The 72,089-nt window shown below is 37.5% G+C and overlaps 2 long non-coding RNA genes and 1 other non-coding gene across 6 annotated transcripts in view; all 3 read right to left on the bottom strand.

The window, feature by feature from the left end:
• Window positions 1-50,109: 50,109 nt before the first annotated feature.
• On the bottom strand, window positions 50,110-50,216 carry LOC123638992. Its single transcript, XR_006735561.1, has one exon. It is a non-coding gene; the product is annotated as a U6 spliceosomal RNA (small nuclear RNA).
• A 2,806-nt stretch (window positions 50,217-53,022) lies between these two features.
• On the bottom strand, window positions 53,023-60,995 carry LOC123638149. Its single transcript, XR_006735203.1, has 4 exons — window positions 60,950-60,995; window positions 57,352-57,466; window positions 57,016-57,189; window positions 53,023-53,110 (listed from the first exon to the last, which is right to left on the bottom strand). It is a non-coding gene; the product is annotated as an uncharacterized LOC123638149 (long non-coding RNA).
• An 8,948-nt stretch (window positions 60,996-69,943) lies between these two features.
• LOC123638148 overlaps window positions 69,944-72,089 on the bottom strand; it is a 7,251-nt gene continuing 5,105 nt past the window's right edge. For all 4 annotated transcript variants that reach the window (XR_006735201.1, XR_006735200.1, XR_006735202.1 and 1 more), the window contains one exon: window positions 69,944-70,441. This is a non-coding gene — a long non-coding RNA (uncharacterized LOC123638148). The remainder of the gene's footprint in view (window positions 70,442-72,089) is intronic.

Below are 72,089 nucleotides of genomic sequence, written 5' to 3'. Positions count from 1 at the left end.
CATACACAGTGTGGAAAGGGAAAGATAATAAGTTCACATTGGAGAAACGTGGCAGACTCCACCTTAACCAGGTGATCATGGTTAATGCCAGCAGTGATATCTTGCCCCCGTATGATGTGAGGAAAAGGTCGCTTCGCCTTTGTGTTATTCTCCCCACAAATCCATAGCCCCAAACTAGACAGAGAAGCATAAACTAGGGGAATTCTATAAATATATAATCTGTATTCATAAAAAGTGCCAAGGTCATGAAAAACAAGGAAAAAGTGAGAAACTGTCAAGATTTGGGAAGACTACAGCATCATAATGACTAAACACAACACTGTATCTAGTACTGGATCCTGGAACAGACAAAAATAGGAATTAAAAATGGTAAAATTCTAATGAATTATACAATATAGTTAATAGTATCATAGCAATGTTATTTTTTTTTTTAGTTTTGTTAAATGTATTATAGTTAAATAATATGTAAACCTTAGGGGAAGTTAAGAAAAGGACATGTGGAAATTCTGTGCAGTCTCTGGAATTCTTCCTTAAATCTAAAATTATTTCAAAATATATTTTTAAATAAAGCATGAAGGAGAATAAACTCTGCAAAGTATGGAGGAGAGCAGTAGGGTTTTTGTTTTCATAGGGAGGTCAGAGAAGTTCTGACACCATTGTCATATTGTATCTCCAGCAAAGAGGAAGCGAAGCCTGGGCCATGTCTACAAAACCCTGACAACAGAGTGAACAGCAGATAGAGGGGAACTAAGACAAGATGCTGGCATATTCAGGGAAAATCATAACAGCAAAACCAACAAGGCAGAGAAGACAGGGATGAGGTCAGAGAGGTGCACTGGGAGTGGCGGGAGGGATCTGTTAGCCCTGGGGAAGAATCTGGGCTTTGCTGTGTCACCTGAAACCATCTTAGATGTTTGAACTGTGGGGTGGCTTGCACTGTCTTGAAGGCAAGACCCTCTTCTGGTTTCTGAGAACAAAATGTGGATGGGCAAGGACTCAGGCAGCAGAGGCCATCTGAGATAAAAAAGGACAATAAAAACTACAGCAAAAGATGATGCTATTGGGGTGAGAGCAGTGGTGGAGAGGCAGTGAGGCCTCACAGATACCAGATAAAAGTATAATTTAGGGCCCCAGCACTGGTGGATATATGACATATGGGTTTAAGTGAAAGAGAGACAGCAGGGATGACAGCAAGAACACTTTCCTAAGCTACTGGTATGATGTGGTTGCCATTAACTGAAAAACAGAAAGACTGGAGAGGGAGAAGATTGCAAAGCAGAAGAATGGGAGAATATTGATTCCAAATGACTCCAGGTACAAAGGCTAAGTGACCCCACAGGCAACTGGACATCCCAGACTGTAGATCAGGAGTGTGGGTCCAGGCTGGATATATAAACTCATAAGCCATCAGCACAGTGATGTTATTTAAAGTCATCAGACTATATAAACTTCCCTCTGAAATAAGTTTAGAAAATAAAAACAAAGCAGAATGAAAACAAACTATCAAAGGAGTCTGCAAAGGAATGGTTCCTGAGGTAGGAGGGTAAATGAGAGAATGTGGTGTTCTAGAAGCCAAATGAAGACAGCTTTAGAACTAGACAAGAGTGGGGATGAACAAGGCCAATGATTACTCCAATATTAAATTACAATGAAGGCTAAGAATTAAACTTTGGATCTAGGAAGAGGCCAATGATGACTGACCATGGCAAAGTTGGTAGAAGGGGAAGATGGCTTGTATGAGTTCTATATAGAATTGGAGAAGAATTGAAAACTGTAAATATTGATATAAATTGGAAAAGAGAAATAGAGTGGCTTGAGGAGAATATATGGTAAAAAAAAAAAAAGAGGTATTATATATTTATTTTTGAGAAGCAAAAATTAGAAAATAATAGTGAGGAGAACTTCTCAGCGCATGAGGGAGCATTGGTCAATGTCTAGAGGTATATCCATGTGTAGAAGATGGTAGATAGATTCTAGTGCAAGGGGGAGGGTTTGGTGTGAAAATAGCATGGGCAGTGAGCATGCCTATGGCATCAGGAGAGAAGGCAAGGGCATAGACACATACAGCATGCAGGTGGACAGGTGTGGAGGAAATATGGAAGATCCCTTCTGATTGTTTCTGTTTTCTCAGTCTCAATAGGAAGAAGGACCTCGACCAAAGAGTGAGCACTGGAGGTTTTGGAGGTTTACAGGAAGAAAAGCTGTGAAATATCAAAAAAAAATACCATGGGAGCATCACCAGACTAGAGAACATGTTAGAATTTGGGGGCAACACTGAATGCCTTCATGAAGTTACCGGTCATGAGTCAAAGTGAGACCAAAGCTTAGATACCCTAGCAGAAATCTTGTCTGGATGAGATGCTGGTGGTTGATCATTAGATTCATCACCTAGCCCAGGGCCGTTTGTTGATGCCTGAGACCCATGGAGGAAGGGACAAAGAATCATATGTAAAAAAGCAAAAGAAAACACTGTACCACTAAAAGCTTTGAAATATTAACACTACTTTTAAAGCATGTAAACAAAAGATGAGAAGATGACCGTCTCTCCCCATCCCACCCCTCGTCATGGAGCACCTCAAAGAATCTCCTGCTTTGGCACTGGTGGAATTTTCAGCCTTACCAGGTGAAAGTGGTGGTGACCTTAGGAGGATTATGGGACCTGTGAGTGTGCACAAGCAGGAGGACACTGCTGGACCCAGGAAGAGGAAAAGGATCAAGATGTGAACACCATGTGGTGACTGACTAGAACATCTCACCACGAAGGTCCCTCTGAGAGTTCCCAGAAGGACCTGAATGTAGACTCTGTAAATAATAGATTCATGAAGGTTCGCTGTGGGAGGAGGAATTCTAAACACAAACCTTGCTCTGGCTGGTACAGAAAAGAAAGTCAAAAAGATTTAAAGCACAAGCAGACCTGACACATCACTGCTTGCTTGAAGACAGAAGAAAACCCATGAGATGGAGTGCAGATAGTTATAAGATGCCAAGATTGGACCTTGGCTAACACCCAGCAAAGAAATAGACCCCATCCCTAAAACTGTGAGGAACTGAATTCTAGCAACCTGAATGAGCTTGGATGCAGACTTCTCCATAGAGCCTGCAGACAAAAAACCCACCTGGATATCAGTTTGATTTCAGTCTTCTGATACCCTGAGCAGAGAATCCACCCAAACTGGGAGCTCTTTGTTAATAAATGAGTATTGTTTTAAGCCCCTAAATTTGTGGTAGTTTGTTATGCAACAACAGAAAACTAGTACACTAGTCTTCATACATCTTTAGCGCAGGACCTCATGAGTTTTAGAACTAGGCCATTCGTGTCTGGTCGGTGGCACTCAGGGAACTCAGTGAACTGGGGCCATGGAACATCAGGTTCTCTCAGAGGCATCAATGTACCTGGAAAATTGTGCTCATCTCTACAGTGACGGAGTTAGTTCCTGAGATCTTTTACCCAAACTTGTTGTGTTAACCTTTGACCATGATTCAGTTTCAAAGCCATTATATTATATAACATAATTCTATCCACAAACTCCCATTTACTTATAGAAGAATAGTAGGATTGGCCGGGCGCGGTGGCTCACGCCTGTAATCCTAGCACTCTGGGAGGCCGAGGCAGGTGGATCGCTCGAGGTCAGGAGTTCGAGACCAGCCTGAGCAAGAGTGAGACCCCATCTCTACTAAAAATAGAGAGAAATTATCTGGCCAACTAAAATATATATAGAAAAAAAAAAAAATTAGCCGGGCATGGTGGTGCATGCTTGTAGTCCCAGCTTCTCGGGAGGCTGAGGCAGTAGGATCGCTTAAGCCCAGGAGTTTGAGGTTGCTGTGAGCTAGGCTGACGCCACGGCACTCACTCTAGCCTGGGCAACAAAAGCGAGACTCTGTCTCAAAAAAAAAAAAAAAAAAACAAAATACTCATAGCATAAAAAAATGTACAGAAGTGCTAGTTATCCAACTTTTATATGAATAAAATCATAGGTTCTTCTAAAAGAAACGGATTTTTGTTCAAAGGATACCTTTATCAATGCCTACTGCTTCTTACCACTTTTTCAAAGCAAATGTCTTTACAACAAAATGTTCACTATTTTCTTATTTTATGTTGTATAGTACATATTCTAACATTATTTTTGATAATTTATTTTTAAATACCTTGTTCTTTTCATTAGGTGTTTTCTTTGCAGGCCTGGAAAAACACAAACAATTTCTTTCAGACAAATAATAAATATACGAAATACAAAGAATAGCTAAAACTTTTGTACATATAAAATGTCTAATTTTTATATGATAAAATTAATATGTAAATTTATTTCTCCTCTTCAAAATGTTACAGGTAATTATATTTACAGGTAATATAAAATATAATAATTTTTACAAGGAAGTTTAAATGATAGAAAGTAATATGAAGAGATAAACAAAATATATTAATAATATCATAACAAAGAATTAAATTTAGATCAAGCTTTCTGACATTCAAAGCAAAAGGAAACACATCTTAGCTACATTATTTGATAGAAAGAAATATATCATGGTATTTTTATTGTGATTATTCTCCTTTTCACTAAAAACAAGCTTTTACTGGCACTAAAACCTATTTGGGAAATCATATGAGGGAAACATTTTTCTCGTGATGGTATTAGCTAGCTCATTCAGAACTTATTATGCAGATACTATGCATTATTTTAAGCACTGTGCATGTGGTAAACTCATTTTTGTCCTCACCATAATCCTGTGAGGTAGGTAACACATTAGGTATTTTATAAAGGAAGAAGCTAAGCACAGAAAGGCCACAGAACTTGCTCAAGCCCATAAAGCTTGTCCGGAGCAGACCCAGCATTCAAACCCAGGTTTCTGACTCCAAAGCATGGGTTTCCCCATGTGATGTGAAAGTAACATTTATTTTTAAGTGTTTTAAGTGAGATGATAGCAGAGAAAACAATATTATCATTCCATTTCTTTCCAAAATCATACATAATAATTTCTGAACCTTACAAATGTTTTCTTAAAAGGTTTTATACCCAACCAATTTTGGAAACCTACTTTTAATAAACTAAACATTTATTATTTCTACAGAAAGTCATCAGCAAGCATTCATTTATCTATTCAACTGTTCATTCATGCATTCAACAAATACTTATTCAGCATATAATACATGTCAATGACATTGTTGGTACAATGAAACTTTATTTTATACTTTAGAACTTTATAATCCAGAAGTAATAATCTGTGGTAGATCGTAATAGTTTGCTTTTTTATTGTACATGAAGAAAGCCCTCCCCACAATCTAAATAATTACAAAGTTGACACATACACCTGATACTTTAGAGCACCTTACCAAATCATAGGTATTCATTATGCTACTGGCAAAGGTACTGTAAAATATACATGGTCAAAAAGGAATGCTTAAACTGTAATAAATATGCCTTAAGTGTCTGTGTGTTTATTACTACACTTTTTTAAAATCCTATCTATTACAGTTTAATTTTTCAGTCATCATTGGCATCTTTAATTCAATTAGACTATTTCATTTCTGAACCAGTTCTGAAGAAATAACATCCTACTATAAAATCATACATGAATAGAACTTCTAAGGACAATTAGTTTACTACAAATGCTTAAAACGTAATGTATGAAGGTTTCTAGTGCTCAGACATGTAAACGAAATTAAATTTCACATATATGTCCTTCTCTACTTGGTCATTCCCAACAGCATACAAATATATTCTCTAAAAGCTTCTAATTTAAAATAAAGAAATAAAACTCCCTTGAATCCCACATTCTTCTTCAGTTATTACCCATTTCCCCATTGCCTTTCCCAGGAAAATGTCACTCAAGAGCTGTCCATGCTGTCCACTACAGTCAGGGTTCCATGGCGACCATTTATTGAAACTGCTCCTTTCTTGAGCTACTTCACTTAGGACAATGGTCTCTAGTTCCATCCACTCTATAATAAATTACAACTAACTAAGGGGCACACACAGGCACACAGGGAACTAAAAGTCATTGGAAATCAAGCAGGGGGAAATAGAGAAAGGGGCACAGACCTCCCTGAAGGGTATACTGAACACTGTTCAGAGGATACGGGCACACTCACAGCCCTGACTCAAGTTTTACAAAACCCATCCATGTAACAAAAACATTTGTACTCTCTTAATATTTTGAAATGAAAAATAATAATACTTAGCTTAAAATACAAAAAAAAAAACTACTCCTTGTGCAAGTTCACTTGTCCTCATCTTAATCAATCATTTCACAGGATTGATACAGTTGAGCATTCTCTAGTTTTGGCAGACTACACTATTATATTTCCAGTAAAAGCAATCACTGCTGACATTCTTTCACAAGGACATAAAGGACTTAGAGATTTTTATGTTCCTTCATTCTATTTCACTTCAAGCGCTGTCATCATTCACACCACCAGTTACTAAACTGGCCTTCTCATACACTGCTTATCACAGATTCGTTTGAGGTCTGTTTTTCATTTTCATTTTTCTTTACTTCCCTTATATGCAATGCAGGACCAGTACTTTAAAAAAAACACATAAAAGAGATAATGTTTTCTAATAATTCTATTGACAATATATAAAAGGGAATTTTTTATGAACTTCTACATTTCTCCATTTCAATTCACTTATTAATTTAAAAAAATATTATGAAGCACCAACAATATGCAAAGAAATATATATTCCTTGCTTCAAAAAAAAGGTAAAATGCAATTATGGCACAATGTGATACACAAGAGTGAATCTTTTTGAAAAAGTTCTACATGAGCCCAAGGAAGGCTTCACAGAACAGACAAAATACATAAAAGAAGCTCACCAGGCAAAAAGTAGGAGAAAGCCAACCAACTTAAGGAAAGAATGTGAGTACCAAGATGAGGCACAGGGTGTCTAGGTGTTTCTTAGGAACTTGAAAGGAAAAGTGTAAAATACACAGAAGCCAATGCTGAGAGGTGAATGCTACGCTGACCTTGAATGCTACACTGAAAGCCGGGAGCTCACTGCCTACAAGAAATGATTCTTAGGCATAGGAGCAATAATTAGATTTGTGCTATATTTTTGGTTTTCTGTTTAAATATGACAATGTTTCACTTCAAAAGTTATAAAATAGCATGAAGCACACATAACATGAATGTAAGAAATCGGCAAATATCTTGGGGGAAATCCTTACTTTTAGAATACCTATATATCATTCTGTATAGGATTTATAAATGGTAATATTGTGATGAATTATAATTTTGTTTGAAAATAAAATAATTTTTTGACTTTTATATACTTTTAGCCTAGCTAATTCTAATGTAAATAGTAAGATTTACCAACAGAAAATTGTATTTACTTTTTTGTGAAATAAACACATGTGTAAGAAAATCACTATCATATACGTATATGAATTTACAAAGAAACCAAAATTTCCCACAGGAGATTATGTTAGGAGTTGAGCATGAGCCTTTAAATATATCAAAAACAAAAACAAAAGTAACAGTTATAAAATGAATCATGTAGATAACTGTTCTGTTTAAGACTAAGCAGGCCAGAAAGAAAAGGGGGTTGGGGAGATATCTTCCTGAGAGCAATTATCAAACAACTGCTCTTGACTCAAACTGCAAAATAAGTCTACGATTCTAGAATAACAAATAGTTTTCATTTTGAACATAGTTGATAGAAGGCTGATTTCAACACAAAATGTCTGGTCCTCACACTTAGAAAATGACTGATCTGTAGCCATGGTAACAAATAGCCACCCCCAAGTAGTTTTAAATCTAGTCAATCCATCAGTGACCACTGGCCTCATTCACAAATCAATATCAGCCACTTGCTTCTGAGAGACAGCCAGTCAGACACAAACTCATTCCAATAAACATGCCTGGGAGTGCCCAGCACTCAACCACTGTGTCACTCAAATAACCATGCTAGTACAGATGATGTCAACCCATGTATTCCTCTGAAAGGCTGCCAGTCCTCAAATGCCACTCTTCCCAAAACCCTGTGTAAGATCAGCAACTGCTCTGTCAGAAGAAACTGCCTCACCAGCATAGCTCTCTTAGTAGAGAAAGCAATAAATTCCAACTTCATCTTCTTATTTCAGATATTGAAGGCTCACCATTCTTTGGAAAGAATTGTTAAGTCCATTAAATTTACCTCGCTTATATTTTACTTTTCTTAATAAACACAAATGAAGTTTGCAATTCCTTTGATCTGTCTTACCATATGTAAAACAATCATCATTACAGTAAAAGAGTAAATACTGAGTAAACACATTATTGGGCTTTTCTCCCTAAATGGAAACAAATAAATATACAGAATATAGCTTATTAAAGTGTACATAAGAATTCAAAAATGCATAATCGCTAGGTAAAGTTGTCAAAATGAACCCATGTCACACTTTTAAATGAGATTTAGTCTAATGATTAAAACAATACCCACAGGGTAAACTCCATACACTCAGTTAATACAAGTGTATGGAGTAGGTCCTTACGACATTACATGCTAGGCTGTTTTCTAGGCACAGGGGTATGGCAGTGAACACACAAATGTCCTATCATGAGAGTGAAGGAAATACACAATGACAGTAAACAGAACAGCTGGGCAAACTACATCATATGTTAAAGGAGAAAAGGTAAAGCAGGATAATGAAATGTTTATGTGTCGGAGAAGAGGCATGGTGGAAATGTTACCATGTCTAGAAAAAGCCTTGCTGAGAAAACAGTTGTTAAGGAAAGAACTGAAGAAATAGACAAAAAGAGGCCAGAAAGATTTCTGAGGGAAACCATTTAAAATAGACAGAACTGCCAAGTACAGAGGTGTGCCTGTAGAGTTTAAGGAATAGTGGGAAGTTCAATGAGGCAGTAGCAGAGCTAAAGGGATAAAAAAAAAAAATGGAAAATTAAGGCAGAGGGACTAAAGATCAGATCATGTGCTACCTTTTAGGTATTAAGAAGAATGGTGACATATACTCTGACTGAAATGGGAGGCAATTGGGATGTTCTGAGCAGAGGAATGACATCATCTGACTTGTTTTAATATGAGCACTGGGTTAAGCATTGATGGAAAGAGGACTAGAAAAAAAGACCATTTAGCAGTGCATTACACTCATCTAGACAGCAGATGGTGGTGGCTTAGACAAGGAATCTGTGAATGGTTTCTGCATCTATTTTGAAGGAAGACCTGACAAGATTTGCTGACAGATTTGGTATGAGATGTCAGAGACAGAGAGGGAGGAAAAAAGAGAGAATGAGAGAGAGAGAGATGTCAAGGATTACACCAAGGTGTTTGCCAGAGTAACTGAAAGGGTTCCCATTAACTCCGGTAGGAAAGACTCCATGATGAGGGTGAGGTATAAGAAAGAACATCAATAGCTCAATTTTGGACCTCGTAAGCTGTGATACCTAATAGCTAACCAAAGAGGGGGGTCAAGTAGGCAGTTTTGTCTATAGGTCTGGAATTAAGAAAATCATTAGCACACACAAGGTAGTAAAATTCATGAGAAAGAAGCCTGAGGACTGAGCCCTGGGACACTTCAATGTGCAGAAGGTGGGGTGTGAGGATGAACACACAAAACAGACTAAGATGGATGAACTAGAAAAGAAGGAGGAAAAACCAGGTGTGTGAGTGATATCCTGCAGTCTAGGATAAAAGGGATTATGGAGAAGAGAGTTTTTCACTGGGGAAAAGATTGCTGACAGATTCAGTAAAATGAGGTCTCAGAAATTATATCTAGATTTATTAAAGTGAAAATCAGTGGGAACTTTGAGAAAACCAATTTTGCACTAGAGGTGGGAGTGAAAATTGCTGGAATGAGTTCAAGAGTGAATGGAAAAGAAATTCGAGTCCATGTGCAGACACTAGGCAGTTTTTTCAAGGCCATCATACCTAAGTGGCATGATCATGGACGCTCTAATGTTCTTCTTGTTTAGGTATATATTTCAATCACTATACAATAATTATATAGTATATTTTCACACTTTAAATGTTTCCAAATTATATACATATGGCATTTTAAAAAATGCCAGACCAAGGTATTAAAGAATAAATTCACAAAAATTATAGAATTACAAGATCCTATGAACATTTCTAGATCATATAAGCTGATTTTTGCTTATACTTTTGCCCATACTTATAAAAAAGACCACAGAAACACCAAAACATTCAAAAGTAGTATTTTTGCCTTTAGAAACATCATCCAATTGCAGGATATTTTATACTCATCAAATATTCAAAGCAATCACTCATACTAAAATATTGATTCAAGGACAGGAATAAAAGGGGTAAATGCAGAAAATAATCTCATTTTTAAACTGAATGTTTGTAACATATAAAGTCACTGTAGAAAATACGGTATGATGCATACTGAGATATATTTAAAAGGAAGGTTAATGCCATGAATTCAGGCTATCTTTACAAAGAAGATTCACCACATTAGCAGCACCTTGGTTTTGGCACAGGGGTCAGCAAATTAGTGTCTTGGGGCCAAGTCAAGCCCACTGCCTGTTTTCATAAGTAAAGTTTAATTGGGACACCACCATGTCTATTTATTTACTGTCTATCACAGTTTGTGGACTACAACGAACAGAGACTCTGTGGTTCACAAAGTGTAAAACATTTACTATCTGGCTTTCTACAGAAAGAGTTGGCCAACACCTGGTTAGCAGATTAAAGATCCTTTGATGTATTTTAGTAAGTTTTATCCAAAATATGGAAATGTTTATATGGGATATGGATATGCAATCCCTTGGCAATATCTGGATTAATGTGAGGATCCAGCAGATGAGCACTCATGCATTGAGAACAAAAACCCAACAAATGAATAATTAGCAATTCTGTTGGGAACAAGGTAGAGCTGCAGTGTAGCATGCAGCATCCTTTTGAACGTCAGTAGATATTACAGGAATTCTAACATAATTTGCTTAAGATGTGTCATCAAACTAAATGTTTTAAATATCTGTCAATTGTGAAGTAATCAGTACACTACATATCTAACTTTGTTGTTTAAATGGTTGCATATGACATTACTATATGGACATGACAATGTAACTATTTCCTTCTTGATGGGTATTTAGACTACCTCGAAGTTTTTGAGATGATGATGTTACAGTAACTATCTTTAACATGCATATACATGTATGCACGTAACACACTTGTATAAATATTCTGAACACACATATGTTATAGATCTTTGACATACATAGGCTATCTATTTTATGAATATATTGGCTTCTTGTACGTTATATATAATATAGAATAAATGCCCTTAACTTGTATGTGTTTACGTGTGTTTCTACAAGTCATGTTTTCCTGCAGCATCTAGGCCCAGATCCTAAGTTCCTGGTAGGCCAAAGGAGTGACATATTTGAAGTGTTGATACATGCTACTAAATTACACTTCAAAAAGGATTTGTCAATTTTATTTACCAACAGTGTATCAAAATGCATTTTCCTCACATTTGCCAACACTGCTAATCTTTTTTTAATAAAATGCCAGTATGATTGGAAAATATGTTACATCATTAATGTGCATTTTTCTGATCACCGAGCAAGGCTGAATACACCTATGAAAAGCATAAAATTTGTTAATCATGAATATTAGTCCAATTAGAATTAATTGTATAGTACAATAAAATTATCTACTGTTAAATATGGCTACAGGCTTACCTATCACACACTTCATTCTCCATCCTAGGAAATTGCCAACTGTCAGTTTTTCTACTCTTTCTTTCTTGAAGTAATGCATCATCGTCACTGTCATCACCAGCACCATCACATAGGTTTTCTGATCCTGCCATTTTATTGCTTTTGTGCTTCTTCTTTTCTTCAACCTTTAATGAAAGTTTGATAGTACGAATAATTGTTATTACATTATCAATAAGAATAACTTTTTCTCTTTTCATTGATTTTATCTCTTGACTCACCTTAACTGTCATATTTTTAATCATTAAATATTTTGTGCTTACTTGAATGTTATTGTACATAATTATCATATAATTATAATTATTATGGTATTATTGAAATTTTTGTAAAGTCTACTTCATTTCTGTTTGAGTGAATGAAACAGAATTTTCTCAAATTTCTAAAAGGGCCCTTCTTAATTTTTTGCTGTTATTGACATCCACTCTTCTCTGGATAATAGGAATTTCCACGCCCATTTGACTGGCAGAAACAGAAAGAAAAAGACAAAGACATAAATCACGCCTTCTTCTGTCTTATCACCTGGATTTTACATTAAATGGCCAGATTTAGAGGACGCAACGTTGTAAGGCTTCAGGAACAGAGAGGAAGCTTTCCCTTTTCTGCACCAAGTTAATCTTTTGCCACTGCCGTTTATCATTCTTTTTTCATTTGGATAGGGAAATATCAAATAAGAATCTATTTAGAACTCAGGAAAATCAGCAAGAACAAATCAAACAACCCTATCAAAAAGTGGGCAAATGACATGAATAGAAATTTTTCAAAAGAAGATATAAGAATGGCTAGTAAACATATGAAAAAATGCTCAACATCCCTAATCATCAGGGAAATGCAAATCAAAACCACAATGAGATACCACTTAACTCCGGTGAGAATGGCCTTTATCAAAAAATCCCAAGACAACACATGTTGGCGTGGATGCGGAGAGACAGGAACACTCATACACTGCTGGTGGGAATGCAAACTAGTGCAACCCCTGTGGAAAGCTTTATGGAGATACCTTAAACAGATTCAAGTAGACCTACCATTTGATCCAGCAATCCCATTATTGGGCATATACCCAGAAGAACAAAAGTCATTCTATAACAAAGACACCTGTACCCAAATGTTTATAGCAGCACAATTCACAATCGTAAAGATGTGGAAACAACCCGTGTCCATCAATCCACAAATGGATTAGTAAACGGTGGTATATGTATACCATGGAGTATTACTCAGCTATAAGAAATAACGATGATACGACATCTCTTTGGTTCTCCTGGAGAGAGTTGGAACCCATTATATTAAGTGAAGTATCCAAAGAATGGAAAAACAAGCATCACATGTACTCACCAGAAAATTGGTTTCCCTGATCATCACCTAAATGCACATCGGGGAAGGAAACCAACTGGATATCAGACTGAGATGGGGGGTGGGGGGAGGGGATGGATGCATGCCTGCATGATGAGGGCGTTGCGCACCATCTGGGGAATGGTCATGCTTGAAGGTGCTAACTCGGGGAGGTGGGGGGGAGGGGATGGAGGTATGACTGCATGGTGTATGCCAGGCGCACTGTCTCGAGAGTGGACGCGCCTGGGGCTCTGACTCAGGAGGATGGGCGGGACACGGACAATGTATGTAACCTGAGGTTTTGTACCCCCATGAAGAGCTGAAATAAACAAAAAATAAATAAATAAATAAATAAAATGAGAACAACAACAACAACAAAAGATGAAGATACACACAAATGTATGTGAACCAAGTTTGTCGTCACACAAGGAGCAGAGTGCAACTGCTCAGTTGCTGGTGTGGAGTCCTGAAAAATGAGATGCTTCTCAAATTTCACATTCAATAACCATACAATTTTACAGCTGGAGGATGTACAGTATAAAGTAATTATCTACTTTAGCTCCTTCACCTACTGATAACTGGAGTAAAACCAAGAAAGATTAAATGATTCATTCAAAGCTTCTAAAGTGGCATTACCGAGCAATTTATGACAAAAAAAAAAAAGAGATAATGGAATTGCATCATGCTGAATCAGATAAATTACCAGATTAAACTACTCAAAAACTAATCAGATAAATTAACTGTGTGACTTTGGCAAAATAACTAAATGCCTTAATTGGGGGGCAGGCCTCATCTACATTGACATTTAAAAAAGAGTATCTCTAGATTTTTGTGTAGCTTTAAAACTCAATGTACAGAACTCACCTTTCCATTTTGGAGTCAAATACTGTATTTTTGGCTGGGGATTTTTCTACTCATATGATCAAATCATACTTGTCAAATCTTATACCATATTTGCAACATAATGTAAATTCTGATTTCACAAACATTTGAGAGTGGCGATTTTAAAAGCTATGTGGAACTATATGTTTCTGGTCAATAATATTTAAAGTGGTCATGATGGAATTTTAAGTTCCAACAGTTTGAATCAAATAGATGAACCTTGCACACATAAAAGCACATTAAACTGATTCACTTGGCTGGGCATATTTGTTGCAACTCTCAAGGTTAGACACATATTTATCTCTTCTCAGTCACTGCTTCCTTCCCACTGTATTTTCATTTTATTGTTCAAATAAATGCAATTCATCTTTAAGTCACTAGGGGGTGAAAAAATCCTAGACCTTACTACATACTTTTATTAACTTATTTTACATTTATTCTTGTTCAGATGATATGGCATATGAATGAATTAGCTTCCTAGTCCTTAGGCCACTTGGAAGACTGGTGATAGAGAAACAGGTTGATTAAGGAATAATGATTATGAAAAAAATATTCTGAACTCCTATCATTTAGATAACAGATAAAATCTATTTCTATATACAATTATATCTTTAGATAACTCCATCTTACCCATGAACTTTTATAAGTAGAAAATCAGAATGGATCAGGTAATTGATGAGGAGAAAGTAGAAAGGGTAGCACTTAAGTACTTTTTCTAAAGATTGCTAACTGGGGAGTGTCACACTTTTAATTATTAGGATCCAAAATCAACACACCAATTAGAAAGAAAAGGAATTTCTTAAATGTTAATTCAAATGATATACCATAAGATGATAATGTCACGAATCCAGATGGACAATCTGCTTAAGACTAGTTCTAATATAGTCTTGTTAAAAGAGAAGTTTCAGAGACAGGGCTGAGATCACATGTGGGGGCTTGCAAAGTGGGTGCAGATGTTAAAGTAAATAACCCTTAGACAGGAGCTAACTAGAGGGGCTGTTAACCATAGGCAAGAACCAGCTTCAGCTAGCTTGTCATTATGATTTCTGTCATTTTACATGAACTTAGGCCAATTATTACTGGAGTTTTACAATTGCTGCACCCTTGAAATCACCATGATGGCTCAAAGACAGCCATATACAGTATTAAAATGAGAGCAAACCCAATTTTAGGAATTACTACCCAAATTCATAGCAAAAGTCAGCCCCTTAGTCATAAATACTCCTCCCCTCGATTAATAAGACTTCAAAACACCAAAATCCTCTTCCTCCTGATGCAGATGCTCTTTTCAAAGCCTGCCCAGTCTCTTACTCTTGAGAGAGTGCACTGTTGCTTTCAATCATTCAATATAAAGCTTCCTGCTTGACTTTCATGGTCCATCCTACAATTCTTTTCCTGATTAACACCAATAACTTGGAAAAAACCTGCATTCAGAGGCCACTAACAGTCTAAAGTCTTCTAATGACAGTGAATTTAAAAATATAATAACATTTCATGATTTCCCACATTAAAACAAGTTAGAAAGTTGTTTGTGCCCTAACACCAAAGGTCCCCTTCTTAAAGATATGAGTCCCTTAACAGACAGTACAGATGACTTTATGACCGTATTCTCACCCTGGACATAGACGATGAAGTCAATTAGAGACCACAAGGCAGAAGAAAGCTTTAACCGTGCCATTAATGACTGATAACATAAAACTGAAAATTCTGAACCACTGGCAATGGTTATTCCTTTGACATGAATACAACTCAGTGGTCATCACTCTTAAATTACTCATAATTTCTATTGCTTATAATTCAATATTTGATGTCACCCTCTTTATCATGTAAGGAAGTTATAAAAATGGAAGAGTAAACAAAATTTGGAAAAACATATGCCTCAATTCCAAGGTAAACATCAGCTATAAGTTACTAGAGATTGTAAGAATATTTTCAGTTGCATAACTATTTTAAATGGGGGTAGATAAACTCATAACTAATGAGCGCACAGCACACTGTATGGGGGATGGGCACACTTGTAGCTCTGGCTTGGGCAATGCAAAGGCATTACACATAACCAAAATGTTTGTAGACCTACAATATTCTGAAATTGTTTTGAAAAATGAAAATAAATAAATAAATTGGAAAAATAAAAATATAAATAAATAAAATTATAAAATAGTAAATGATTATTTATTCTAACAGGTTAGTGCAAAATGATGTTATTAAAATGAAGAAAATTCTGTTAAACCAGAAATTTAAATTTAAATTTTACATACCTGTGGCTGGTTATTTTCACTTCCTTCATGACTCTCTTGCTCATTCTCTGATGTCACTTCTAGGTCTTCTTCTGCTAAAAAATCCATACATTGAATTAAATTGGATTAGTTAGAAGAGTGAGGTAAAAGACAGTCTTTATAGAAATAGATAGAAAATAAAATTTTCATTGTATAAATTTAGAGTTTAAATGAAGCTAAATCTATGATGAAATACTTACTTCTTTAAGAAATACTTCTAATTAAAAAAAGAAAAAAACCCAAACTTCAAGAAACCACTTGGGGAGACACCTGGTCCAAGGCATACAACATCTCAAAGATTCACTCACAAATTCTATTAACTATTAGCTATGTCTGTTAACTGAATAGAAAAGTGGGCATAGATCTGTGTGAATATGCTGATTGATGAGGGGAAAAGGGATCATTAATCAGCGGAGAAAGTCATGACCCTGAGAGGGTAACCATCAAAGCTGATGGGAGAATGCTACAGCATATCTGTAACACAACCCAGCAGAATCATTTGTACCATTATACTATAATTAGTTATCATGTTCTTCAATTTGTCCCACGATTTAGAAGTACTCAGCTGCAATGCAGTTGAGAGTATAATTCATCTTTCATTGGAAAAACTATTCTGAACTGATCAGCTTGGATTCATTTGTAGAATGCTAGTTAATGAAAATATTCACCTTTTTCATTAGTTATATGGGCTATTGATATGCCTACATTTCTTGTATCCTCTGGGTTAGTCATCTTAAACTTTCTTGATACACACGCATACAAAAAGCCTTAACACCACATCTAAGAGACAATGTATAATAAATTTTCTATATTGAAATAACAATTTTAGTATTCAAGGAATGAACTCTGTAATTTTTTTTCTTTTTAAAATTAGTTTGGTTACCAAGTAGTCTTTAAAAGACTTTTATGAAACAATTACCTTACCAAAAATTTAGCTATCTTAAAAAAGCAGCTGATGTTTCTATATTCAAATTAATCTCATTTGATTAACTAATATTAATGCAACATGTATATTTGCTGTCTGACAGCTATGGGGAGGAAAAATAAATTACTATTGTTCACCCCAATTCTAGCACTCCCTCCTGCTTCTACTAACCTTTAAAGCAGCAAGAATCTAAGCTTCTGTTTGAGTGTAAATATAATGAAGTCATCTGAAGTCCTCCCAAGTTTCCTCATCAACTCCAAAATCACCTTCCTAACTTCTTTCATTCCTCCCTCCTTCACCCCTCACAATCTTTCTTCCTTTACAGCAGTCATGTAGAGATCTGTGCCCCTTATTCTCCTCCTTCTACATCTTTGATTTATTATTCCCACCACATCTTTCCTCTTCATTTAGCAGTAGTACCTTACATCTCTAATTTCTCCTTCCTCATCACTTGGCTCCTTCCCCTCTGGCTACAAACATGCTCAGAAATGATAACAAAATAATGTTTTCCCCTGATCCTGTAATGTCTTAAACTGTTATCCAATGGCTCTTCTTCCAGATTTCTCTAAAAAGAAGTCTATACCCAAGGCCCACCAGCAGGAGCATCAGCTTAGAAGTTACTAGAAATGCAGAATCCCAGAGCTGCTGACTCAGAATGTGCATTTTTAACACAGCTGATTGATGAAAGTTTGAGACGCTCTGGTCTACACTGAGTGTACTTCCACATTCCTCTACCTGAACTGACCCTTTTGGAATCTAGCCTCATGTTCCTCCCTATCATGTCCCCACAAATGAAATTGGATTACAAGTCATAATGTTTCTAATGGGCTGTTTATCAGCCTCTATCTTCCCTCATCTCTCCATAACTGACCCTATTCTCTTCTTCTCTCCAAAGTTTTTATCTTGAGCAGTACTAATTCTACCCTATGAAGTAAGAACATTTCAAACCACATTAAATTATGCATGTGTACAGTTGACCAGATATGCTTCTATTCCTCTATGGTATAGAAAAGATAGTTCTGCAGGTTTAGGTGCCTCAATCCTTAGTGCCTTCCCAACAGTGAGGGAGATAAGAAGAGTGAGAAATGTTTGCTATACTTCTTTGACACACTCTGGTATTGGAAGCTCACTTTATATGCTTCCCACATTTCAAACACTCTGCTCTTCCTTTTTCTGAAGAATTATTTTATTTGACCACCCTGCATTACATATGCCTGCTTCTTGATGCTTGATGATATTCTTTGGATTTTAGAATGTATCAGTGTACATGTTTTTAAATAAACAGTCTGTTAAATTCTTTTCTTTTAATAAAATGTGGTTCTTACCTTCTACTTGTCCATTTACGGTGTATTCTTGTTTGTGAACTGCAGCCCACCATAAATCACCACCATACTTCTGTGGGAGATTCGTGGAGACACTCTGTTAAAATTAATATCAATAATAAGTTTCAATTAAAAAATAAAAATAATGAATTCCATCAAAATTTTCCAATCATATTCTTAAAACTACCTGAATTTCCTATTGTAAAGGCAATTAGACTTAAAAATAAGAGAAGTATGTATTGAAAACCAAAACATTTGTACAGGGAACTTCACGTATGTTATCCAGCTCAAGGTTACCTTTTATCTGTTTCTGGCTATTGACTCTGAAAACCAAGAATGGAGGGGAAAGGCAATATAGTCACAGACAAAATTTTCATGGGTATGCACATTTCAACAAGGAAGTAACTTCAAAATACCTGATTGTACTTTACAATCCCCACCAAAAATAAGAAGAATATTTAATATATATACATACATACAATACACCTACTATAATAATTACATAATTAAATATTTAGAATAATTTTAACTTTAGAAATGTTTAGTGTTAAAATAAGATACTTAGCATGATAACAAATATCAGAGTATGTCAAGTTCAGGAAGAATAGCACATTTAACAAACTGCATCATTTTGGAAACAAGGGCTTGCAAATATCTAAATATTTTTTAATAAAATTTTTACTGATAGTATAAACGGATGAATAAAATGATGGAGTAGTAAAAAAATATATCTTTATGTCATATTTCAATAAAACCAAGGAAATGTTACACATGTACAAGGTAAAGCAAACAAATATTAGAGATACACAAAATAAAGTATATGTAACTCTTTCCCAATTTAAAAAAAAGCTGCAAAAAAGAATAGCAAACCTTAATGAAGAGAGAATAATAAGAATATTTATTCATAAAGCATCTAAACGGTGCTGGACACTTATTTGTACATTTTTTCTATACTTAATAATAATTGAGTAGGATGGTGGTTGTCCCACTTCCTGCTTCCTGGTCATTCCAGGATGTTAAGGGTAAAATGAAGAGATGTGATCCACTGATCTCTCCGTCCAGAATGTCCTCCTCCTAGACTTTCACGTGGCTTGCTCATTCCTAGTCATGTGAAATTCGGCGATGTAAATGTCACCCTCAGAAAGATCTTCTCTGACTACAGAATTCTATTCACATTTCCATCCCCATCCTAACTGCAAACTACCTCAATATTTTCTAACCAGTCTCTGTTTTCTTTATATGCAGAACTTATAATGACCTATAGGTCTTGTTGTTTACTTATTTTTCTCTTCCTACTCCTATAGCATATTCCCTCATCTTGTATATTCAGTGTGTTACTTCCCAGCATGTAGTTGGTACTCAATAACAGACATTTAATCAACGTCAAAACATTTAAAATCCCATCAGGAAGGTCTCAAGCATCAAATCACTATATTCCTACAGGACATCTCTGCTAATAGTCTGCTGGGAAACTTAACATAACCAAAATTAGGAATCCATATGCTTGCTATAACTTCCATTCTTTTCTTAGGACTACTGCCTTCTGGTTTGCAAAAAGTACTTTCAGCGTTTATTAAGTCAGTGAATATCAGTGTAATCATTTGGTCCTTCATTTGTATAAACACTCTCTCCAGTTTACAAAATGCTTTTATGTTTCTTACATTTGTTCATTGCGCGTACTCAAGGAATAGGTGTTAGTACCATATTTATGAAGAAGGTCACTGATATCTGAATAGGATAAATCATTCATTTTTTTCAAGATTGCATGGCTACTAAGCGACAGTACCAGGACACTAACATGTCTTCTGGCTTCCACTCAGTGCTGGTACCACTGTGCAGCAGCTGCTCTATCATCAGACCCTTCCCATATCTTTCCACAGTTGTCACTTCAATGTACACTGTCATTATATTATACTGACACTAGTACAAACATGGATGCCATAAAAATATCCAATGTGTTCTATTTTTAAAAATGAATTCTACTTATTAAAACACCACTAAACTGAACTGTTGTTACTATAGTCCTACATATTTACTGTTCCCACACTTTTCCTTCTCTGGAAAAGTTGTTTGCAGATCTATACTTAACAACCCAATTATACGAACACCTTCAAGTTGCAGATATTATCTTTTTAAGTTCCACGTTGGAAAAGACAATAGTTCAAACAGTTTCTCTCTGAGTATCATTAGGACTTTTACACACCCACATATAACATAGAATGATTCATTTGATCATAAGTTGACCTGGAATAATTCTTTTGTTGTAGAAAAACCTAACTTGGCAATCCAAACTGATTCCTTTTCTAAGCTTTATTTTTTTGCACTATACTATAGTAGCTTCTTAAATGAATCCCACAGGTGAGAAGAATTGTACTATGCAATAATAACCAATTTGTTAATTATGAGCTGAAAATACAAGAAAATAACTCTTTATGGGCATAAACAGAGCTGAGAACATAAAGTCTAAACATTTCCTTTTAGGTTCTAACATCATTTGATACTTATATTTTAAAATAACAACAACTGTATACAGTACCTCCAAATCCTGAGGTGATTCTACATCTTCATTTTTTCCAGACTCTAATGCAGACATCTTGTCTATAAAATGGTATTCAGAGATACATTCATGAGAACATTTTTATCATACATTTTAAATACATATACAAGTCTATCACCATTCATTTTTATTTCAATAAAATAAAGCTAATAGCAAAAATAATTTCAAGGTTGAACCAGTTTTAGGAAGAAAAAAGTAGACAGTATGAAGAAAGACAGCAAAAGAAATATATTTAAAAGAAACGGATAATATATTTGGGTCTGCATACTTTAAATGTTTTTTTTTGAGATGGCATTTAAGGATTAAAGAGTATCATAGATATTCACTAACTTACCACTTCTGTTATTTTTGTGCACATAAATAAAATTGACATTACTTTTTGCTCTTGTGGAGCATGTTCAATAATATCAATACCATTTTCCTTTTGTCCAGATGCTGGCTTTGTTGCTCCTTCCTATTTAAAAAAAAAAAAAAAAAATCCCAACTTCAGAAAACATTGCATTTATTCCCTCCCTCACTCACTCAGTTAGTCTATAAGACAATGAACATTACTCTGTCTATCAAATCACAGGCACTATTCTGGCAGAATCTGGTAATATAAAAAAACAGTGGATTTTGCCCTAGATTCAAGAGGAGATTGAGATGTATGAAAGAAAGATGGAAAAGAATAATTCACTGCTTCTACAATTAAAGTGAATAAAGGGCAGTAAGGGCACAAAGGAGAGAGCAGTGAGTTCTGCCTGGGAAGATCAGGAAATACTGCAAAGATATATGGCCACATTATGAAAGACAGAAAAAGTGCTGAGAATGGGTGCGAAGCATTTCAAGACAGGGCAATGTGAGAAAAAGGATGAGTATTTGTAAAGTACATGAAAATGGTAGAATTAAATAATGAAATTCTATACAGAACTCAGAAATTTTGAAAATGAGAACAAGAGGAGGAAAAATATGGTTCAATTTTTTCAACTATACCTTTAAAAATTTGAAGAATGTGAGATATAATAGTATTAATATACGAAAATATTTATTTCTGGAATATTAACATAACATACATTTTTAAATTGAATAAAAAGATTTAATTCTAAAGTACCAATTCAAGATGCTGCAAGAAGACTATTTTTAAAATTAATCTTAAGTTCCATCTGGATCTCTCCCTTGACCCAGTAATCATTCAGCAAGAGATTGTTTAATTTCCATGACTTTGTGAAGCAGTATTTCTGTTGGAATTGATCTCTAGTTTTATACCACTATGATCTGACAAGATACGTGGTACAATTTCTATGTTTTTAAATTTGTTGAGGTCTGATTTGTGGCCTAAGATTTGATCAATTTTGGAGAAAGTTCCATGATCTGATGAGAAGAATGTATATTCAGCTTTATTTGGGTGGAATATTCTGTAGATGTGTGTTAGACCCATTCGTTCTAGAGCTTTGTTTAAGTCCATTATTTCTTTGCTTACTTTTTGTTTGGGGATCTGTCCAATTCAGTCAGTGGGGTGCTTAAATCCCCCCCTAATATGGCATTACTGTCTATCATGCTATTTAGATCAAACAGGGTTTGCTTTATGTATCTGGGTGCTCCTGTGTTCAGTGCATAGATACTAAGAATTGTTAAGCCTTCTTGTTGGACTTTTCCTTTCACCATGATTTTGTGACCGTCTTTGTCTTTCTTTAGTCTTGCTATTTTAAAATTTATGCTGTCTGAAATCAGAATCTCTATGGCCTCTCTCTTTTGGTTTCCATTTTCTTGGAAGTTTGTTTTCCAACCCTTGACCTTGGGCCTGAAAGTATCTTCAAACTTTACTACAAGGCTATAGTTACCAAAACACCATGGTATAGGCACAAGAACACAGATATAGAATTTTGGAATAGGACAGAGATCCCAGACATAAAACCATCCTCATATTGTCATCAGATCTTCAACAAAGCAGACAAAAGCATACATATGGGAAAAGAATCTCTATTCAACAAGTTGTATTGGGAAAACTAGATGTCCATGTGCAGAGGATTTAAACTGCATCCCCACCTCTCACCTCTCACAAAAATCAACACACGATGGATAACGGACTCAAACCTGAGGCACGAAACCTTAAGAATTCTGGAAGAAAATGTTGGGAAGAGCCTTTTAGACATCCACCTAGGCAAAGAATTTATGAAGAAGACCCCCCAAAGCAATCACAGCAGCAACAAAAATAAACAAATGGGACCTGATCAAATTACAAAGCTTCTCACAGCCAAGGAAACTATCATTACAGCAAACAGACAAACTGCAGAATGGGAGAAAATATTTGCTTTCTACACATCTGATAAAGGGCTGATAACAAGAATCTATATAGAACTTAAGAAAATCAACAAGAAAAAATCAAATAGCCCCATCAATAAATGTACAAAGGACATGAACAGCAACTTTTCAAAAGAAGACAGATTAATGGCCAGCAAACATATAAAAAAGTGCTCAACATCTCTAATCATTAGGGAAATGCAAATCAAAACTACAATGTGAGATCACCTAACTCCAGTGAGAATGGCCTCTATTAAAAAGCCCCAAAATAGCAAATGCTGGCATGGATTCGAGATATTGTGACACTCTTATACTGCTGGTGAGACTGCAAATTAGTACAACCCATGTGGAAAGTAATTGGGAGATACCTCAAAGAACTAAAAGTAGAGATATCATTCGATCCTGCAATCCCACTACTAGGCATCTATCCAAAGGAAGAGAATAAAGACATTTGCAATCAAATGTTTATAGCAGCACAATTCACTTTTCCAAAGCTATGGAAACAACCCAAGTGCCCATCAATACATGAGTGGATTAATAAAATGTGATATATGTATACCGTGGAATAATACTCAACTACAAAAAAGAACAGTGATCTAGTACTTCTTATGTGATCCTAGACAGAGATTGAGACCATCCTTTTAAGTAAGGTATCAGAAGGATGAAAAAACATGCACCACATATACTCACTATCAAATTGGTACTAACTGATAAACCCTAAGGTGCTCACAGGGTAGTAATACTCACTGGGTGCTGGTCAAGTGGGGGGGTGGAGGACTGAGGGGAGTAAACCCACAGTTAATGGAAATGGGGTACACTGTATGGGGGAAGGACACTCTTATAGCCCTAGCTAGGGTGAGGCAAACAATATTTCATGTAACCAAAATGTTTGCACCCCCAAAATATCCTGAATTTAAAAAATTAAAATAAAAAAAGAATGACACTAAAAAAAATAAAATTAATCTTAAAATTTTAAACTGTAGAAGAGAAATGCTTATGTGATGCAGAATTATGATGTATTTCTAAGTACTATGATCATGTAAGAAAGAAACATAAAGCCCTCCATTAAATTTCACCTTGTTTTCTTACTCCCATGTAAGCAACATACTCATAGCTCTAATTTCCTATTTCCATCATATAGGACAGTAGTTAAAAATTGGAGAGAGCATCTACTATAAGGAACATAAAGCTATGATTACCCGAATTGAAGATTTAAGAATCTTTAAATACATCTACAATTGTCAAACAGGCCCCAATATTCACATAAGGAGTGGAGAGAGCACTACAAAATCAAGTCTACAGGATTTCTGAGTTTTGCAGATGAACAAATTTATGTGCAAGATATAACAACTATGAATACTAAACTTAATAAAGCTTCCTAAGAATAAAATAAAATGTCCCCGATGCTAGAAATATTTTTTAAAAGTAAACAACCATCTTCCAGAGATGAATGTGTATACTCTGTTGACAGTCACACTTTCTTTATAATGCTATGACAATAAGTAGTTTATTCTAGGGAACAATAATCAATTATGATTGCATTCATGTGATGTATAAATATGTGTGTCTGTTATATGTAGAAATTATTGGCACAAGATAAATCACATGTCCAGAAATAAATAATTGTAGCATTTATTTCTTCAAGAGGGTTGCAGCTCAAAATTTATATTCTTATTTAATGAATACCAATTAAGAACCTCCCTTATATAACCTGAAATTTAAAAAAGATCAAATAAAATGTTTATTCTTTTCTCTATTTTCAAACAGATCTAAAATGATTGTCAAGATTATACCAAACAGTAATACAAATTATTTAAGTTACGGATATGCAAAAGATAAGTTATAAACCTTAAAGAAGAAATGAAAGAGTCAAAAATTAATAATTCATAATATCAGATATGGCCTGAAATATATTTCACTTTGCATTATCCAGGAACATAGGTTTTACTCGATTAAATATATTACTTTAATAATTTACTAGATTAAATGTATTACCTTAATAATTTTTTTTAAATGGGGATTCATTTTTTTCCTTTTTACGTAGTTTTTATTTGAGCATAATAGATGTACAAATTTTGAAGGGACATAAATTTTGAGACATTTCTAGAACTTATCAGTGTACTTGAGATATGCATCATGTTAAATATTATCTGTTCTTTATGGCAGAATCATTTGAATTATTATCTTATAGATAGTTTTAAATGTACAATATATTAATTATAGCCACCCTTAACTTTTCTGTTTGTTTTTCATTAAAGCAATGTATAAGTTTTTAAAAGAATATCAGCCTCTTTTTCATTGCCTTTCTGTTCTTGATTTGCATGAAAACAATTTCTAACATACCTTACGATACAGAGAGTTCCCATTCTCATTTATCTCCACTATTTCTGTTATCTTTTCATAATAATTTGTGTGATCTTGACTCTCTTAATCAAACTTTGTATCTATCTTGCCCTTCCTCCATGAATTCTTCCCCATCATCCTCCTCTTCATTTCCACATTTATGAGCTGCTCTTTTGGGTTGCTTTCTAATTCTTTCCTTCTACAATTTCTAACCTAAGAATTGTTTGCTCCCCTCAACTTTTACGAATCTCAATCCTGTCCATCCTTCCTTTTGTTATTACATTTGTTTTCTATTATGACCTTGAGGAGGTCCATTTCTTTACAGTATTTTTGTCAGCGTTATGAGGATGGGAGAGGGGTACATAAAAATATGGGGGAGAAAAGTTTTTCAAACAATAACTTGCCTTTGTAAGACCACAGTTTTCCAATGACCCGGAGGAAGGTTTCCACTGAGGCTCAGGTGGTGGAAAGGAAGGATTTAAAAAGCCCTGGACTTTGCTTGATGTTGTAGGAAAGCATTCAAACACATCTTCATTTGGATGATCAGAAATGTTGTCCTCAAACGTGTTTCCCTTACCTGTTCTCACAGCAGCATATTTTGCTTCTACTACAGTAAAAAGAAAGTAAATAATATATAAAGATATTTGTAATGAAGAATCAGTGGATAACACAAAAATAGGCAATCTTTAAAAAGCTTACAATTTTTCCTGGATTGCTGAGAAGCAGTAGTTAAGTTTGTTAAGTTTGGTTCAGAAACATCCTAGAACAAAAAACAATAGCTTTAAGAATAACAAGTATCAAAGTGGTAAAATAATTATAATATTCACCATTACCGTATGACCTAATGCAAAAAAAAGAGGTTTTGGAGTCACTAGATGTAGATTCAACCTCAATTCTGTCATTTACTAATTTACATCTTCTCATGGGGTGAAGATTATGAGAGATGGTACAGATGTCCTAAGAATGTTACTCCCTTTGCCCATAATTGATTATTCTACAAATGCTATAATATCCATTAGATTATATTCTTAGCCAAAATAGCCTGAGACAAAAATGGACCTAGTCAGCTTACAGGATTATTAAAATAACTATCATTAAGATACTTAAATTAATCGATTTTGTGTTACATTGTGAAATGTGTTTGCATGATTTACATTTGGATTAACTATCTCTTGCCAGGGAAAATGTGAGAGTTTAGGTTTTAGTAATAACTTATTTTAATGGGTTGGCTTTGTAAATATTATCAATCACTTCTATTATGTTTGTCAAAATTCTAAAGATAAATTATTGTATAGATTCAGGTTCTCCCAAGAAAGACAGAAAACAATAAACCTTGTGGGGCAACCATTGATGAATGAAAGCCACAAAGAGCTACTCAGTAGAAAGCTTTCACTAAATACAATGACAATGAAGACAGAGAGGCACTGACAGGATACACACTGAGGAAATGCATTCTGCAAGGAAATATTTAGATTGGGGAAAAGCATTTTTGCAAGGTGGAAGAGGAGGAAGAAACAAACAAACAAAAAGAGACATGACCACTCTATCTAATATGTGATTAAACCATGGAAGAAAAGGAAAAATATTCTGTATGATAAGGTACATGGAGAAATATGAGAATAAAACAGAGACTTTAGTTTACAGTATATCCATAATAAAACTGATAATTGATTAATATTTACTCTACAATTTATTTTCCTATATACTTCTATAGTAAAGAATTTAATTTAATTACCATAAAACAATAAATTATTGAAACATAATCATCTTCCACTATGTGGAAGCTGTGACACTATTGCTACAGAGATAAAAAATCAGAAAAAGAAATATTCCATCTCTTTTGTACTTGGAGAAAAAATTAGTAATTAGAATTATAAAGATTAATGTATTGCTTAAAAAGACATTTTTTAATAGAACTTCGGTTGAAGATAAGGAACACTTAAGAAATTTTAATCTGAAATCCTAATCTAAACTTCTAGTTCGATGATACTAGAAAAGATACCATAATTCTCTTTCCTACTTATGATATGTTGCTAATTTGTTCATTTTTATGAAATATTTTCTCATAATAACTCTCCTGAAGTTATACATTCTAATTATTAAAGGGGAACATAAATTTAAATTATATTTTCAAAATTCAACAGATTTAATTATTAATTATATTATGGATATTGTTACTTTTAACATTCCATTATAACCTTAATATTCTAACATTTCTTTCCACTAAAATTCATTTATCTATTCATTTATTCCCATTAAAATATATTAAAACGCTTTATACATGCCAGATTACATTCTCCGTACTCTAACACACACACAAATATGTTTCCTAACCTGTAGTAACTCATAGTAATACAGGAGTTATAAAATTATTATTTAAATAACTAGGAAAAACATGGAGTGGATATAGCTTAGATGGCTGACTAGAGACATCAGAAACCAGATCATCTCTGAAGAGAAAGTTTCAGATGAAATCATAGCCCAGGTGTAATTCTGCAGGAAGAGTGCCAGAACCTGCCAGAGACACCAAGGAAAGAAGTCACAGGAAATAACAAGAAGGAACAAGATTTTAGAAGAAATGAACCCCCAGGGAATTAGTGGCCCCATGGAAAGGGTAGGTGGGTGTGTTTGATTTTCCTCCTTTCACACCTCTGGCAGTCCTAAGGCTCCAAACTATTAGGTAGACCCTGTAGCCTCATAAGCCCAGCGCTGCTGCCCTCAGTGAACTGAGAGCTTCTTGACAATACAGCACCAGGCTTCTAGCCCACTGGTTATCACTCCCCCTTACCACAGACCCAAGCTGAGGCAGCAGTTGTCATACTGCTTTTCCAGCTATTGTGTGCCTTTGCCCTGCCCAGGGGAATTCAGCATTTTACATTTCTTGACACTGGGACCCACACAAATATTCTCTAATACTCAGTCAGATTGCAGTAGCCACAGGGCACTGGTGGGTCTTGAGGGAACTGTGTGATCCCAGAGCTTGGACATACAGGGTGGGCTCCCTTCAAGTAAGAGGAGAGTGCATCCCCTGGAGGGTACACCTTGGGAAAAAGAGGACCAGAGTGCCAGCTCTCCTCCATTCAGACTCTTCTCCCCTGACTCACAGCACTGGACCTGCTCTACAGAAAATGCTCAAAAGTGCTCTAAAAATCAGAGTACAGTCGATACTCTACAGTGTAAAAATAAGTAGAAGTTAAAACTCACAATTCTTACAAAATAGTAAATTAAGTGAGAATACAAAGCTACCGGTAAAAATCAACAAGACTGAAACAGTATTTCACTAATCAATATTAACATTCAATGTAAACCTTCTAAATATCCCACTGAAAGATAGCAATTGGTGTCATAGATAATAAAACAAAACCCAAAAATATCATGTCTCAAAAAAATACATATTTAATTCATAAAGATTCTCACAGAATCAAAGTGAAGGTCTGGAAAAAATATTCGATGCAAATGGATATAAAAAGCAAGCAAGAGTAGTTAATCTTATACCAGGTAAAATAGACTCTAAAACAACAATGACAATACAAAGATGGTTATTATATAATGATTAAGAGATCAATTCAATAAGAAGATTTAACAAATCTAAATATATATGTACCTAACACCAGAGCTCCCCAATTCATAAAACAAATGCTACTACAGCCAGGAAAAGAAATCAATAGGGGCATAATTATAGTGGGAGACCCTAACACTCTACTGACAGAACTAGATAAATCACTGAGGCAGAAAATCAACAAGGAAACAATGGATTTAAGATGGTAGAACACATGCACCTAAGAGACATTCGCAGAATATTCTGCCAAAAAAACTGCAGAATGCACATTCTTCTCATCAGCACATGGAACATTCTCCAAGATAGAACTTATTCTAAACCACAAAACACGTCTCAGAAAAGTTTTAAAAAATCAAGATCATATCATGTATTTATTGTCTCATACTACAGTGGAATAAAATGAGAAACAATTCCAAGAGGAACTCTCAAAATTGTACAAATATATAGAAATTAAACCACTTCCTGTGAAATGATCTTTGGGCCAAAGATGAAAACACGACAGAAATGAAAAAATATTTTTCAATTGAATGACGATGGCAACAAAAGCTATAAAATTTTCTAAAATGCAGAAAAAGTAGTAACGAGAGGGAAGTTTATAAGAGCACAAAATATCTACATGAGAATCACACCACAGGAAACTAGAAACAATGAAAACAAACCAATGCCAAATCTAGCAGGAGACAAGAAATAACAAACAGCCAAGCAAAACTAAACAAAAGTAAAACCAAAAAGAAAATACAAAGTGTCAATGAAATGCAAAATTCGTTCTTTGAAAAGATAAAACCATTGACAGACCATAAGCCAGATTAGCCAAGAAAAGAGATGATTCAAATAAACTCAATCCAAAATGGAAAAGGAGATGTATTTGATAAGAAAATCTGAGATTACTACAAACACCTCTATGCACACCAACTAGAACATCTAGAGGAAGTGGACACATTTTTTGGAAAAATGCAAAGTCCCCTGCTTGAATCAGGATAAAATAGAAATCCTGGATGGACCAATAATGAATAATAACATTGAGTCATTAACAAGAAAACTCCCATGGGAAAAAAAAGCCTAGGGTGAGATGGATTCACAGGTATATTTTACAAGAGCTACAGGAAAGAACTTGTACTATCCTACAGAAATTGTGCTACAACAAGGAGGGAATCCTCCCTTACTCACCTGACAAAACCAATATCATCCTGATAACAGAGCCAGGTAAGGACACAACAACAAAAAAAGAAAACTATAGGCCAATGTCATTGATGAAAATAGATTTAAAAATTCCTCAGAAACAAACAAACAAAACCTAGCAAAAAACACTTCAACAATATAATTCACCATGATCAAGTGGGTTTCACCTGAGGGAGGCAAATGTGGTTCAACATACAAAAGTCCATAACTGTAATTCACCACATGAAAAGAATTAAAAACAAAACCAAAGCCTAATCTCAATACATGCAGAAAAAACATCCAACAAAATCCAATACCCCTTTCATGACAAAAACCCCCAAGACACTAGGCATAGGAAGAACATGCCTCAAAATAATGAAAAACATATATAAAAAACTCACTGCCAACATCATACTGAATGGGGGACATCTGAAAGCGTTCCCTTTAAGAATTGGAATGGACAAGGATGCCCACTTTCACCACTTCAATTTAACACACTACTGGAAGTCCTAGCTAGAACAATGAGGAAAAAGAGAGATAAAGCGCATTCAAATTAGAAAAAATTGAAGTCAAACTATCCTTGTTGGTTGAGGATATGAACTTATACAAAGAAAAACATGAAGACACCTCCGAGCATTCCTGAAATTGATAAATAAATTCAGTAAAGTCTCAGGTTACAAATTCAATGTATACACATCACTAGCATTTCTATGCATTAACAACAAACAAGGTAAGAATAATATCAGCAAATCAATCTCATTTATAACAGCTTCAAAATAAACAAATAAATAAATAAATAATCTGGGAATATACTTAACCAAGATTGTGAATCATCTCCACAAGAAGAACTATAAAATACTACTTTAAAAATATCCTAGATGATACAAAAAATCAGGAAAGTATCTCAGGATTATGGATTAGAAGAATAAATATTGTGAAAATGTCCACATTGTCAAAATAATCTATGGATGCAATGCAATTTATACCAAAACACCCATGTCACTTTTTTCACAGAATTAGAAAAAACAAACCAAAAAAATCATATGATACCAGAAAAGAGTACGAACAGCCAAAGCAATGTTAAGGAAAAAAGAAATCAAGTGGCATCGCATTACGTGATGTTAATCTACACTATAAGGCAATATTAACCAATAAATCACACTACTAAAATAAAAGTATATACATACACCAATAGAACAAAATAGAGAACCCAGGAATAAAGCCAAATACCTACAACCAACTGATCATTCACCAAGCGGACAAAACCATAGACAAGGGAAAGGAAACCCTATTCAATAAATAGTGCTAGGAAAATTGGATATTCATATACAGAAGGAAACTTGATTTCAATCTCTCACCATATACAAAAATTAAATCAAGATGGATTTAAGACTTAAATGTAAGACCTGAAACCATAAAAAAAATTTAGAAAAAAAATACTAGAAAAAACTATCCTCAACATAGGGTTAGGTAAAGAATTCATGTCTATGACCCAAAAAGCAAATACAATACAATCAAAAATAAATAAATCGAAATTAATTTAACTAAAATGTTTTTACATAGCAAAAGATGTAATCAACAGGATAAACAACCTACAGAAAGTATGCACAAGCTCCATATCTGAAAAAGGCCTAATACCCAGAATCTATAAATAACTCAAATCAACACGAAAAAAGAAACAAAACCATCAAAAGTAGGCAAAATAAATGAACATTTTTCCAAAGAAAAGAAACAAATGACTAATAAACATATGAAAACACATCACTATTCATTGTACATCACTATTTATTAGAGAAATACAAATCCAAACCACAATGCGATACCACCTTACCCTTGTCAGAATAGTTGTTATTAAAAAGTCAAAATCAATAGATGCTAGTGGGGATGTGGTGAAAAGAAGAGGCTTATACACTTTTGGTAGGAGAATAAATTACAACAATCTCTATGGAAACTATATGGAGATTTCTCAAAGAACTAAAAGTAGACATACCATTGGATTCATCAATATCACAACTGCTGATCTACCCAAAGAAAAAGAAGTCATATTATAAAAAGGACACCTGTAGGAGATCTGAGAAGAGCAAGATGACCAAATAGAAACCTGCAGCAATCATCCCTCCACGTGAACACCAGATTCAACAACTAGACACGCAAGGAAGCACCTTCAGGAAAACCAAAAATCACGTGAGTGATCTCAGTACCAGGTTTCACATTCAATCAATGAAAGAGGCATTGACTGGGGCAGTAAAGAGCCTTGCACACTATCCCTCCTCCATCCCCAGGCAGTGCCACACCAGCACATCAAGCAAAGAGAATACATTTGCCTGAGTCAGAGAGAATGAAGTGATTGTGGGACTTTGTATTGAATTTCAGAGGAACATAGCACAGGTCAGAATACTGCCAGTGCCCACAGAGGGAGCATTTGGACCCACCCAGCCAAAGAGAAATTCTCTGTCCTGAAACCTTAGTTCTGGCTACATCCATCAACTGGCTGAGAAAAAGCAGCCTGGGGCCTGAAATAAATTCATAAGGCAGTGATTTCACAAAGGACACCATCCTTGGGTAGTTCCTGTGCCTGTGCTGGCTCCGATCCAGTGGGCTTGAGGTACACATGACCCAGAGATACACTAATGGTGGTGGCCAAGACAGTGCTTATGTCACCCTTCCCACAAACCCTGGCAGTGCAGCTCAGGGAGAGTCTTCTTCCATTTGGGGAAAGGAAAGGAAAAAATTCAGAAGACTTTGTTTTGCAACTTGCATGCCAACAGCAAAATAAAGTACATAGCAGACTCCTAAGGCCCTGGATTTAAGAACATAGTCCATGAATTACATTCCTAGAATCACCTTGAGCCCGAAAGATATGCTGTGCTACTAAAGGAAAGACCCAGTCCTGGCAGGATTCACAACTCGCTGACTAAAGAGCCCTTGGGCTAGCATAAACATCAGAGGGAGCCAGGCAACAGTCACCATGGGCTTTTGTTGAGATTGGCTGGGGTCCAGTGTGACCTAAGCAAAGTCTTAGCTATGGTGACCATGAGGGAGTGCCCACATTGCTCCTCCCCCAACTCCACCAACTCAGCACACAGAGTGAGGAAAGAGAATGAGAAATTTTCCTCGTAATCCAGGAAATTCTCCTATATCATTCCCAACTCCACCAAGCCAGTACTACAAGGATTTAGCAATTGTCATGTCATTACTGGACGTGGGGTTCCCCCTGAGCTGATTCACCTGTAGTAACCAACAAGTTACTTCACAACACTCAATTTCCTTTGAATATCTGGAAAGCCTTCCCAAGAAGGTTATGTTAAATGGAGCCCAGATCAAGAAGTTTAAAATAAATAACTGCAAGATGGTGAACCAGAAGCACCACTAGCTAGAGCATCTCTGTAAGGAGGAGCTTTAGATGAAAGAGAAAGAACAAACAGACAAACGAACACAGATTGAGTGACAGTCTAAAGGAAGGGTTCCTGAACCTACAGGAGACTCCACAGGAAGAGGCTGCAAAACACAACTGGAAGGAGAAAGGCATCAGTGGGGATTAAGCCATGAAAGCCTTGGAAACCTACAAGAAGGGTAGGTGGAGGAGGAGTTAATATCCCCCTCTCTCACATCTCAGACTGTCAGTGGGCTCCAGAGCTGCTGGAGCGTCCTTCTGCCCACCTAAGCCCAGAGAATGTTGCCACCAGTGAGCAAGGAGCTTCTTAAAAACAGGAAACCAGGCTCCCAGCCTCCCAGGACACCTCCCGCCCTGCTGGGAGTCAGCTATTCTCCAAGAAATACAGGTTCCAAGCAGGATCCTCGCAAGACATTTGGAAATAATAGAGACAGAGACAAAGTGTGGTTTAAAATGATGGGGGAGGCAGAGGTCCTGCAGCATTCCCGTGAGCCAGGAGTCACTGAGTGAAATCCTGCATCAGTATTTATTGGTACAGCAATTAGCTGTTAGCGGTTACAGATTTATGTGTACAGATCATTCATTTAGGTTTAAAGGCTCCCCAAAGGTTTCAAGAGATCCTTTAATTAATTCTATCTACGTGAGCAAATGGTTACAAAATTTTTCTAAGATAAACTTCTTAAGCACTAAGTTAAGAATAGACCTAGCTGAGTATACAAGTTAAAGATAAAATTACCAATTAGCAATAAAGCTAAAACAGAAATATAGAGACCATGTATTTCTTTATCTAGTTTGTCATTAACTGAGACATGTGGTCAAGAGTGAAGCAGGAACTGTCCATGAGGCTAATTAGCTTTAGCTACAGGTGCCTGCTGGGCTGGCATCCTTTGATCACTTCCTTAACCTGTGACCCTATGCCAAGCTCCGCCTTACACAAGCTCCAGGTGCTGGCCTGCAGGCCTCGAGACAGGCATAGCTTTGCAGTAGCCCCTGGTCACTGGAATGCCTCCCTTGTTGCTAAGCAGCTTCTAGTATGTGAGCTAATATGCTCAGTTTCCTTCAAGCAAAGCCCTGAAAAACTTCTGAAACTTTCTGTGTCTCTTAATTCTATATTCCAACAACACCCCACAGATCTGAGCTGGACAGTAGGTGTCATATTTCTTCTCTACCACCAGACACCTTTGTCCTCCCTAGGGGGCTTCAACCCCTCAGGTTCCATATCACTCACCCCCACATAGACATTGCTCAACTTTGTCCCAGACTACAGGAGCCACAGGGGTCCTATGGGTCCCAGGTGATCTGCATGAATCTGCAACCCCATCATTCGGGACAGACTGCCTCCTGGAGAGAGGGCTGGAGATGACCAGAGTGGATTTTCCTCCAGCCAAACTCTTCTTCTCTCCTTTCCCTCCCCAACCCATCGCTGCCAAGAGAAACAATTGGGCCACCACATGGAGGCCTCTACAGCAAACAGGGTTCACACTTTTCCTTATTGGTCCTGCAGTGGACAGAGGGGTAACACAGACCATGAGCTCCCTGTCTGCTAGCCATCCATGGTGATATTTCCCCAGCAACTCCAGCAAAGCACGGAACTACCAAAGGTGGGGGGGACATAGAATCAGCTTGGGTACCCCATGGATGACTTAGGAACAGCATCCACATCCCTGGTATGGTCAAGAACTGGATCCCAGGGATGGGCTCACATGCCAGATCATGTATGCCCAGGTCTCAATCGTATTGCCCGGAGGCACAGAAGAAATATTTGTGAATAAGTGTCATGAAATGTGGGTGCCTGCAGGGACAGACAAGGAGGAGAGTGCAGTGTGGGTCCTAGATGTAGTGTGCTCTAAGGGCACCCCTTCTTACATGGGAGGACCGCACTTCCAGCTGAGGCCAGGATCCTGGGAAGGGAACATCCTGGCTTGCACAACAGTTGTAGGGGACCTTGGCTGGTTTGAGGGCCTAATGGCAGAGGCCTGGGAAAAACCATGTAATAAAGGAGGGTGGAAAGGAGTGAAGCATGCTCTAGACTGCCAGATTGAGGGACTCAGATAGCACTGCCTCCTCACACAGACTTTCTGGTTGAATGGGGCCACTTCAGCCCCTCCCTGGCAGCTTTGTCCAGAGGTAGGGAGCAGATCTTCATCCCCTGTTAATAGCATTTTTCATCTTGATGGCAAGTTCACCACCCAAGCCAAACATGCCCAGCCTCACTCCCCCACCCACAACTGCTGTGGTGGAAAGTAATGGCACACTTGGAAGTCCCAGGGTTCCTCCAACCACTGGGGGCATGAGAGTGCTTTTCCTGAGGGACTAAACCTGGTCACATGACCCCCCCAAAAAGCATTGCAGCTTGTTCTTTCTGGCAAGCACCACCTACTAACAGTGAAGTCAATTTGTACATCTTTTTACTGCATTTACTGACGCATCATATGGGCTGTAATTGATGCTCACCTCCAAGCACCACCTACTGGTTCAGAGAATAAACTGGGCATATCATTCTCTAAACAAAAGAAAATCCAAAAGTAAGAAGCAATATCTGCTCCAGACGAGAAGGAATATGAGATAGAACTCCAGAGGTATGAAGAATCAAAGCAAAAGGACACCCCCAAAAGGGGACACCACATCTCTGGCAATGGGTAACAACCAAAACCAGAATATTGAAATGACACATAAAGAATTTTGAACATGGATTATAAGAAAGCTCAATGAAATACAAGACAACAAGGAAATCCAACACAAAGAAAGGACCAAAACAATGCAAAAAATGAATGGAAAAAACACCAAAGAGACTGAAATATTAAAGAAAAAAATCAAACAGAATTTCTGGAAATGAAAAAATCATTCAAGGAATTACAAAACACAATGGAAGACCTTAAGAATAGGTTAGATCAGGCAGAGGAAAGATTCTCAGTACTTGAAGACAACACTTTTTAATTGAACAAGTCAGTCAAGAGATAGAGCAGATAAGCAAGAGGAACAAGCAAAGCCTACAAGAAATATGGGATTCTGTAAAAGGCCTAACATAAGAGTCATAGGAGTCCTTGGGGAGAAAGCCAAAATAGCTGACTAGAGAAAAAGCTTGCTGGACCATCCCAGCAGAACAGTTGAGGATTGGACTGAGGAGAGCAGAGAGTGATTACCGCTTGGAAGTAGACTTCAGGGATAGATACCACTGGAGTCCAGGAACACCACCAAGAAGAACTGAGCTACTGAGAAAGGAAGATAGAAGGGAGTTATTGGCATGAACTACTTCCAGGGAGTCCTGGAGCCCAAGGAAATGGTAAGGGTTTTGTTTTCCCCTCCCCCACCCAGAGGCCTCAGGGCAGCAATGAGATGCAGGGTTCTCATCCAATAGGGGAGTGCCAGAAGAGACAAGGGAGTTGGCATCTCTGCATCCAGATGCCATCTCCTCTGCACTCCCTGACTCCTGGCATCACAGGAAGTAATTTTGGCTCAAGCAACTCCTAGCCATGTGGCTGCACCCACCCCATAGTAACCACCAAAGCACCTTGTACTGAGTGACTTGGTTCCACACAACAACACACTCCCAGCTGAGCCTACCTTGGGCCAGAGAAACGCACTCCCAGAGCCCATGCCAAGCTGAGCCTGCCTGGGTCAGCATAGCTGCCACCAGGGCTCAGAGAGGCAGACAGACAGGTGCCACTCCAAACTTCAGAGTGGTTCAGGAAGTCCACAGCCCCTTCCCCAAACCATAGCAGCCCTGGAGTTCTCTGTGCTCAGTAACACGCTTCAGTGCCAGGGACACTTTTCCACCCACAGCCCTCAGTTTGTGATCTTCCTGCCTACAGGTGCTTGGTGTGTTCAGCTGCTAATTGTGCAGACAGAAGGGCAGGGGCCATGGGGGAGAGATCCAGTTCTAAGTTCAGGTGGCAAGTGAGAACCCATGCCCACTGGGAGGGTGTGGAGGAGCACAAGAGAGCAGGGTTCTATGGGTGAGCCCCATGCCCCCTTCCCCACTGAGAAGTGCCATATTGGAGTTGGCTGTGCCATTAGGACTCAATTTGCATAATTACTGGTTCCTATGGAAACCAAATGCCTTGAGTGCCACAGGCTGAATCAGAGCAACCGTCCCTATCCCCACTCACTTTAATAGAGAGTTAAGCTTGAACCAAAATTTCCTTTAGCTGCCATTATTCTCCCAGTGGGAGCATCACTTTAGTGGTGACTTTGGGGGGTAGAGAGGACCACCCACCTTGCGTTGGGGTCTAGTGGCAGAAAATCTGTGTACAATTGGAGATCCCCCTATCTGCCAGTGACGTGCAGAGACACATGCCAACAGGCCAGATACACAAACTGTGGGGAAGCTTGAGAGCCCACCTTGGGTGGAGAGGAAACAAAAGTGGACCAATCAGAGGGGAAAGTGACCAGGTTTGTGGATAGGAATGGAAAATCTGGCTAGAGGCCTCAGCAATCACATGAGTAGGCACCTGCCATCAGCAGCAGCCCTCTAATCTTCCAGAGACAACTCTCAACTCTGTATCAGTGGCTCCCCCTAATGGCCAGATAAGCAACCTCTGAGCCCCATGGAAGCCCACACAACCAGGCTATTGCACCCCAGCTGTGATCCATCTTGCTCCTCCCCCTACTTAAGGAGGGAGCAGGGTCCAAGCAACACCTGGAAGCTAACGGCCCCTCCCGAAGCTTAAGGCATTTGTATACCCCACCTGGTGGACCAGAGCCTACCATGGGCACAAAGGATTACCTCAGTAACTGGCTCCTCCACACAAACTAAAATCAATGACAGCAGGAACAACCCCATAGCTAAACACAGTTCCTTCCATCTCAAGCTAGTAAGGAGCAGTGGATTCGTACCCACAAGTACAGTCCACAAGCTTGAAGCTTAAGCTGGGGGACCAAACTCCCTACACTCCACTGGGAAGAGGTGAAGAGGAAGACAACAGGTCAGAGGTAACACAAGGGTTTCATCAAACTTATGTAGAATGGTTTTCTCTGACCAATTTTCTATTATAAAGTCATATGTAAACCACTGCTAAATTTTAAGAGAAAATACTATACAAAAGGAGATTCAGAGTAGTAAAATTAATTTCACAAGAAACCACTTTACCTTGGTATCGACACTGTTTAAATCATCAATAGTCGGGTAGGTGGACATCCTTTAGAGAAAAAATATACAACAAAAATAAATGAGGTTATCGGCTTAAAATAAAAACATCTACAGGGTTATATCTAGGTGCACCCACCCAGAAAAAATAAAACAACATGAAAGGTCAGCTATCTAGATATTAAATGATGTTTCTTGATATAATTATTAGTAAAATTTGGTCTCTGTTTTAAGAAATGTTCTAGTTACTTCTGTCTCCACCTCTCACAGTCTATGAAGTAGTCAATGAAGACTTACTTTTAGCTTCATAACAGATATCGACAGCCAATATATTAGCAAATCCCAAGTATCATATGTCTTCACAAGTTGTCTGTTCACTTAGTGACTGACATGACTTTTGTTACCTGAACTGGAAGAAACCTGATAACCTAAAACAAGGTAGAAAAATATGCTGTCCCTTCTCCATTACATGTCTCTGTTTCAAAGACTAATCTGTATAACTCAGAAAATCAGGAGGCTTGCTGCTTCAGGAAGGAAAGCACCTAAGAAGGCCCTATATCTCCCCTTTACTCTAAAACCATACAGGGAGTTCCAGGAAACATCTGAAATGTTTGAAAGACAAATGTACAAAAGTAAAAAAAAAAATTATATGTTGTTATTCCCCCCGGGGATATTCTTCCAAGAAAAAGTACAAAATTAAAAATTATATTACCTGATTATTTTGCCCATACAGGTCATTCCTTATTCAGTTCTATATAAACTAGCAAGCCCTCAAAAACCTTCATAGACACTCAGATACTCAAGGAGAGAGACTACTGGAAAAGGAGAATCCTGGTAGTCATACTTCTATTTCCCAAAGTACTATCTAAGTACCTTCTTATGGGCTCCTGATTCCAGATCCTTCTTCTGGAGGACTCCATGGCAGTCTTGAAACTTTTAATCTTCAGTCTAATACAGCACAGGTTCCTGAAGAAATAGGCTCAAATGACCAAGAGCAGAAACCCTCTATTTCCCTCATCCTGATAAGCAGGCTAAATGAGTCTCAGTCATCCTCTCCCAGGATAGGCACATTACCAGCTACCCCAGCTCCATGACTGATTTCCCAGCAAATCTTAGCCCTTCTCTACTCTACATGTACATGGGGAAGACATCAGTGAACTGGGAAAAAAGACAGAGGTGAGGGGACACGTGCCATGGGCCACAGACCTATGTAATTCAGCAACCGCTAGCCCCCTAGTACTCAAGGGGCTGTAAGCCACCCCTGTGTAGGTTGGAGTGGAAGTAGATGATATCACATTCCTATCTGCTACAGAGACTCTTCCCAGTGGCTCAAATTCTTTTAACATCTTTTGACAGAAGTTTCAAGTTTGCCAGTTCCTCCAATTAAACAAACAAAAACACAGCAACCTGTTCAGAACTCCCTCAAACCTTCTATTTTAATGTGCCTTTCTAGATAAATCCCAACATCCTTTCTCATTCATTCATATGATTTCTCTTTATCAAACTTGTCAGAAGCCCCAATATTCTGATCTCTTTTCTTAAACCTGTATTTCTCTCCAACCCAGCATTGTTCTTCTTCAAAATTGGCCTTCCAATGCTAATTCCACTCTTATCCACTGCCACTGGGTTCAGAAGCTAATTTCATTCTTATTCTCTTCCATTGGGTTCCCTAGATCTACTCTCCATTTCTATTATTAAAACACTCACCTACAAGATGATGAAAAAGGAACAGTACTGGGCTTGAATGAAGAAACATGAGTTCAAATCTCATTTCTGCCTCTGACTATATCCAAATAAATCACTTAAATATCTTGGGTTTCAATCCTTTGTTATTTACCAAAGCAAAAATTTTCAGGTATGCTATCTAAACAACTACTTGACCAGGATGTTAAACACAGATTAAAGTACCAGAGGATATTTTTATTAGTCCCTAAGATTCCTTAAAATCATGAATTTCTATGTGCTTTGCATTCTCTGTTTAGAAAAGTAGGGAATATTTAACTGGAAGGAAAAAAAAACAATAAAAAAACAAGAAATGCAAAGTAGAAAGTAAAAAAATATTAAGACAAAATTATAGAAAATCATGGAAGAAAAAAAAGATTCTAGGAAAAAAAAAAAAGTTCATGGGATTAGACAAGGATACCAGCCTAATGGGAAAACTAAACTGGTAAGTCATTAAGTAGAAAAATCAATTAGAAAGAACTTCTAAATAGCTGATAAATAATTAACATAACATAGCCTATATGTAGATAACCTTCACTTAAAGTAAAACAATTCCTCTCTAGGATTGCCTGGTCTTGCTTATGTAATACCTATGGTCCTACAACCACAGTGAAGTGAGATCTGCCCTAAAACCTTTGATGTTAAAAGGAAGGACCACTGTCATTCTCAAATACATCAGGACATGCTCTTGGAATAACCAGATTTCTAAGAAGAACTCTTGATAAGAATTAATATATAACTAAATCTGACTTTCTAAATTGATCTAATTTGTACCTGTACCTTGATGCAATACTGCACAGGTTTCTCTTGATCTATGCTAAAGGACAAGCAAACACATTTGGGAGCCAGTCAGGCTGATAATCAAACTATGGGATCATGGAGCAATTAATTAACTTGTTGGAACCACAGTTACTTAATCAGTAAAAAGTAATAGCATGGATTCTTTGAGAAGCAGTTGTGATGACTATAGAAGATTTGAAATGTTAAGCACATAATGTGGTCTGCAGCCCAGAATAGAACACTGAAAAGTTAGGTTATTTTCTCTGCATTCCTTTAGTTAACATACAATTTTTTAAAATCTGCAAAATCCTACCTGATTGTAGAGACTTCAGAAATTCCATCCACTATTAAAAAAAAAGCAAAGTATTTTTAAATCAACAACAGGCAAATATAGAATATTAAAAGCATAGAAGAGCATGGTGTTATGTGCCTATAAGTTCAGCTACTCGAGAGGCTGGGGCAAGAGGATCCTTTGAAGAGTTCAGAAATAAGACCAGCCTGAATGACACAGCAAGACTCCACCTTCACAAAAAATAAATAATTAATGCACACTTTTGTATATGTTTTAGATTTTGGACCAAAATAAGAAAAAGACTCATGCTTTGTTACAAAGGATTCTTTTGGGGTCATACCTGAGGACTATACTAGTATTAATATTATTGATACTATTGGTAGGCAATCAATACATTAGTAACAGTTGCCTCCCCTCCTTTGCTTTATCAAATGCAAGGGAGACTGGAATTTTTCAAAATTTGATACCTACAGGTGAACCGCTGTGTACAATCATCATAATCCCAACTGAAACCTACCAGAGTGACAGAAAATGGTCTCACTAGTAGAGTCACTATTGTAAGAAGACAGTGTCAAACTTAAACAGCATGATTTCTGGACTAACAGACTGGGAGATGTAATCACAGAGTATACAGCAGTCCCCCTTGCTGCTATATGTTCTCACAGCACAACAGCAATTATCAACACAAAGGACTTCTTTGACGAAATGTGGTGGTGGTTCAGGGGCTCCCCATAAACAATCAAGCAATTCATTCTGCTGGAGACACCTGTTGAGAGTCCTCTAATTCAGTTCCAACACTATCTTCAGATCCCACAGGTTGGGGCTCAGTTCCCAAGGCTGGCTTTTTCCCACACCAGTAACAAATGCGGCCTCTAGAACTTCTGAATGATCAGATTCAAGTCCAGGTTCCTGTAATATCCTCTTTGGGTTCCACTAATTTGCCAGAATGGCTCGCAGAACTCAGGCAAACATGTTGCAAAAGATATGGATGAAGAGATGCATAGGATAAGGTATGGGGGAAGGGGTGGAGCAATTCCATACCTTCCCGGGGCACTGCCCTAGAACAACTTCCACATATTCAGCTATCTGGAAGCTCTCTGAACTCAGTCCTTTTCTATTTATGAAAGCTTCATTACAGAGATATGACAAATTAAATCATGGGCCATTGAAGATCACATTATCTTCAGCCCCACTCTCCTCCCTGGAGGTTGGAGGTAGGGTGGAAGTCCCAGCCCTCTAATCATGCCTTGGTCTGTGATGACCAGCCTCCATCCTGCAGCTACCTGGTGGCTGCCAGACATCAGTCAATCCTTCACATGCAAAAAGATAATCACTTTGGAGAGTACAAAAATTTTAGGAGTTGTATGCCAGGAAACCAGATCAAAGACCACATATATATTTCATAATATCACATCCCCTGCTTTGATTTCTGTGGTATCAGTTACCCATGGCCAATCATGGTTCCAAAACGTTAGGTGGAAAATTTTAGAAATGTGGAATGCAGGTGCCATTCTAAGTAGCATCTTGAAATCTTCAGCCGTCCCACTCCATCCTGTCTAGGACCTGAATCATTTGCTTGTTCAGTGTATCCAAACTCGATGTTCTATCCACCTAATAGTCATCAAAATGCTCTGCTCCTAAGATCCAAATATCAATATCATTGCAGCTTTCCAATTCAGGATCATCCAAAGCAGATGCTCATCTTTCTGATGTCAGAACATCAATTGTAGCCTAAAACTGCTATGTTACTCAACTTAATTTATCTCAACATGTAAGCATTGTATCATTGTATCATCTCACATATCACTAGAAGAAGGGTATGTACAAGGAGATAATTTGAGAGACCACATTTCCATGGCTTTATAACAGCACAGACTATCATGAAATTGTTCTATTTTACTGTTATCATTGTTAGTCTCTTACTGTGCCTAATTTAGAAATTAAACTTTATGATATATGTGTGTGGATATATCGTATATGTGTATATATATAGGAAAATCATTGTATATATAGGGTTTGGTACAAGTCAAAGTTTCAAGGATTCACTGGGAGTCTTAGAACATATCCACAGATAAGGGCAGACTACAGTACATATTTTGTTATCACACAACACAACCTCTCCAGATTCAGTTCAAACTGTTCAGTTTAGGATAAAACACCCCACTGAGTGAAGCTAGGGATAGGAACATGTTACCTCCTCTGCAAGGCAAAACAGGAAACAAGCCTGGAACAAGGATCCTTGAAAGACTTTTCAGCTGCTAGTGGAAAAGGTCTCAAGAGAGATCAATGTACTTACTCTCACTAATCTTACTCTGAGGCAGATGCTGGTAAGTTTATACTTAGTTCTAGCTATCTATCTGCCCTATGTATGTTGCAAACAAGGCTCAAATTCAACTGCCATTTTATCTCTCATGGAAAGAACCACTGGATTGATCACTCCCTCAAGCAAGAGCTTATCCACTCTGAGCTGTATCTCATACTCAGAGGAAAGCTTAAGACAAAATACTGGGGAGGTGATGGTAAGTTGCCAAGGAGTACTCTCTGATGTGAAAAAATATATATGTAGCTAAAACTGTTAACTTGCTCAAGCTCCAAAAATGGGCCAACCGTTGTCCAACTCCATAGTGGGAGGAAAAGAAGTGCTTTTTCACTACAAGTAAAGCTAAACAGTGTGACTCTCTTGGCGTTCCTCATAACTGATAATCTAGTTTGTGAGCCATGTTATAATTATGTAGACTGTTGTCAAACTCATCCCTCAAAGGAAGAGAATCAGGGAGGAACATATTTATTCACCTGTAGTATTCACTGTTGGGTCTCATTTCCAATTCCATGGTAAGTATGAAGTACTTTGTCTTCCCAGTTTTCTAAAATACAACCTTGTGAGATTGCCATCTTCCATTGCTAGAGTCTATCTGAACCCACCTCATAGAGCAAGATGGTCCCGTTAGTGCTATTAGTACTGCATGATGTCATTCTTCTCAACCCTCCCCATTATGTGACAAATCTCTATAAAAATCATGCTTTTTCAGTACATAAAGCATATGTCATCAGAACCCATACTGATGAACAACAACAAAAAAAAATGGTAGGAATCAGGAACAAAGAATTATCTTAAGTGAATACCTTTAATTACCATGGAATTTTACTTTTTTAAAAATTCAAAAAGATATCTAAGGTATTATTCAAAAATATGTGACTATTTTGGGAAGAGCAAAACTATGGAGACAGCAAAAAGATCAGTGGTTGCCAGGGGTTCATAAGGAGGGAAGGGGGAGGGATAAAAAGGCACAACATACAGGATTTTTAGGGCCATGAAACTATTCTGTATATGACACTACAATGGAGATATATGACATTATACATCTGTCTAACACTATACAATGCACAGCACCAAGAGTGAATCCTAATGTAATCTATAGACTTTGGGTGACAATGACGTGTCAATGTAGATTCATCAATTGTAACAAATGTGCAACTCTGGGAGGGATATTGGTAATGGAGGAGGCTGTAGTATATGGGTAATGTCTGTACCTTCCTCTCAGTTTTGCTGTGAACCTAGAGGTATTCTTAAAATAAACTCATTTATTTGAAAAAAAAAAAAAAAGATTCAGTGAACCAGCTATTACCATATATTAATATTGTAGCAAAATGTAGTCACCTTGAAAATTAGGGATAATCATCAAAGTTACAGAATATGTGTATCACCTCCCAAGTTGAAATATGCAAAAATACATAAATCAAATAACTTTAATTGTAACTTAGGCAAGAAAATAAATAACAAAATAATTATAAACAATGAATTCATATAAGATGTATTGAACCTGGACCATTCCTGTAGTTAACATAAAAGACAATTTTTATTCTAATGTTAAATCTGAAATCATTATACTTATGTTACCTAAAATTTTACTGAAAGGTTAATCAGATGAAAAGGACAGATAATAAGTGCCTGCATTGCCATAGTAACTTATGTACAAATATCTGTTAAACATTCATTAACAGTAAAAAAAAAAAAGTAAACAGCATTGCAACTTAATATGGATCATGCAACTAAAACAACTACCATGTTATGCTATATAATTATATTATCTGCTATTAAATAAAATTTTAAAACCACCAAAAATTAAGTTGGGGTGTAACTGCTGTGCAGAACAGATTTTATACAGCAAGGATGAGACTGCCATCCTTAGAAAGGCCTGCTTGCAAGGCTGGCCCATGGCTGGGATCCGGGACATTGGCTTTGAGAGGATTCCCACCATTCCCTAAGTGAAAAGAGTGGCACACTGTGCCTAAAAGTTCTTCATGTAAGCAATGTGACTTACTCTGAAGAACGGCTTTCCTTCTGGGAGTCTGGAAAACACTAAAAAGACTCTATATGAATATCCATTAAACTCAACATTTATAGAAAAGTGTTCATCTTCTTTGTTGATCTGCTGCTTTTCTCTATGCATATGCCATATGGTTTATAAAACAAAATGTTACTGGAGCACAGTCATGCCCATCTGCTTACATATTTTCTATGACTGCTTTCACACTACAATGGCAGGGTTGAGTAGATGTGAAAGCGATAACACAGCCTTAAATATTTAATACTAGATCCTTTACAGACAAAGCTTGCCCATGCCTGATTTAGACCATATACAAAATGCCCTAAAACTCAAATCCCACCTTAAGACTCCCCTGCTCAATATTCTTCAATGAATCACTACAACAAACTTTAATGGCTTCCTACTCAGTAGCCATTCCTTCTTGTCTCTTGCTGGAGAAACACAATTCTATTTCGATATTTATCATCTTAATACCCCTCCCTGGCTCCAAAAAGAGAAATAATTATTCTAAGCTAATCATAGTAATTACATCTGTTTCCCAGTGACTGATTTAAAAATGAGCATATGGTGTGACCCACCTGATAAAATGTTACAGGGAGACCACTGCATCCTTCCAACTTTTCTCCCAAGATACAAAAAACATATGAAGAAAAGCAGCCCTTCCCACCTTTAGATAGTATCTTGTAAGAACATTGTGTTTGGAACTGGTGATAATGAGCCAACCAGGAAAGGAGCCATAAGCACAACAGTGCCAAGAGCACCCCTGAAAGAGGTACAACAAATTGGATCCTGGTGGCATTACTGAACCACCAAAACAACTTGGTTCCTATTGTTTCAGCCTCTGTTTCTTAGGTCATCTATTATTTGCAGCCAAATGCATTCAACCTGAGAAATTGCCCATGGCCTAAACAATAAGATCTCTCCATTTCTACTTTTTAGTGTGGAAGCATTAAAAAGTCTTCCACAATCTTGTCTTAGCTAAGTGTTCATCTCATTCCCAACCATTACAATTTTATGCTCTTTGCACAAGCAAAACTGAACTGCTCACACACCCTGCAAAGTTCACTCATGCATCTCAGACTTTGCACTTGCTGATACTTCTGCCAAACATGCAATCTTGTCAGCTGTTCCTTCTGCCGAGCATCATTCTTCTGCCACTCTACCTGGCATGCTTACCTGACATGTTAGCCAATTTTTTAAAGCATGAATTCCTTGCCATGGACTTAAACTGTCTGGCACATATGTAACATGGTGAGTACATTAGAAATGGTAGTTATGAGCTCACAGAGGGCATCAGACACATAGTAAGCACTGAATAAAGTAATAAATAATAAAAATGACAATAAAAATATAAGGCTTCTGAGTGTATTTCTTAGACATTTATATTTGGTAACATAACAAAAATGCTTATTGCCTAAAAGACTCTGAGCGTTATTTGCAATTGGTCAAGAAAATAAATGAATGAAAATGATTTTTTACAATTCTGTTGAAAAAACACAGACATTACTTCCTAGGACAGCTCTATTTTATTATGAGAACCCTAAGGACTGAAACTACATCTATCATTGTCTACTGCAACTTGCAAAACCTAACTTATAAAGGCTCTTTCATAAATACGTACTAAATTAAAGCTGTCTCGTACACTTCAGATTAGCAGGTACTTAAGTTGTCACACCTAAGGAGAATAGTACCATTTTTGCTATTGTGAAATGTTTGTGTACTTTTATTACAACTTGTTGAGCCCAAAGTAAGGCTGTTGGAATACTGACTATGGTAATCTTTTGCCTAATGGTAACAGGGTATCCTATTCTAATAAGATTACTGTTATCATGATAGTTATCTGGCAGATAGAATAATATATATCTTGTTTTAACAAAGTAAATATATCTCATGCAGTTTCAATTTATTTGGGATGAGGTCGATAATAGTGAGACCACGTTAGTATAAAAATATGTAAGATAATTTGTGCTTCTCAACAAGTAATATCTGACTTTTGTACTCAGTATCTTTAAAAAAGAATCTTCTTCTGACACTACTGCACACTGGCTACTTTTTACAGTTCTTATTGCTATTTGTTCATACCAGAAAGCTATTTTTGAATTGCCAGTATTAAAGATAATTACTTCCTTAGTGACAGGAAACACTATATAACACCCTTGATCACTGAACAACAAGGATTTGAACTATAGGAGTCAACCCATATGCATATTTTCTTCTGCCTCTGCCACACAGAAGCAACAACACCAACTTCTATTCCTCCTCCTCAGCCTACTTTGTGTGAAGACGATGAGAATGAACACCTTTCTGATGATCCACCTCCACTTTATGAATAGTAAATAGTTTTTCTTCCTTATGATTTTCTTAATAATGGTTTATTTTCTCTAGTTTTCTTTATTGTAAGAATATGGTATATGATACATATACAAAACATTTTAACTGACTGCTTGAGTTAACAGTAGGGCTTCTGCTCAACAGTAGGCTATTAGTAAAGTTTTGGGGAAGCCAGAAGTTACATGCAAATTTTTCACCACACAGGAAATTGGTGCCCATAACCCCTGCAATGTTCAGGTCAACTCTAATTAATATTCATTTCCTAGACATAAACATTTATTATAAAATATAAATAACTCATTTTAATAAGAAATCCAATTTATTATAATGTCACCACAGAGGAAACATATAACATACTAACTTTAAAACCTATTTTATTATTTATACAAAAATATCATAGAGCATTTTAGGGACCATAATTAAATGAAGACTTTTTTAGACAACACTGTTTGTGATTATAAACTCCCTACAATTAACTTCTTACATAATTCTGAATTCTAGATTACTAAGAAACAAATTTTTAAAATATGCACACAATTTGCACATTGACTTTTTAACTGCCCCTTTTGTGCTCAAAACTTCCTTACTCTTTATTTTTTTTATCCATGGTAGAACGACCAAGAGTAATTCACTATCAGAAGTCTTACCTGGATTGCTGTTTTCAGAAAGATTGTCAGGTATCTTTTCTTCTTTATATTCTGAAATTTGGTGGTGAATGCTATGTATAAAAATGTAATAAATAATATTACTATTTTAATGCTGACATGAAAACATTTACCAAATATATGAAATTCTCAGAGTATTTCAACAAAATCAGGGTTAATATCAGAACTTTAATTAGCCCACACACTTCAAATGTGTAAGCGCTGCAAACTTATTACACTTTGATTTAAAGAATAAAAAACTAAGGTGAAGTCCTCATGAAGTGTGAGCAGCATAGCTCAGTCAACGAACTAGAGTACGCTTGACATAACAAAAAGTGTCCTGAACTTAAAAGAAGTCTTAGGCGCTATGACCAACAGCTATTTGTTCATGGAAAAGTTGCTTGTCTTAGGCTCAATGTCTTCAAAACATGACGATTTTTCTGCCTTGTGTCACTCTTAATAGACATTTTTATAAATATTTAATATTAATACTATAGCATTTTTACAATGCTTGAAGAAATAGCCAAGTAATGGATTACTTTGTTCTTTAATTTAATTGCTGAAATTATTTTAGAATCCCAAATACAACCCATTCTGCATTTTTCCCTAGGCTGCAATATTGAATGAAATGTTGAAGTTTCAAGAAAATGTTATTAAGTCCTAATTTTGATTATTAGTTGTCCTATTCTTTGTGACTTGTAATTCAGGGTATCTCAGCTATTCCATAATTTGTGACAAAATTTATTAATAAATATATTATCTCATTAAATTAGATAACATAACTCTCCCCCCATTACTGAGCTAATCAATCACACCAAAGGCAGAATAATCAATAAATGTCAAGACCTGCCTTGGACTGCTACTATTCCTTCTCTACCTACTCAAACTCTGAACCAGCAGATCTTCGTTAGCAAGATGCTTAATCTCCATGTTCCCTCCAAGTGATGGGGAAGGCAAAACCTTACTTTTATTTTTACTAGGTTCAATGAAGGAGATGCTGGTTCATATTTTCTCATGTCTGAGATCAGTACCAACAACATATTTGCATATGACATTATACATGTTTCTCAACACTCAACTCCACTGTCATTTCATACATCACTTTACACAATTTTCTTGTTAGTGAAACTCACAATCTTAATATTGAGTCACACCTGTTTTGCTTTGACATACACTGTTTCCTCGGAGTTAGTCAGCAAATAGTCAAATGATGTTCACAGGACTGCACAGAATATGGAATGCTTCATAAATTTTCATGTCATCCTTGGGCACGGACCATGGTAATCTTCTCTATATTCTTTCAATTTTCGTATATGTGCTGATGAAGCAAGCACAAAGCCCTATATGGACACTGATGAGTCAGGGATGAGGTTTGGCCCTGTTAAATCCAATCAACCTCCTGTTTGTATGTATGTATGTATGTATGTATGCATGTATGTATTGTATCAACAGAAGAGCCAAACAATTAACCTACTTTTAACTCAGAGAATTCTGATGAATGGTTTCCCTAAGAGGTAGAATTTGAAAGAATTTAAGAAACCTCAGGTACAGGTCCAAGTAGCTTGGGAGATTTTCATTGTTATGGAAAACAGATCACTTGAGAGACCAGCTACAAGTTGGTGACCATTACTCTGCAGAAGGATGAAATGTGACTTTCCAATACTTAAAAAAAGGCACTAAACAGAGGCAAAAGGAGCCTTGGCATACAAATTGGTAGCAAAGAAAAAAGGAAGTTCTAATATCTTCCTACAATGATATTTGAAACTCTCTGACAGTTTAGAACAATCCCAACTATTTGCTAGAGGGAAGACAATCAGGGGCATCAAAGGATAACTTACCATAAAGACCTAGGCTAAGTCTAGGCTGAGATGAGGGCTCCACATAAGGTTTGGAGTGTGGAGGGAGAGCCCTTTTGCTCACTATGTTTGTGGCTATAGCTAGGAGGCCCAGCTGCCAGAGCAGGGTACTGGTGATTTAGGAACAATGGTTGAGTATATGTGCACGAACTCAAAAAATGTGTATGTAGCCTTGAAGTCTAAATATGGATCACCATATGAATACTGAGGGATCTGAATCTGTAAGGGCATCCTGGTTGCAAAGGTCAATCATTTCCAGACAGCAAGACCATTGTCAAATGGAATAACAGAATAAATGAAACAATAGAATGATTGAAGTGTCCTTTCATTCCCCTCTCTCAGACTTATAAAAAGAACTGTCTTCTTTGCATTTAGAGAACCATTCCATTTCCTGAAAAATTCAAGGAGGAGGCTATAGGAAATAGCCCCTAGAAGACACTACAACATTTTCTGTTAAGTAGACATTTCAAGACCCAAATAACTAATTAGAAGGATCAAACATGTGGCATATTATCCCATGCACAAGAGTTATTCTTCAAATGAAATGGATGATGCTGATTAATGATAAAGGTTTCTTGAAAGTCTTGAGATGATGAATTCTGTACCCATTACTACTTCTAACAGTTTAGCCTTTTGTTTGATTTCTGGCTGATGAATTCGACTAATTCACTGCCATTCCAACACTACCTGAAACACACTATGAAATCTCACCTGATGTATAAGATACAAAATTTGAAATTATTTTAAACCTTGATTTAGTGTTCACTAGTCTTTTTATGTAAATACTTACGTATTAAAACCACTAGTAGTGGCATAATCCTTCACAGTCCATCCAGAGATATTTTCAGAAAAAACATCAATACCTTCCTCAAGAAGATGTAGTATACTTGGTGAGTTATGATGTTCAGCAAGCATGAGGGTCATTCTAAAATAACAAAGAGATAACCTCACCCTTGGGAACTTTAATAAAGTTATTTAAAATGCTAATTTGATATACATTGCCAGCTGAATATTTTGCCTATCAGTATAGAATTAACCTTTTATATGTACTAACTGACACAAGCATCTTGGGTGCTCAAGTGTGCCTCTTTGTAAATTACCACCTAGGTTAAAGGGAAGGGACAAAAACGTAGCTTCTTGTCCCATTAAGGTATGACATAGTAGAAGTTGGTCATTCTCTGCTGAGATCACTTATCTAAAGTAAGCAAAGCATTGCATGAAGTATGCTCCATGTCTTCCCTATTTTGACATAATGGACTGTAATTCAGAGTCAACTAAGGGTCAGTTAAGTAAGAGCTATCTGCAGGCTTAAACAATAACATGAGTAGTAATGATGAAAATAGTAGCCGTAGTAGTTTCAATTAATGATGTTGATGAGCATGTGCTGGGGACTGAATTCAATGTTCTATACATAATCTTACTTGTACACAACCACCCTGGAAGGGCATAGTGTTATTCTCCTTCTCATATTAGAATACACATTTGGTGGTAAGTGGTGTTCCCAAGGTCACACGCCTAGCAAGTGGGAAAGCTGGGATTTAAACCTGGTTTTATATGAATGAAAAGCTGTCTCTTCCCTTTATCATCCACTTATGACTTATCTTCATTAAAGAAAAATTTATCCACTTAAAGTAGTCTTTATCCCTTTTCTCATAACAATTACAAAGAAAAAATCAAAATACATTAGAAATGAAAAAGGAAAACAACTGATGAACCCACAGTATCTAGTGATAGCAATTAATAATCCTTTACAGATCACCTAACATCAATATTTTTCAAAGAAAGCACTTAAGGCAAAAGAGTGGTCCCAAAGAAAAAATGATTTTCAACTTCTATTTATGTTTCATATAGCATTTTTGAAGGAAAATTCTATAAGAAGAAGTTAAAAAAATACTATAAAAGGATTAAGAAGTTCAATATTGAGTCATAAAGTGATCTAAAAGTTAAAGTCCACACTTCAATAAATCTAATATGAAACCTCTTTAGGTGATATAAGATCACATGATCAAAAACATCAGATTACAAATAACAAATATCAGTCAGTATCATAAGAGATGATGAATCCTACTGCATATTGTTCTTTAGCTTCCCCAGTCCAAATAATTGCTTTTCTACCTAATTGATAATTTGTGTTGATATTTGTCACTCTATCCTCTCAACAATTATGTTAATCTTCTCATTCATTTAATAATTCTGACTTGAGTGACTCTTACTACCCTAAAATAACATTCACATTTAAAAAAAAAGAAGCACCACATACTATACCGGTTCATTTTATCTACTGCATTTATATCTGCATCCTTCTGTATCAAAAATTCTACCATTTCCTCTTTAGTTCCACTTACAGCAAGTAAAAGTGGAGTGAGGTGATCCTGTAATACAGAAAAATCAATTTATCATTCAAAAAATTTCATATTTCTCAACTGAACTGAACATTTGATGTAAGAGCCTATGAACTTAAATGTATCATACAGAAAGTAAATGAAAGGTAGTTTCATCCGCTCGCCCATCTGTGCTGCTTCTTCCCTTAGAAACTCCCCTCCTCTGCCTCTCCAGGCTAACTCCTGCCATCTCCAAAACTCATTTCAAACGTTTCTGGGTTCTAAGAATCTTTGTTTCTATCACAACATTTACCATGATATGCTGTACTTATTTTATTGTTTTCCATCTAAACCAAGAGCTTCTTGGGGGCAGGGGCTGTATCTTTTATCTCCATATTCCCAAACCCTAAGATGTAGTAGCAAATGCTTCAAGCATTTTTATTGAATTACTATCAATTATTGTACCTACAGCAACGTTTTTTTAAATGATATTCCAAAGAGTATTTAGATACCATAAGTTAAACACTGTACCCCAAAAGAAAGATTCCATGACCATCCAGGCTAGAGAAGTAGTGCAAAACTGTGCAATCATATGTCCAGTATTAAAGAAATCTCTCAAGCTTTGCCTGATCTCTATTTGACAAGTATTATTATTAGTAGTAGTAGTAGTTTTTCTGGCAAACAACATGTGAAGAATTAAATCTTCAGAGATACAGTTTTAAGAACTTTCCAGTGAATGTGGAGGTTTCCTCCAGGTGATACAAACTCATGTGATTCTCTTCTAACAGTAGTGTAGGACCCCAGGGTACCAATGTCAGGTACTCTTTCTCCAAAGAATCACTAAGGAAATGGGCTCTAAATAAAAGAGAGAGGTTTCAAACGAATTTCAACTCATTATTTCATGGTCCATGTTGTTTCTCCTGTGACAAGGTGACAGATTTTTATCTTAGTTATTAGAAGGCTCAGTATGATTTTTTTCCTCAATTATCCTGATGATCCTGTGATGCTAATGCCTATCTGCTTTATTTTAATCCACTTGTATTCTGATTTCTATTTTAATTGATACTCAAGAGTTGGTTTTTACTTTATGCAAAATATAAATCAGAAATAAAAATATAATGGCTTATCAATTAGAGTTCTAATACTGATCTATATGGATTATTGCTAGCACAATGGAAGCCACTAAATCATTTGCATGTTATAGAGTTTATGCTGAGGAGAAAGATATAATGCTATCTTAGTTACACACAGCCTAGCCAACTATAACCATGGGTAAAGTTCCCTGGTTGTCTAGTGGTTAGGATTCAGCATTCTCACCACGGGTAACCTAAAAAGCTTATAGGTATTCCAGTAGGATGATGATTTTTTATGGTATATATAATAAAAAATTGATTTTAAAAAAAATTTCTATATTATTAATGGATAAATGTATATTATAATATAGATGACATACATTATAAACAAGTATAAACTGTCTTGAAAACCTTGAAATTATTTCAAAAAATACTAAAAAACAAGCTTTGTCTTCTCAAATACTAAGGTAGGCAAGTAGATGTCCTGAGCCTGTGAAATACCTAGATAGGCACAGTAGCAAACTGGAGAACATACACCTTGTATAAAGGGGGAAGATTCTGCACAGCACAGCAAACATATGAGCTCAAGGGACAATAGGCTTGACTCTTTAGGGAAGCCTGAAACCCAGGTTCCTGCATGTCTCCCAAATTTTACATGCGGACTCAATTTATCGAGGCAAAGTAAACCTACTTATGGGCTGCATTTTGACTATAGTCTCATGTTCTAAAAGTCACTAGTGATGTTTCCAAATAGCCGTGTATAAAGCAAGTACTTGCATGTGAAATCTTTGTTTTCTTTAGTGTCATAGGTTTTACCAAAATATCAAGCCCCAATATGGAATAAAAATTGCTATTAAGATTTATAATACCCACAACAAGAATTTTTCAAACATCTATTCCTTTACTATCTACTTGTGTTTATTTTTCCCAGATTGTTACCCAAATGGTTAACTAGTTCATAGGACTGCTAAAACTAAATTATTAAAAGAATTCCTCTCTATGTTCTTGGAAACTTCATGCTTTTAAGTGTTTAAAACTGCCATCCTCATTACGTCAAAGCTGTATGAACTTAACAGACATACTGAGATAGTCCATAATACAGCTGTACCTGAATAAAAGATTCAAGATTTGCTACTGTGCTAATTGAGAACGCCTTGCTTGTAGTAAACATTTGTTGAACTAATCACCTGAATGATAACAAAGAAATGTGAAATCCCGAAAGGGCCCATTACTACTTATTGAAAGACTGTCTATAAGCAGATTTCTAAAGACCCTCTGACTGGCAGTGAATGATTGCTAAACAGCAGGAAAAGGGTGTTATTCCATAAGCTGATAGATGTTGCCAATAATATTCTTTGGAACTGCTCAACCACAGAGCTAGAGAGAGGCAGATAAAGTCAGGCTAATATTATTAGAAAGGAGAGATTTGAAGAAAGTAGCATCTATCAAACTCCAATTCTTCTGGAGATTTCTTATGTTTTTGAAACATGGGAATTTCTATATTATATTTATTTATTCAGTGGTTCTTAAATAGGAATGCATCAGAATCTCAAGAAAACTATTTTTATTGGCTAGAGAGAGGGTCTGACTATGTTGCACAGGTGGACTCAAACTCCTGGGCTCAAGTGATCCTCCTGCCTCAACCCTCCAGAGTAGCTGGGACAACAAGCACACATTTCTGCACCCAGCTTTGAGGAAATCTGTTTCAATATACATATCCAGGCCTTCTTAGATTTACTAAATTAAAATCTGCAGGGCTGAGCCTAGACTTCTAGATTGTTAAAAAATGTTCCCCAGTCACTGTGATACAGGGCTCTAGCTGAGCACTAGTGGAGCAGGCAATCACTTCAGTGTCCTATCTCTCTCACATGGCCAAGGCCCTTTATCACTTGGAGATCTGGCCCAAAACAGGAAATAGTAAGAGATGGAGTCATTTGCTGAAAACTCCATTTAGTCTTGCTGCACAGGGTTAGAACAGGGACTAAGAAACTCAAAATGCAACTTGATTTTGCTATTTATAAGTTTTGTACCTTCTACCTTCCCAACAAGAAATTCTAGTAGAGTCTTGTCGAAGTGGCTGTTTCTGCAAGAGGAGGATAAGTGGCTGTCTGGGCAAGAGTAGGATATTCTTCCCTCTTCTCAAGTCTTTCACATGTCCTCACCACCTATTCACTGCCAATCTGCTTTCCTCAGAGTCCTCCTAACATTGATTTCTGGGCAAATTTACAACTCCCTAACACTCTTTCCCAAAATAAGAATTACTTTCCGTAAAACTGAAGAGCACTTTGTCTAAACATATAAACTGAGAACAAACAGACAAGTAAATACACAAAAAACTCTTCATTGTATTTTCCCCAAATTACCTAATTTCCAAATGGCCTGCATATTTCTGACTGTTCTCTTTTTCCCTTTCCATTTCTCTCTCTTACGACTTGCCAATTAGAGATAAGTCACTTTGATATAAATTGCATTTTTAAGGAACTTGTCAGCAGCAGCAAGAATTCCATTTATTATATAATGCTTTAGTTTTCAATTTTAAGATAAAGTGTATTTCCAGGGCAAATTTGACTCCCCTGGGTTGTTTTATACTAAATAGAAAAAACAAACAAACAAAAAAACACAACACTTGTTTGAAAAAAAAGTTAACAAGTTTTCCTGTAACAAATGCAGGGTTTTCACAAATATTAACCATGAATGTACAAAAGAAAACTGCATCTTCTAATGCTTCTTTAAATGTATAAATATTTTAAGTAAAATTTTAAGACAATTAAGGTATTTCAAAATATTTTCCTTCACGGAATGTTTGAGCTTCCAAATATGGAAAATTGACAGTTACATATGTCAACGTTTGATATTTTTCAAATACAGTTCATTGATCTATACCTTGTTTATGGCTTCTTTATTTGCGCCATGTGAAAGGAGCTTTGCTGCGATCTATGGGTTGTCACCATAGACAGCATAGTGAAGAGCTGTGTTGCCATACACGTCACTGTGATTCGGATCGGCACCGTGTTCTAACAGGATGCTGGCACACTCCTCTTCCAGGCATTGTACCGCCTATCAGTATCAGATCAAGAAATAGATCATAAATTCTAAGAGTTCAAAAGAAACATTCCAAAGATTCCACCAACTAGTTACATTTAAATGAAACAAATTTATTTTTATTGTGTATATTGAAATGAAATCCATCTCATGCTGCAATAGGTGGCTGCTATATACCTTAATCAGAGCTGTCCTTTTTTCACTGTCGGGGACATTGAGCTTGCATTTTCTGTTCACCAAGACAGTAACTACTTCTGGATGGCCATTGGCACAGGCCAAATGGAGAGCAGTCCTATGAAAGGGAGAGAGATTTTTAGGAAATTGTAGTGCACTATCTTAAAATATACAATGATTCATGTAATTATAAATATTAAACAGCATGTTTTCTTCTACCTTTAAAGCAAATATTTAATTTTCTTGTGAAGAAAGTACAATATTTATTAGCTGCTATTCCTCACTAGATTAATAAAAGAGCAGCCTATTTTAATAGAAAGAGATTGGCTTTTGGCATCAGTTCAACTTGGATTTGCATCCTACTTTAAGCTCTATCAATTATTAGCTATCGACCAGGCACGGTGGCTCATGCCTGTAATCCTAGCACTCTGGGAGGCCAAGGCAGGTGGATCATTTGAGCTCAGGAGTTCGAGACCAGCTTGAGCAAGAGCGAGACACTGTCTCTACTAAAAATAGAAAGAAATTAGCTGGACAACTAAAAATATATAGAAAAAATTAGCCGGGCATGGTGGCGCATGCCTGTAGTCCCAGCTACTCAGGAGGCTGAGGCAGAAGGATTGCTTGAGCCCAGGAGTTTGAGGTTGCTGTGAGCTAGGCTGATGCCACGGCACTCTAGCCTGGGCAACAGAGTGAGACTCTGCCTCAAAAAATAAAACAAAAAAAAACTTATTATCTATCACTTAGCCCTTCTGTGCCTCAATTTTGTCTTCAATAAAATAGGCAAAAAAAAAAAAAAATAGTAGCTATCTCATAGGACATCACTGTGATGCTCAAATGAGAATCTGTACAAAGTATGTGGAACAGTTCCTAATGCAAATGATAGCTCAATGACTGTTACATAATGTAATTATTACTACTGCTTAACAAAGATAACATTTTAATTAAGCAAAATAATGCAATTATACCTACTTTGTGGTTTATTTAAAGACTAGAGATAACATTGTATTTCAATGATGCTAGGGTGCTCATTTTCTCACATTTTAACATCACTGATACTGGAACAGCACCTTTTATTCATGATTTATTTCAACTATAATGGGCAGCATAGAAAAATTATCTCATTGATAAGCAAAATAATGAGACATCACAAAATCAATGCTGCCTTACATTAAGTGAAATAGGGCATATACAATAGGTCTATGGAAGTTCTAGTTATATCACTGGCATTTATGTAAGTTTCAGTTCTTAAAAGTACTATGGAAAAAGAAGGTTGAAATAACAAAATTTTTAAAACCAAATAATTCTTACTTTGATTTTCAAATAACTTCAGAGCAAAAGAAACTCAGGACTCGAATGAATACGTATGCCTCATTTGTTCAATATATAGATTTATACACTGTGTGAGAATCAGATATTTTGAACGTTTAATGTTAATAATTAATACTGTTACAAATTTTAAAAGGGCAGTTAAAGTCATCTTTTACAATTTTCTACCTTCAGAAATGCTTTTGTTTGAAAGGAGTGAGCAATGACTTTAACTGAAATTAAGTCCTAATCCTCCAATTTTAAATTTCTCAAATTGCTCAGGCTGGTCAGGTAAATAGCTTTTAGGATGGATGTGTCCTGAAAGTTAGTAGAATACGTCTGCTACATAACAGGTCTTCATAGCATGTTTGATGAATAAATGCATTGAGAAAACAGAGTACAAGAGTTAAATATTTTGAAAGAAAACCCCTATAAAGTAATATCTTTGTAATAGTAACAATTATATTTCCTATTTTTCGTTTTCATAATGATACACCTAAATTATAATGATTAATCTAAAATTTTTGCATGTAAGTAATAAATTATATAACAAAACAGATGCACATTAAAAAACTGTGTATGTAATAAAATCTTCAAGCACAGATGAAAAGATTCCCTTTACTTCTGAAGGGATAAAAGTTGGTGGAATATTCCAATCCACAAAATAATTTTAAAATAAATTCATAGAAATTAAGAAATTACTTCTATCTGTGCAAGATTCATATTACTGCTCTTCCCAGGGATTATGTCCTTAATGACAAACTTTTACTAGAACTTTTAAATCGTACGCGCTAATTGCCCAGAAATAACAAATTTTATCACATTGTGTACATATTTTAAGCTAACACAAGACCACAGTGTGTTTGTGTATATGTATAATAATCAAATTGACTTTTATTCTTACTTGATATACCTAAATACTCTTTACATGTCAGCACACATATGTATCTATGCCACCTTCTATGGTGACATATTATTCCATCTATGGACACAATCTAATTGATTTATAAATCCATCATATGCATTCCTCTTAAAACCGTATTAAAGTGCTGAGAAAAACAAATTGTATTATCTCTATTTCTTGAGGATATTTTACTATAATGGAATTGATGGGTAAAGGGCATATACAATTTTTAAATGTGTAGTTCCAGTTGCCTCCTTAGTGCAGTAGGCAGCCCGTCAGTCTCATTTGTATGTAGTTACCACCAAGTTGTCTATTTGAAAAGAAATCAGCAACATAAACAGTAAGCACCAGTATAAGTATTTTCCATGTTTAAAATTAGTATTTAATGTCTTCATTCTTACAAACTTTATGGATAGATTAACAGTATCTCATTTCTCTTTTAACTCAAAATCCTTCTCTTAGCAGGGACACTTAATATTTTTTCTTATGTTTGTAGGTCACTTGTAGATCTGCAAAAAAAGTGCTTTGCCCAATTTTAAATTAGACGTCAGTTTTTATCTTCTTTGATTTGTCACCATCGTCAAGTTTTAAATTCTTTCATACATTTGGGTGTTTCTAGATTTTCTATTCTGTTCCATTCATTTATCTATCTCTTCAACTGCTAATAAATGATTAATTTGGGGAAATTCATAGCACATTTGGATGCCCAGAAGAGCAAGTCTTACTCCATTACAAAATTTTTCTTCATGTCATCACAATAGTAAAAGCAAGACAGCGTGTGTTAACTAAAAAATTTAGAAACCTTATAACATTTATTTAGCTCATGTAAAATTGATAAAATAGAAAGAGCTCATATTTTCAGAAAAATGAGTCTTCCTATTGAAGACTATGGTACCATATACCCACTTCAAATTTTCCTTCTAAGTTCCCTGAGTAAAGAACACATTTTCATAGGTGTACAGTGACATGAAATGGATATTGAACTTCTTGCTAAGATGTTTTAGCACAGAATTATTTGTAGTATACTTATTATTCCTCTCATTATGTACCTTTCCATAAGGTATATAACATAATGATTTAAAATGTGTACATTAACAATAAAACACCCTGTATACTTGTGCTAGTTAAGTAGCTACAATTGGCAAGAAGGTGTCCTAGAAGGAGAATCATGAGTGGACGGGGAAGCAGCTGAAGTCCTGTTTTTGTGCTCCTGCCCATGAAGCTGGCCTTGGCGCTGGACCCCTCCCAGCTTCCACGTCCCAGGTGCTGCGGAGCCCGCAGGGAGGACAGCCGGGTGCCCTCGCTGCCAGGACCCCGGGCTACTGCCAGTCTGGGAAGGGCGTCTCCCCTGCACCCGCCTGGCCCCCAACCCGGGATGACCACTCCCATTACCTCTTCTTTCTATCTCTGGCATCCAAGACCTTTTTCTTCAGCAAAAGGATCTGCTCCACTTTTGTGACGTCACTGGCGCTGGCAGCTTGGTGGATTTGGCAGAGATCTTTCTCCCGGATGTGGTACCGTGGCTGCAGGAAGGCGCTGTCACCAGCCTCGCCTTCCAGGCCCACTCTGGTCTTGCCACGGCGGCTGGAGGGGCTGGAGGGCGGCCCGCCCTTGTCTGCCCCGAAGCAGAAGATCTTCCTCATGGCGGCGGCTGCTGGCTTCGGGGGAACCTCAGCCCACCCTCACCCCCACCCCACCTCAGCCCACCCCCTGCCTATTCCCCGCCTCAGGAGTCCAGTGCAGTGAAGACAACCCGATCTGACCACGACCTCCAACAAGGGAAATCCCGGTCTCCAACTTCTGATAGCTGTAAATGGCCAGGCAGTGCCAAACACAGCCAAGCGACCACAGGCACCGCCAGAACCGTTAAAGCAACTGCGCATGTGCGCACGAGAACGAGCTGTCACTGCGGATGCGCACAACCGCCAGCGGGAAACCGCCCCCCCCTCCAGTGACACAATCCAGAGCAGGCCACTGGGGGCTGTTCTGTCCCCACTGCCCCACGTGGCCTGCATGTGTGGCTGCAACTCAGGCCCCTACGTGGGCTGGCAGAGCTCACCCCGGGGCTGCCTCGGGCTCGCTGAGGGTGGGACCCCTGGGCCTATGGGTTACCAGCCAGCTGAACTCTCTGCTGACCATGGCTATAAAATTACAGACTCTAAATAAAGCTGTCTATTTTTCCAAATCTTTCTCTCAGAAAATGTGTTTCTGTTTTGAATACCTAAAGCTGGTGCAGACAATTACTTTTCAGTATCAATGGTTGGAAAAGAGGCTGTCAATGGAGAGGTAGAATAAAATATGAGCCTCCAAGATTTGGAAAAATAGACAGCTTTCCCATTGTTGGGTGATGGCATTTGGGCCTGGGTCTGGTTAAAGTCCCTGACCTGGTGTTTGTCATATAGGAAGGGTCACAGGGAACTGGCAGGGGTAGACTCCTGTGGCCTTTTGGTCCCTCTCTGCTGACCATGGCTATAAAATTGTAGACTCTAAATAAGATACGCACATTTCATTGATACCTTGAAGCTGAAAAAAAAAATCAGTCAAGACCCAAAGATTGCATGGCCACAAAATATCTCAAAGCAAGCTTGGGCTCTTATTTCTGGAACTTTCTTCTTCCCCTTTTACAATTCCTCCTCTTAATCATTCCCTTAGCTAAACTCTTCTTTTTACAAAAGCCTTAGCTATTCTGACAGACTGCTTATCAAAAACAGAAACCCTCTTGAAAACCAGCAGATTTTTTTTTAAGAAATATTCTTGCCATTTATACTTTTTTTAAAAGTAAAATGTAAAATTCCTATAAAGACACCCTCCCTATACTAAAGGAAATGGTGACATTATTATCTTCAAGGACAAAGAATTGAGTCCAAGAAACTACTGTCAGACCTTGTTAGAAGAACTCTTACGTTTTCAGCCTTCTCACATATTTCAGTCACATTTTTACAGTTAACTGTTGCTTGTACAATCCAGTATATTGATAACTGAATCAAACTGCTTTATTCAAAATTGGGTGCACAGACTTTATAAGATGGCCTACTTAAAAAAAATCTTAACCTTATCCCATTTTATCAGAAAAATGATTTAGATCCAACTGGTTTTTATAAACTGGTGAGTTTATATGTTTTGCTATCTCATGACTAAAATTCTAAAATGAAAACTTCAAGACCTTTTTTATGTGTATATATATATATGTATATATATATACACAATATATATATTTAGATGTATTGATGCATATATACATGTATTATGTCATATGTAATGCCTACATAATAAAATCTGGTATAGTCAGCAAGAAATCCTTTCAAAAGTTCTATTTTGATTGGTTTAAATAAATGAGCACTCAAAATATTTAGTAATTAAATCAAATTATTTTTAGTTCATATGACAAGAAAAGTTTTGATAAATTAATTGTTTTAAAAATTAATGATAAAATGAAATTAGAAATCTCTTCACAGTTGTCAACATACTTTCTTGCCTGGGTTTACTGGCTTACCAGTGAAGGTTTTTACATCCATGTAACTTTCTGTACTACTTTCAAAGTCTTTTGATTATCAGTTTGGTTAAATGAATGACTACTATTTTACAGTGTTCTGTGATTTTGTATTGGTCAAATGTTTTCAGCCCTTTAACATCTTTGACAAACCTCCCCCAAATTGAATTCTAACTTAAGCATCTTTAACCTAGAATTAATTATGAAAATTTCCAGTTGGGTCCCTGGAGAGTTTCAAAATATATATCTCCCATCTTAAAAGGATATTAAATGATTAGACGTATTTGGTAAATTGTATAAGAAACACGGCCCAATGATAAGTGATACTAGATCTTCTTTAGTTTCATTTATTGGTATGTTGTTGATATGAATGTTTCAAAAATATCATTTTTATAAGCATGTAAGTTTATAGAAATCTAATATATTATCAGTCATAATTCTGGTTACTATATGTCATAGATATAGTGAAGTTTCCTTATTGACTGTAAACTTTCATCAGATTTTTAACCATGGCTATTCTAATTCTTTGTCATGGTTATAGTTTTGAATTCTCTAAAAATCATTTACAGTCAGATTCATGAAATAGACTCCAACAGATCCGGTTTTTTTTTTGTTTTTTTTTTAGAGACAGAGGGGAGGGAGCGGAGAGAGAAAGGAGAAAGCCTCCAACAAATACTCTTAAATACAGCTTTCTGATAACTTTAAGGACAATGGACTAAATAGAAATTTCCAGAACTCTACTAAAGAAATGGGTGGATTCATGATACTACTAACAGAGATTAAGCATAAAAAATTTTCACTATATGACATTGAATAACTGATAAAATCATGTCTTTATGACTTTTATTTAAAGCATTTTTGTTTGTCTACTTGAAAGATTTGTTTTCCAGATTTATTACCAAGGCTTTGACTAAAATATCATATTTGAAAATATGCATACAATGCCTGACTTCAAGCATCCCTAGACTAAAATAAGTAAATAAAAACTCACTCTCTGCCAGAGCCAGCATCCTTAAAACTGTAAATAAAATGTAAAGTCTGCCTTGTTTTGGCTTCCTGGCCTTAAGAAGTTATTAAACCTCAGGTTTCTATGTGATCAATATAGGGAAAAAAAGTTATACTTCTAAAAAAAAAGCTATAATACACTCATTATTCGACTGTAGCTCTGTATATTATTTTCTGAATTTTTCTGTGTTCTCCTCATCCAACTTTCCTACAAAAAATTACAAAAATGCAAACTTCTCTGTGCCTTAAGCACTATAAGCTGAAACTAGATAAATTTCAAGAGACAAGTCTGTGGGTAATGTATGGGCCACATAGAAAGTTCACCAAACTATCTGATGCTATAGCCAGAGACACTGAAATGTAAACCAGGACAAGTTGAATTTCCCATGCTGTAAACAGCTTTTCCTAACAGGCTGAAACAAGACTCCATATAATAATTCTCACCACATATGTCTGGACTTTTCAATATGTTTAGTTGATTACCTTTAAAATTAGTTTCATGGTTTAAAGCTATTATTCAAACTGGGATTATTATTTCATTATGATTTTAAGCTTTGTTCTTATTGCCTGCCTAATCTTTGTAAATCCAACTCTCTTCATAATATAATTTGGCTAAATGCTTCAAGATAATTTCTGATGCCTGTGGGACTGAGAAGATGGAACTTGATGCTGGAATCCAAACAGCTGGGCACAGAGAACATTTTTCCTTCTGGCCTCTCTGTTACTCTAATGTGTCCTGGGTCTCTGACAGGTCCTCCTACTTTCCTCTGACCTGGGACAGAGACCACCAGGACAGGTCCATCCTGGCACCAAGGGACAATTAAATCTAACTTCAAAATGATTGATCAGTGATTGTTTCAGAAAAAAATGTTGATCAAAAGGGGGAAATGTAAAACTGTGTCATTCTTACCACACCCAACTAAAACAGAGTGAAGCAGCCTGTGCTGGGGAAAGCACTGAGAACACATAACATGTGTCAGCAATGCAATTCTCTGTAAGTCTGGCTGCTAAAACCGTCTTTAGGGAACTTGAGGCCAGTTTTATCTAATATTGCTTAAAATGACCTGCTGTAAATCTAAGACTAAGTTTTTCCACTACCATTACTTCCTAATCAAAACTTGCCAGCTCCATCAAACCTTACTAGTGCCAATGAATATATAACATTTCTGGTGTTTATAAAGCTTCCAAACTTCTCTTTGTTTTCAGACATACCAAAGACCACTCAGTCTGCATGTATGCCTTGAGTTGCAATTCTTCTTTCCCAAATAAAAAAATAAATTTAGAGATTCATCTCTATAATTTTATTTTGACTTTGACAGTGTCAGGGCCGTTTCTTTCCTTGGTGTTTGGAAAATGTTGAGTTCCTGCTCTAGGAGAGAGCACAGAGGGTTGACTGGCTATTTTGGGATGAATAGGGAAACCAATAGACTACAGGATCAAGTAATATCAGGTGGTATTCCAATCAAGTCCCTTCTGCTTACTACCTCCCACGTTTCTAAGCATAGAAGACAAGGGTGTCTTATATGGCCATACACTTCTCATTCAAGCCTTGGGACCCAAATTCCAGCCAGGAAGGTAGCAGAGCTCCTGGCCCAAGAACATCCGACTGAAACAGGGGCTAGATAGCTCCCAGATTGTGCAGGTTCAGTGTACATCTGCTATGATGTACCCTCCTAACCACACAACATAGGTACTAGTTTTAGCCACCAGTATCATCCATTCCCCTGGGCTAACAGTGTCCAGCAGTCTGCCTGTGACCTGATTTTCCTTGCCTGACACTTGCTGTGGAGTCCAGAATGGTTTATCAAATCAGACCTCTGTTTTCCATGTTCCATGTACTTATGGAAGAAGGCTTGGGGACCTAGCTTCAAAGTTATTTCCAATCCAGGTGTTCTTAAGGCCTATTTATTGTTTTCTCTGGATCCAGCTGAAAATGGCCAAAACAGGATTAATCTGGACTGTGTAGCATTCTGGTCCAATAACCAGGCACCCAAAAGCCAAAAGGCCATCAGTGCTCTTCTAACCAACCTGGTTTTGCTGTTCTTCCAGCCCAGTACCATTTTACCCACCTACACTTTCAATGCCCCCAGCCTATCTTGGGGGTGTAGACCTTGTTCTTCTGTCTCTCCATGGAAAGCATTTTCTCCACCCACCCATTCTGAGACATAATTATCTGCAGCCCTCTTAGGTGTTAAAAAGAAAAGCACCTATCCTGATTGAAAAGTTCAGAGGCAGACAGCATTCCTACTTGGAAGATGATGGCACATTACTTAAAGTTGCAGGCCTGGTGTTTGCCATCAGGGATGGGTCCCATGAAACCAGCAGGAAAAGACACCTGTGGCCTTTTTGTCTCCTTTAGCTGAGACTAGGTGGCTGGAGGGACAAACACAAATGTGTTTGGCCTCTTTACATAATATATGTGTGTATATATGTTTCCTTTTACATGTATATGTATGCATATATGTAACCATATAACATCTATGCATGTATGTATCTATATATGTGTGCATATGTGTGAATGTGCACATACACTTCTCTCCTGTATGGAGAAAGACCACCAAAGAGTGGTAGGCAGGGCTATGAAGTTGCATGTATAAATATCTATATTTTAATTTATATTTTATATGTTGATGCTTATATTTACATGTTACATATTTAATTACATATTTAATACTATGCACATTGTGTGTATACATATTTATTTCTAGTTATTTGGTTTTTTTGTTCCCTGTATACATGGGAAAACTTCAAAAGATAGACTGTGCTTCCCTGTTTCTTGAGAGCCCTGTTTCCTGCACACTGAGATGCCCCCTCGTGTTACTCCCCTGCTCTATGTGAAAAATGCAACTGTGTGTGGGCTGTGAGCTTCAGAGTCTTTTCTTCTCGTGGTATTTGGAAAAAGTTGAGCTCATGCTCTAGGAGAGAGCACAGAGAGTTGACTTGTTTGGGGGTGAATATGGGTGCCAAAAGCGTTTGGGATCATGTATTATCAGGTGGTCTTCAAATTAAGTCCCCTTTGGTTGCTACCTCCTGAGATTCTGAGAATAGAAGAGAAGGGACTTCCGGCATGGTCATGCTCTTCTGATACTAGCCTTCGAACACAATGGTCAGCTGGAAAGCTCCTGGTCCAAGGCCCCATGCCAGCAAAAGGCCTCAGGGCTCCATATAGCTTCCCAGCTTGCTCATATGCAGTTCGTCTCTGCCAGGGTGGACCAGCCTTGACCCACAGGGTAGGCACTACTTTGGCCACTGGCATCATCCATCCACCTCAGCTGTCAGTGTCCAACAATCTGCCCCTAACCTGGTTTCCTTGGCCTGCCAGCTACTTTAAAGTCCAGAAAATTTGCCAAGTCAGACTTCTGTTTTCTCTGCCTAATGTACTTATGCAAGAGGCCTCAGACACCTATATTTGAGTTTATTTCCAATCAGCTATTCTTCATGCCTGTCTATAGGTTTCCTTAGATCCAGATGAAAAAGGCCAGAACAAGCTTACCCAGAACTGTGCAGCCTTCAGTATCTGAGGCCATGTTTCTTGCCCCTTAAGGACCCCAGTGGCAACCTGGTCTGGTTGTCCTTCAGTCCAACACCTTTACCCCTCAGGACTCCCAGTGCCCCCAGCCAATCCTGGGGGATCAGAGCTTGCCTTTCTACATCTCCATGGAAAGCCCCTTCTTCACCCACCCATACTGAGACAAAATTGTCTGCTCCCACCTCAGAGGTTAAAAGGAAAAGCATCTATTCTAATTGAAAGATGCCACTAGTATAAATATACTTGTATGTGTGTCAGTCTGTGTGTATTTGTGTTTGTCTTTTTGGATAATGTTTATTTATTTATTAATACATATTATTTATGCATATGTATTTATATTTATATTTTTAATATGTGCATATATACATATATGAAATAAAAGATATATATGTGCACACACACATTTATATACATCTATTTTTCTCCTGTATGGAGAAAGATCACCAGAATGGCAGGCAGCACTTCTATGTTATATGTATAAGTATTTATATTTTAAGTTTATATGTTGATACATATATTTATGTTGCATATTTATTCATGTATTTCTAAATATCCACATTTATGTCTGTGTATATATTTCTAGTTATGTCTTTGCTTGTGCCCTGTACACATGAAAAACTCCAAACTGACAGGCTGTCCTACACTGTTTTTTTGAGAGCAGTGTTTCCAACACACCAAGATGCCGCAAGTGCTTTTCCTTTTGTTTCCTGGGAAGGCACAGCTGCGTGCTAGACTCTGGGTGTCAGGACCATTTCTTCCCTTGGTGGTCTGGTTACAGTTGAGTTGACTTTCTGCCCTGAGAGCACAGACTTTTTACTGCTTCAAGGCACAGGGGCACCAACAGCCTATGAGCCCAAGTAGTATCAGAAGTTTTCCACTCAAATCCCATCTGGTTTCTACCTCCTCGATCCTCTGCTAATAGTGGAGACCAAGCGTTCTGCACGTCCATGCACTTCTCACTTCAGCCTGGAGACCCACAGGCCAGGTGAAAGCTGGCAGATCTGGCCCAAGGCCCGTTGCCTGGCCTAGGGTCTTGGGGCTGTGTGTAGCTTCTCACACCCCAAGAGCAATGGTGGCTCCAGTCAGGTGATAATGACTCAGAGCTCCTTTATGAAGTGTTGAAGGTCATGCAGACAGACCACTTGAGCAGCTGGGGGAGACTTCGGACACTCTCCCCACCCTACTTTCTACTACTGTTTCCTCATCCTAAAGGGATGCACGCCACCTCTTTTTACTCAATATCTTGCATGTTGTTCTCCCTCCAGACACCTAGCCAACCTGAAACACAATCTTCTCTCTGCCCCTTTCTAGAGTCTAAATTCTAGCCACCTGACATCCAGTCAGCACCACCTTGAGGCTGTCCCTAAGGGTTCTATCTCCGAGTTCATCCTTCCATTCTAGTTTGCCCACAGGGTTTGGCACTCAGTTTTGTACCATTTTCTCCAGTTTCCCGTGTGCTTGTGTGATATCCCAACATGACTGTGTGATCTCTGGGTTAGAAACTATGTCCTTACAGTCAATTACATTCTTAAAGCCTTCATGGGTCCCATTACCCTGTAGGTGCAAAGCAGTGTTTTCAGGGTATATGTGTGTGTGTCTGTCAGAGTATGCATGTCTGTGTTTGTGACTGTGTCTGTGTGTGTGTCTGAATGTTGGTTTGCATCCATATGTGCATGTGTGTGAGCGTGTCTGCGTGTGTGAGAGAGGGACGCCAAGGTCAATGAGACACACCCTGCTTTGAGGAGCTCCGACTGGAAGACAGGGCCATCCAGGGCACAGGTGACTGTGGTGGGAATCAGACATGTGGTGGAGATGGGTAGAAATCTGGGAAGGGGTGGGAAAAAGCTCCGTGGAGTGAGGGGCCTCTGGGCTGAGTGTTAGAGGTGAAGCACATCTCACCAGGGCACAGTGCAGGGGGAGGGGACTTCTGAGGACGGAACTGCTGGAGCAAGACTCGGAGGGCAGGGCCAGGTGTGTCCAGGGTCAGGGAACTCCAGCTTGACTGGGTCTGGCTCTGGCTGTTCTCAGAGTCTCCTTTGGTACTGGGACATCTGATGTGCTCATGAGGCCCAGGCCACAGACAGAACCCTCCTCTGTGTCCAGGAGGTTGGCTGGAGCCAGGAGGGGACATGGCCACTTGGACTCCCCACAAGCCACACTGGGGGCCCAGGAGACTCAGCCGTGAGGTGTGATGGAAGATGGGGCGTGGATGTGCTCTGGCTGCACCTATGTTCTCAGGGCCCCCCGCCAAGCACTTCTCACCCCTCAAGCCAGGGGACCCAACTGAAGTTTTGGGGGGAAACCACAGCCCACAGCTGAGTGAGAAAACTGAGGCACAGACTCTGATAGGAGCACACCCTGATTTTGTCAACCCATGTCAGTTTATTTTCCCCCACCCCAGAAAGTTCAAGGCAGAATTGAGCACAAGCTGAGGTCCAGGCTCTGAAAGAAATCCAGGTGTTTCCCTGTAGGAGCACGTCATAAAACCAGCACACACTCCAGACCCCAGATGCCCACTCCTTCCTACCAGGGGAACCCGTTCATGTTCTCGGTGAGAAGGCACCTCCCAGAGGTGGCCACCATGCAGCATCTGATGTGACCCAGTGCCCCTTAGGCCACTGTGTCGGCTGGGCCAGCTCCCTCCCATGCTCGAACTGCTGTTGGCCGCCTGAAGGAGCAGGGACAGCTCCCACTCCAGGTCTTCAATCCTCTGAGCCAGATGGACTCTCCTCACCTCCAGCTCCAGGGCCTGGTGGCTCTTCAGGGCCCAGGTTCCCAGCTTCTCTCCATCTGGGCCACTTGTCTCCAGTGGGTGAAGTTTATCTTCCTGCCACTCACAAGCGGAGATGCTGGGAGACACCTGGGAATGACAGACGCACAACATGGACAGGTGACCCCTGAACGCTCTCAGCTCACTGTACCCTGAGCCCTCTCTGTGGTCTTGGCCCTGACTTTTGTCATTTAGACACTCTCTAGGCACCAACATCCACCCCAAACATGGGAAGATGCCAGTGAGCTCCCTCCAGGGACTGACCTCATGATTAACTAATGAAGGCACGGTGTTCACAAGTTTCTGTCACCACAGTAATGCAGAACAGTGGCCAACTATATCATTATGCAATTGTCCTGTTTAATAATTTAGAATGATTATTGAATAATTAAATCTCAGCATATTTTATAATCCCTCATCTAATCCTAACTTTCCCTTCCTTAAAACCAAGGATACTTGTATAGAATGTATTTTTAAGGATGATCACCTGTTACTTTATCCTCACTGAGTCATGCTCTTCTGGCCCCTCAGTGCAGCTGAGGACAGGCTCCTGCAGCTACCTAGTCCCTCTGCTGTCGAGCTAACTTCATGGCTGCCTGTCTGAGGTAGACAGAAGGCGGGTTCACAGAGGACTGACCCCTCAGCTTAGTGCAAACGCTGTGGAGGAAGTCCAGATAAAGCTCAGGGCAAGAATGATTGGTGCGATGAGATGACAGAAAGCCAGCATCTGCATTTGGGTTTCATGAGGGGACCCACGTCTGGGGCTCAGGGACCCTGGAAGGCCGTGAGAGACACAGTTCCCGCAGCCTCACTGGGAAGGGCATCTGTGCCTCTCATGGCCAGTCCTTGGGCCCCATCCTGCCTTGTCTGCTCACAAGAGAAATGTTCCCTCAGCTGTTTGTGAACACAGGTGCCCTTTCTTATCATTGTTGTACTAAGAGAGAAGTCAGTTTGACCAAGAGTTGATATTCCAGATCTTCAGACATCAAGACCCAGATACCCACGATGTTCTCCTGAAACTCTCCATATTGAGGGACAAACTCGACTTTCCCTGCTGTGTAAGAATGAGAAGAAAACCTGCCCCTTGGCCCTGACTCCTGGGGTCACTGTGGCAGAGGGTGTTCCCTGGCAGGGGAAGAGGGGATTCTGTGATATTTCAAGGTATCCCAGCCCAGACGCCCACACTGGGAAGGCGGATGTGAGAAGGTGCCTACCCATGCCCCTCCGCCACCCAGGGTGCTTCACTAATTTTATCAACGCAGGGACGAGGCTGGGACAAGTGAGGCACTGGGCTTCGGTGTGAAAGTCCAGGGGTCCAGGGTCTAGAAGAGAGGATTAAACATGACCCGATAGCAAAGTGGGGACATGACACACAGTAAATGACATAAAAGGTGCCAGAAACTTCAAGTCTGGTTGAATAGTATGTTATGCAGTACGAAAACAATCAAACTGGTGAACTAACACCCAGAGACTGGCTGCAAGCTTTAGCAAATAAAGTTGGCTTTAATGCCTTACTTTTTCTATATTTGTAAGCAAATATATTGAGCTCAGTGCAGACACGATGGCATGATCATGTCTATCTTTCTTCTTCGTTTCCTCTCCATCCTCTCCTGAATCGGCAGCTAGGACAGGGAACAGCCTGGATGGAAGATGCATCTTGCAGAAAGCTCCTGGTCCCAGAGGTGTGCACTATTAAATAGGCTACATCTATAACAGCCATTGTTACTGCTCCTTTTCC

This window comes from Lemur catta, chromosome 5 (genome assembly GCF_020740605.2).
Source record: "Lemur catta isolate mLemCat1 chromosome 5, mLemCat1.pri, whole genome shotgun sequence".
Classification (NCBI taxonomy): domain Eukaryota; kingdom Metazoa; phylum Chordata; class Mammalia; order Primates; family Lemuridae; genus Lemur; species Lemur catta.
The sequence above is the reverse complement of the archived record's forward strand: the minus strand, read 5'-3'. Positions and strand labels throughout refer to the sequence as shown.